Here is a 72,089-nt window from a genome sequence, read left to right as displayed (position 1 = left end):
GGTTCAAGCAATTCTTCTGCCTCAGCCTTCCGAGTAGCTGGGATTACAGGAACCCACCACCACGCCCAGCTAATTTTTAAATTTTTAATAGATACGAGTTTTCGCCATGTTGGCCAGGCTTGTCTTGAACTCCTGACCTCAGGTGATCCACCTGCCTAGGCCTCCTAAAATGCTGGGATTATAGGCAAGAACCACCGTGCCCAGCCAAACATTGGCCTTTTTAAGCATAGCATGGCTCTCAAAAGTTACTTACTTATGTTGCTGTGATTCAAAGGGTCATCCATATAATGTATTTAGCATAATATCTGACATATAATAACCACTCTATACTTCAGCTTTCTAAAAATCTTTAGTTTTTATATAAATAATTTATGGCATAAGATTGAATTGTTCATATGTTTTCCCATTATAATATCTATTTACCTCTTTTGCTCTTACAGTGTAAAGTACACAAAGTTATTTTCTCCTAAGCTGCCTTCTTGACGAAAAATTTCAATTTCTTTTCAGGTATCCAAGTAGTCCTTACATGTTCCGGGAAAAGAAAATGTCAGCCCTCACTTTAGAGGTGGCTAACAAGTCAAAAAACACTCTCCCTGTGTCAGATTCTGGGAGAGGGCACATTTAAAATTGTGGTATTTTTTCTTTCATCTCAACTTTGATGTAGCTTCACATTTTGATCTTTCTACCATAAAATATAGACTAAATGCTTTTGTCTACCTAGAAACAATACATACAAATTTCTTTTGTCTGCTAAAAACAAAGTTTCGCAAACATTAGCTATAATAACAAATAAAAAGAGAAAAGAAGGTAATCATTGTTTTTAAAAAAGCAATGTGTGTACCCAGGTGCATCTTGTGCTCTCATTACATTGTGAATACACAAATCTATATTAATATATAGACTCATGTTAATCATTCCAAATTTTATAATACATAGAAATCTAGTGCAAAGGTAGAAAAAATGTTGCCCCAGATACTTATGTTATATGTAATGCAGTGATTAAGCAGAAGTATTACTATTAATTATTTAGGTTAAATTCAGGAGATCAATATTTCATGACACCATAGAAGTATAAAATATCTTGAAAGCACTCTTTCTTTTCAATTTTCTAAAAAGAAAAAGAGAGAAAGGGCTACTGTGATGAATTATTTCTAGAGATTCCACAATCAACCAAACTATGCTTGTTAGTGTACATGGGAATAAAACAAAACTCAGTCACTGCAGACATCAGAAAAACAATTACATAGATTTACTCTCCCACTTCTCATGGGAGAAAAATCTATAAAATTTTAATATAAATTTGACAAATTACAAATTTAATTGCTTAAAAAGATCCCAGTGAGCAAATCTTTGCTTTTGTTCCTTTGTAAAAAAGTATACTGTTATGAATGAGAATAAATAACCTATATTAATAGTGTATTTTTGCATGAACATGCCTATTTGCATTGAATATTTACTGTTTCTTGCATATTAATAGTTTTGTTTTCATTTGTAATTATGTAGTTGTCTATACTACAAATTATAACTTTGTTAGTACCCACATAATGAAATACTTGAAACCAAATTTAGGATTAAAAGATTTTCATAAACATAAAAATAATTCCTATATAAAGCAGCAATATATTAATCATATATAATACATATTCATTATATGAATAAACTCAGATGCTCATATTCTTATTATAAGTTTAAAAATATTTTTTTCAAAAGTTGGTGAGCAATAATTCACAACTTTATGTGTCAAAATTTCTGTGTTCAATTCTGTTTCAATGTTATCTTTTTTTCCTCTGCCTTTTCCAGCAATGTTTCATAATAAAGCTTGATTATATCTATGAATCAGATTTAGAAGTATTAATAACATCAACTAATAAAACTTTTTTTATTAATTGATTCATTCAGGCATTGCATATTTTCTTTAGATTCATTACCTTTTTGTAAATTCCAAAATTTTATGAATCAGTTACTATTTTTTATCTCCTTAATGAACATGAGGAAAATGGGGCTTAGGAATATTAGTAACTTGCCTGAAATCACCTAATAATGAGTAGAATAAAAGAAATGAAGTCAATATTTTAGCCCAGGCTCCAAAAAACATCTAAATTATACCCATATACATTTTTTATATTTTTTCTAATATAAAAATAGAAAAGTAGATACAGAAAGCTTATTTGAGTTAAATATTTGAAAACATTTATTAGTATTTGTTGAAAATTCAGCTGAACTGTTCTAAATTACGCTATATCTGTTTCATTTTTAAAAAGAATGCTGTCCAGAAGCAGAGGCTCATGCCTATAGTCCCAGCATTTTGGGAGGCCAAAGCAGATGGATCACTTGAGGTCAGAAGTTCAAGACAAGCCTCACCAACATATTGAATCCCCATCTCTACAAAAAATACAAAATTAGCTGGGTGTGGTAGTGCGCACCGGTAATCCTAGCTACTCGGGAGGCAAAGGCAGGAGAATCAGTTGAACCCAGAAGGCAGAGGTTGCAGGGGCAGTGAGGTGAGATTATGCCACTGTAATGAGCAGAAGGAAACCATGACTTAGGATCATAAAACAAAATTAATTACTTCATCAGCTTTATTTCAATAGTTTACTGGTATGTTAAAGACCTGCCTTTCTATCATAAGCCATTATTGCCAAGAAAGTGTAACTTAATTATAAATATTCATCTCATGGTAAAATTTGACATATCACATCTCTAAATGTACCTAACTTGTTTTTTTGTTTATGAAATAAATTGACTTTTAAAAGATACTCGCCATGGAAATATAGATGTTTTACACTTAAGATGTCTTCTTTAATTCCCTTTTTAAAAAAGAGAGATTAGTTTTATTTATAAGAAGTAGAAGAGGAAATTACTAGAAGTTTGTCACTGATAAATTAATAAATATTCCCGTAGGTATCTAAGTGAAAGGGAAGGAAGAGGACAGAACCAAAAAGGTACCAAAATTTTGGAGGCAAAAGTAAAATTAAAATAACATACTAAAAATGCAATAATATACTTCTTCCTTTTATGCATTTGTTTATTTTACAAATATTTAGTGTATGCATACTAATTGTTTATTACTGACTTAGTTGTATTGAAAGACTAGCTTAACCCATTTTGGCTTTAGGAAACTCACAGTCAAATAGGAAAAACAAATAGTAATAATCACAATAACAACAAAAAAAACACAAAACAATACAATATTTAAATTTACCCTGTTAAGTACTAGGAACATGAACAAAAATAAATATGTAAGATAAAAGATGGAATTATTAATTGCAGCTGATAGTGTTTGTGGATATAGATTTCTATGTGAATTTTCAGGGAAGAAAGGTGAGTTATGGAACTATTTCCCAGAACAGAAATGCCCACCTTGTGCTTTGTAATGATAGGGTTTCTAGGATAACAAATGGCTAGTCAATGGCTTTCCAATGTTTTTGAAAATAAGCTAAGGAAAAACTGTAGGCTTGAAACAAGCATAGTAGGGCAACTACAAATAATTATAAGAAAGTTGATACAATACTTTAAAGAATAAGGAAATAAAGAACAAACATGATTTATATAGCTAGTCAGTGATAATATATAATATAGTTGACACTATCAACTTGAAACATATATTCCATATATTCACTTATATTACTTATTCACTCACTATTTACAAACTAAAAACTTAACAATTTAATCACCTGAAAATGATTATTTCTTCTAGAAATTCCTTAGATTCAGCGTGCAGCCTATTAGCATTATTTTTGTGATTACCCAGGGAGCGATCCTTAGGCACATTATATAATATACAAAAGAAAAACCTGCAAAAGACACCATAAAATATATATGTTAGTCTGATTTTTATTGAGTATGACATTTTGCTGGTTGCAAACTCAGTTATCACCTTGAAAAGGGTCTTCATAAAGTTTTCACTGAAAATATGACTTAAAATAACATTTAAATAGAAATTCAGATGACCTCCCTATTTGCTTGCTCAGAAATTTCATTTAAAATGTTTAAAATCACAGCTTAAAATGTAGTCTAAACTCAAACACATTTTTTTAAGGAAAAGAGAACAACATTTTTTTCTAAACTTGTCTCCCATGCATATTTTATTTTTCTTTTGACAGTTAAACTGCACATTTCATAACCTTCATCCAAATAAGCTCTCTTTCCCTTCTCTTTCACACCTCCCACTGATAAATAAATACAACCTTCTACAATGGTTTAATAAGATAATTAGGCTATGTTTCACTGGGTACTAAAGCCATTTGAACACTGTGTCACCAGCATACACTATTAAAGATTCTGTCAAAATGAATTAAATGTTGCATTGCTTTTCTAAAAGTATATCCCTGCTTGCTTGGAGGAGCACATGGAGACCTATTCATTAAATTAGAAAAGGAGTCTCTGCACACAGGCTGCTCTTTATGCTATTTCAGAGGATTTTGGTATTGCTTTCGTTGGTATTGATAATTCAAATAAAATGTGTTTATATCCTTCTCTTTTTAAATGAACCTTTTTGCTCTTATTATAGCATCTTTCCAGTTGCTTGGCATTGTTAGTACTAGATTATATCTGCTTCAATGCATTTTATTTACAACCATCTAATCATATTAGAAAATGAGCATGGTGAAGCTTACATAAATGATGAAAATAAAATGTGAAACCTTTACAAGAGACTGCCTTTGCAGCATGTTTTACAAAACCCACAAGAACAAAAAAAGAAACATAATAGTTTCTGATCGATGAAAAAGCTCTTAAACAGATAATTGTATCATGTGTATCATGCTTTCAAAATGTTAATGTTTTCAAAATGAAAATACACACCCAAAAATATTAAGCTTCTTCCCAGGAAGTAGTTTTCTTTCACAAATTATCATAAAAAATACTGAAGAAGTGTGCACTGGCCTTGAAAAGTTACATTCATCCTTTCTTCTGATTATTTAATGTACTGCTCATAAGCAAACTTTAGTAAGAAGCTTTCATTAGAAAATTATCTACCATCCTGTGAATTTCTCAAGCACTAGTGGTCTAAAACATCGTATTTTATGCACGTCATGTATTATCCATAATAAAGATTTAACTAAAAATCATCTGTTTCCTGCTAGTTAATGTGTATTAAGAGGGTATATTTTAAACTATTTCTATTGCTTTATACTGTGCCTACTTTTAGCCTTTGGTATATTATATTCCCATGCCCAATCTTATGACTTTAGAAATACCTATCACACCAAAGATATAAATTGCTGTATACAATTTCTTTTCAAAATGTAATGTGCTTGGTTTTCACCTTTTACTATAGTTCCTTACTCACATATTATTATTTTACTTTAGCATTATCTTTGAATTGCCCAGTCTCCTTTAAAAATAATGCTGCTATCTATTTTTGTGGTGCTGTTTGAAATAAACTGGTGCTGTTGGTCTGCTTTGTCAGCTATTTTTCATCCAGCTTGTTTTCTTTCAATGAGTTTACCTTTTACTAAAATAAAATGATGGCAAAAACTTGTAATCTCTTGACTACTTCAGACTTTTGAAAACTGGGTTTTTCATTTTTCTCTTGAATTTCCAAGCAACCTATCTTGGTTTTAATCTATTTTTTATAAGTTCTAGAGCCATGCAACTCAACACAGGAAGTGATACAAATAAAACTTACTCCAAGAACTACCACTAGAAATGTTTTGTTGTTTTGAAACTTTCTGTAAATGGTAAATGTAACAGAATTCCAAATAACTTATCAATGTCATTCTTGTAAGACATGATTTGCTTTTTGAATAGTGGTAGAATTCACTTTCTTTGAGAAAGAATTTGGTAAAAGTAAACAACAGGCCAAGAACCACTTGAACAGGTAAATTTTAAAGGTTTTTTTTTTTTCAAACTTGAAATTCTATTTTCTGAAGTAAATAATTGCATAGTAAATCTCAAAAATAAAGTAAATATTTGGTTAGCAAAGAAAAATATTTTAAAACATTAAATAAAACAATAAATCTTTCAAATAGTGTATTTTGTTGATGACTTGGTCTTAAGAAAATAATATAAAGTAAATCAATTGCCTCTCAATAAAGTAAAACATTAAACAACACTCAAGATTATGATGATAAATATACATATTTCAACAGTATAAAATTCATATATTTGTGTTCATAAGCTTTGAATCCTATCCTGTTTTTCTGATAATGGGATTTTTCTGTATCCAAATAATCTGTTCCCTATGGGGTTTTGAACTAGTGACTCTTAACTACAGAAGCAGCAGCTCTACCATTTGTGTATGTTTCTAATTCAATATCATAATGGACTCCTTTTCCATGCTCTTAGAAGTGCAGCTGATTAAAAGTGACTATCATGATTTATTCAGTAATTATGTAGTGAGTCTGGAGAACTTGCAGAAGTCCTATAAAAGAAACAAAGATGTGCTTTTGTACCGCATGTGTTTATAATCTAATGCTGGTAGATAAAATAATGTTTAAAAAGTTACAAACAAAGCATCAAATGCTAGGTTCTATGTGAGTATCAGCAATAATAAGTGACATAGATTTTAGAGGAAAGGGCAAAATGAACCATTATGATTGTGAAGAATGTTCAGCACATTGTCACATGGATCTGAAAAATAAATGATAAATGGAACTTTTCTGGGTAAGAGTTACAAAGGGAGATGACATTTAATTTAGAGATAGTAACATAATTCCTTTGTCTTAAATTATCAATAACTTCCCAGGTTGGTAACTAATTCTAAAAAGGGAATTCTATAGTGTAAAAATACTTGTGCCTTTAAAAAATGAAATTCTAGATGTCTTACATAACTTTGAATATAAAACAAGTTAGTAAACTAAAGCTAGTTAGGGAACTCTGGAAGACCCAACTTATTTAGGTTTATTTCCAATAAATGCATTGCCTCCAGGCTAAGAGATTCAATTGCTGTGTTGTTCTTAAGATTTGGCTTTAACACCTGTTAGTCAAATAAACATTTTATGTTTAATGATCTGTCTCCCTTTCCAGTAAAATCTTAAAATGGATTCATTTTCTTGAAATCTCAGTAGACAGCAAAAGTGGAAGAAATCAATTTAATTCATTTAATAATTAGGTCCCGTGTGTGTGGAATATCATTTTAGCGGGAGAGCTCCAGAATTAAACTGCCTGGATGCCGATCTTGAGGCACTTCTTAGAAACCATGTAACCCCAGGCAAGAATATAAATTGAAGATAAAAAAAAAACTATCAGAGTTTTGGAATAATTAAATAAGATTATACATATAAAAAATAAATGCTTAGCATCTATCCCATAGTAAGGATCCAGTAAATATTCATAGTATCACATCCTCTTTTTAAAATATATTAAATTTTTAGCAGATCATTTAATGTTTATCTTACATATTCACATATACAATACCTATATAATTTTACAAAAAGTAATATATTGATTTTACTAATTTTGCTCTTGTATGTATAACTACACAATAAATTCTAATTTTCTATTCCAAATAAAATATTTTTCTGAAAAAAAGAACTCAGAGAGTAGAAAGAACATGAAAATAATTCATTACTGAATAATCTAAATGTTAATATTTTGATGTCGTCATAAAATTTTAAATAAAAATGTACTTTTTTTCTTAATCAATAACCTGAAATTTTGCTGTATGTCCTAATCCATAACTTGCCTTTTGCTTAATAAAAAAGATTGCTAATATTTTTCACTTTCTGATATATTAAAACTTTATTTGTAAGACTTGCATAGTATCTTATAAAATTTAGCTTTAATAACTCTTAATTATTTTATGCTAAATATTTAAATGTTGTATTTCAAATGCCTTATGTTTTGTCTCCTTTTATAATTTAGTAGGTTAAATTATCTTCCTGTGACATAATAAATCCACATATTTAAAATGAGAATAAAATGTACCCAAGACTTTGCAATTCCTTATAAATGCTATATATTATCTTAGTTATTAATATTTCTTTTTTTGTCCATCTTATTATCACCATCACAAAAAGAGATTGCCAATAACACCATGTACTCATTTCCTCTACTGGATGCTTTTGGCGCTCCATCCAGATTTCATTTTTTGGACTAGGATACACATTGCCTGACTCCTGTGAGTGCTGGCTGCTGTTGAATTAGCTGTCCCCTTTCCATAGAATAGTTGTTGATCAATAGGAGTTCCCAGGCCCTAGAATTTATAGTATTTATTTTACACTTTGAAACAGTGGCTAGCCAATGCTTAGGAAGACTTATGCACAAAAGGGGGCTCCTGCCTCTTCCCTCTTGTTGCAACGTAGGACCAACACTGCAGTGTAGTTCACACTCCAGCACTCCCTGTTGGATCAGCTGAAACCACATCCTTGCATAGATTCTTCCCCTAACCTACTTTGTTACTCCTTTTACCTCTGAAAACATTCATTCAAGAAATCATTTGATTCTTAGTCTTAGGCTTTGATGACATTGGCACTGTCAAGATAATAAACCTTTCAAGGCTGTCCATTTTCTAATGTGTTTTAGCTATTCCAGTTCCCCATATATTCCAGAAATATACTTCACATTTTTTAATACAACTGTGACTTTGATTGGAATTGCATTAAATCTATAGGTTGTGGAGAATTGAGAATTTAACAATAATGAGTATCGCAATACATGAGCATAATCTATGTCTCCATTTATTTAATCTTTAATTTTAGAATTTACCAGTGTTTCATAGTTTTTAATGTATAAATTATTTAAACATCTGTAATTATTTCACAGTGTTGATACTGTTGTAAACAGTACATAATTTTTATGCAAATTGTTTATTACTAGCACATAGAAATACAAATGATTTTAAAATAGATTCTATACTCAACATGTCCAACCTTATTTATACATGTCTTTGTAGATTCCATGTGATATTATGCACAGACAATCATATTATCAGTGGATACAGACAGTTTGACCTTCTTCTTTCCAATGTGGATCTAGTTCATTTACTGTTTGCTTGATTACACTGACAAGAATCTTCAGTAACATTGTTTTAGTTATTATTTTGATAGATTTGTCTAAAACGTGAGTGGTTCAGACATTGCAGTTAGAGTGTTAGAATATTCTTTATTTATCTGGTACTTATCATTACCTATGAATTTTATACTTTCAGATAATTACTTGTTGCATTAATTTCTGTTTCTTTCATTTTAAAGAACTCTCTTTAGCATTTATAGTAAGATAACTCTGGTGGTGACAAAACTCCTCAGCTCTTGTCTCTCTGTGAAAGTCTTTATTTCTCCTTCATATTTGAAGAATAATTTTGCTGGATATGAAATTCTAGGTGAAAAGTATTTTTCTCTTCAGCACTCTGAATATGTCACTCCACTAGCTCCTAGCCTGTAATGTTGCTGCTGAGAAGTTAGGTATTTATGCCAGCCTTCACAGTCCTGGCTTGTTTGTCCCCATCTTTTTTGAGAGAGTATTCCAATAAATTAAAGCGGGATTGTCTGTTGCGACCTAAGCCTGTAGTCACTGCACTCATTTTAGCACTAGGGTGCACTCTAAGCCCAGGAATGCTGTGACGCTTGCAGACTCCTAGATACAGAGTCCTCGTGGAGTTGGGGGAGAGAATTCCCTTGGTTACCAGGCAAAGTCTCTCATTCTCTTCCTTCTTTTTCCCTCAATCAGAAGGAGGCTTTTTCCGCTCTAGGCTGCCTGGACTTGGGGAAGGGGTGAGGCAGGCATTCCCATGGCCACTACAGCTGTCACCAGGCGTGGTCTTACTTGAAGACCATAGCTTTCCAGAAAAGCACAGTGATGGGGCTCACCCAAGGCTCATGGTCACTACTGCCTGGTTGCTGCTGATGTTTATTCAAGGTCCAAAGCCACCATTATCAGATGGTGAATCTCGCTGGGACTGGGCCCATCCCATCAAAGCAGCAGATTCCCTTTAGGCCAAGGGTATGTCTAGAAATGCTAGCAGGAGCCATGGCCTAGAATTAGTGGCTTTAAGACTCTGTTTGGCACTTTATTTTTCTGTGGTTGAACTTGTACCCAAGTTGTAAGAAAAAGTCCTCTGTATTCTTCCCTGTCCTTCTACCAAGTGGAAAGAGTGTCTTCCCAAGCTGCACGGCCTGGAGCTGGAGGGTGGGTAACACAGGCATTCTCACAGCTTTTACAGCTGGTGTTGCACTGGTTCACCATCCAAATCCATTGGTTCAGAGACCAGCACAGCACCAGTGGTTGCCCAATGACTGCAGTCCTTGTGTCCTGACCACCACTTAAATTTATTTGGGGACACAGTTTACTTTAATCACCTGATTGTGAATCCAGCCTGGACTTGGAGCCCCATGCTGGGGCAGAAGATTCCCCTCTACCCCAGGGCTGATCTAAAACTCCCTTTGTAGACACTGGCAAAATTCTGCCTTGTGTTGTGTTCTGCCGCAACAGGGCAGCCCTGAATTCCAATGCAAAGTCTCACACTCACTTTGCTGTCCCCGCAAAGCACACATAGTCTCTTTCTGCCCTGCACTGCCTGGGATTAGGAGAGGGGTGGTGTAGGCAATGCTAAATTGTCCTTCCTACCCTATTCAATGTGTCTTTCCTTGTTGTTAGGCTAAAACAGGGTGTCAGAGGCATCCTAACCAGAGTGATTCCATCTTGATTAAAGGCAGAATAATGCCAAATCTATTGGGTTATATTCTCAGAAAGTTAGGCGCTGTTGGTCACAAGATATTTATGGCTGAGCAAATGAGTTAGTAATGTTAACTAAATAAAAACCCAGAATTTATGGAAATGTCCCAATATTTCAGGAACAGAGAGATTTTTAGTTGAATAAGTTTTGCTTTAAATAGTACATTCATAAATTATTGCTGAAATCAATAGTTACACAGGAAAGTAACTACTATTAACCTATCATAAGCTGATCACAAGCTTTTATAATAAAGTACACTATTTTTAGCCATGATAGCCTATATAAGCAAGCATTATGTTTAAGGTAAGGGCATTCCTCTTTTTGCTTTTTGAGGATGCTGTACTCTGTAACAGAGTAATTTTTAATCAACTGTTTAAACTACTGTATTCTGAGACTGCCTTGAGTTATTTCCCACATGAGATTTAAGCACCCACACTCAGAGTCTGAGAACTCCTTTTCCAGTAACAAAGATACTGTGATTGCTCCCCTGATATTTTGGTTCTTATGAAGGTGCTCTCTTTGATTTGGTGTTCCTACAGGGGGACAATTACCGCAGCGCTCTTTGGCCATGTTGGTCTACTCTCATTCTCTTCCTGCTTTTGCTATAATTTGCTCTTCCTCGTGTAGGTTTTAAGTTGGAAACTTATCTAATTGGTTTAAGAAATTTCTCTATTTCCAATATGCTAATTTAGTACCATAAATTTATTTGATTCTTTACCTGAATGCCACAAATTTTGGTGTATTCTTTGTTTCTATTTTCTACAAGATATGCTTAATTATCTATATGAGACTTCCTCTTTGAAATGTTATTTTAAAATATATTATTTCTTTAGATTGTGTAAATTTTCTAAATTATTTTCTGTCATCAATATCTTTAGTTTAACTTTATTGTAGTCTAGAAATATATTTTATATAATTTTCATTGTGTTGTAGCCCAGAATGTGGTCTATATTCTGTATATGCATTGTTCATGTGTCTTTGAAAACAATGTATTCTACTTTTGTCGGAGTTGGTGTTTTAAAAAAATCAGTTAGGTCCAGTTGGTTGATAGGGTCACGTGTGTGTTTTATATCATTTCTGATTTTCCAGTTGCTCTATTTTTATGGATTACTTGTCCTGTTAGTGCTTATTTGTTCCATTAATTATGTAGGAAAAATAATTGAAGTCCAAACTATGATTGTGATTTGTTTCTCACTGTATTCTTTTCAGTGTTTGCTTTATATTAGGCGCATAAATATTTAGAATTGATATAATTGTTTCAAAAATTGACCTCTTTATTATTATGAAGTGTCCATCTTCACTGTGACTGTATTTCTTATTGTGAAGTGTACTGTGATTAACATTAATAAAACTACTCTAGCTTGGTTTTGATTAAACCTTGCATGGTATATTTTATTCTTTCATTTTTGGTTAACCATCTTTTTGACATATTTATATTTATATAGATATAGATATAGATATGTCTAGATAGCAGTTTTGGTTTTTTCCTAGCTGCAGTATTTACTAGCTATGATACTTCTTAAATTTAATATTATTCTTAATTAGCAGATAACAATTGTATATATTTATGAGGTATAATGTGATGTTTTGATATAGGTATACATTGTGGAATGATCAAATTCAGCTAATTAACATATTCATCACCTCAAATACTTATCACTTTTTGTGGCAAGAACATTGAAATCATTTCTTTTAGCTGTTTTGAAATATATAATTCCTTATTATTAAATATAGTCACCATGCTGTACAAGTCATCAACAGAATTGATTATACCTGTGTAACTGAAAATTTTACTATTTCACCAAAATCTCCCCTTTCTCCATCCACTCCTTCCCTTCGCCTCTGGTAATTATCATTCTGCTCTCAAAGTCATGAGCTAAACTCTTTTTAGTTTCCACATATAAGTGAGATCATGTAGCATTTTTTTATTTTGTACCTAGCTTCCTTCACTTAGCATAATGTCCTCCAGATTTATCACTGCCACAAGTGATACTGCATTTTCAAGCCTGAAAAGGATTCCATTGTTTCCACATTTTGGCTATTGTGAAGAGTGCTGCAATAACCATGGGAACACAGACATCTTTTTGAAATACTTATTTTAATTCCTTTGGTTATATATCCAGAGGTAGAACTGCTAGATTGTACAGTAACTCTCTTTTTAATTTTTTGAGGACCCTCCATACTATTTTCCAAAATGAGTGTACTAGTTTACAATATCACCAACAGTCAACATGGTTTACATTTTTCCACATCCTTACCAACTTTTCTTATGTTTCATTGTTTTGATAATAGTCAATTTAACAGATGCGAGATATCTTATTGCAGTTTATTAATTTGCATTTTTTGATGATTACTGATGTTAAGTATTTTTTCATATATCTCTTGGCCATTTGCCTTTTTTTTTTTTGATACATGTCTATTCAGATCTTTTGCTCATTTTTAAAATAAGTTTATTCAGTTTCTTGTTACCAAGTAGCTTGAAATCCTTGTATATTTGGGATATTAGCTTTTTATCAGATGTATAGATTGTAAATATTTTCTACCACTCCATAGGTTGTCTCTTCACCCTTTTGTTTCCTTTGCTGTAGAGAAGCTATTTCATTTCATGAGACTTAATATAATCTCATTTGTCTATTTTTGCTTTATTGCCTTTGCTTTTAGAGTCATATTCAAGAGATCACTGTCTTGACCATCTCAATAGATGCAGAAAAAAAAATGGATTAAAAAACCCAAATCCTTTCATGATAACAGCTCCCAGTAAATTAAGTATAGAAGATCTAGTTCTCAACACAATAAAGTCCATATATAGCAAGCTTCCAGCTGACATTGTATTAAATAGTAAAAGGTTGAAGACTTTTTTTCTAAGTTCAAGAACAACACAAGGATGCCTACTTCCAACACTTTTTTTCTACATAGTTCAAGAAGTCCTAGACAAAACAATTAGACAAGAAAAAATAAAATGAAAATTACCTAAATAAGAAAGGAAGACATGAAATTACTTATTTGATGATGACATCATTTTATATATAAAAAAACAAAATTCATCACCAAAAAACTATTAGAACTGATAAACTAATTCAGTGAAGTTTCAGGATACAATATCAACTTACAAAAATCAGTATCATTTGTATATGTTAACAACAAACTATCTGAAAAAGAAATTAAGAAAATAATCCCTTTTACAATCATATCAAACATTAGGAATAAATTTAATGAAAAATGAAAGATCTATAAACAGAAAACTATAAAATATTAATAAAAGAAATTGAAGATTACACAAAGAAATGGAAATACATATTGTATCTATGGATTGATGGAATTAATATTATTAAAGTGCCCCATACTAGCAAAAGTAAATCACAGAATAATGCAATCTTTTTTAAAATTCCAGCATCATTCTTCAAAGAAATTTTTAAAAATCCTATAATTTATATGGAGCCACTAATGCCCCTGAATAGCCAAATAAATCATGAGCAAAGAGAACAAAACTGAAGATATCACACTGTTAGATTTCAAAATGTATTACAAAGCCATAATAATCAAAACAGTGTGGTGCTGACATCAAAATAAACAGGTTGACCATTGGGATAAGAAAAAGAGCTTAGTAATTCACCCACACTTATAATCAATTTATTTTTAACAAAGACGCCAAGAACTCATAATGAAAAAGAGATTCTCTTCAATAAATAATGTTGGGAAAACTGGAAATCCACATGCAGAATTAAAAAGGACATTTATGTCACACCTAATATAAAAATCTGCTCAAAATGGATTAAAGACTTAAACAGAAGTCCTTATATTATACTTAAAGTATGTTTCTTGTTTACATACACAGTTGGGTCTTGCATTTTTATTCAGTTTAATAAACTCTCTTTTGAAAGTCCAAACTTGCCCCCAGGGCCTCCACACAATTTCTCTCACTTAATCTATCTAAATCTTCCTATTGTTGTCCAGCTAAATCTGTCATAGGTAATTAAGTGCTTTCAATCCTGTTGCTTTTCAGGTGCTTCCCTTTCTTTAAGTTGTGGAATAGTTGATTGCCCTGTAAACTCAGCTCTCTGATGTACACAAAGAAAGGTAGGAACTTTCAGTTTGTCTGCCTTTTGTCTTTTAATAGTACTATTAAAATTCTTTTTATGTTTATTCTTTACAATCCAAAGTACTTAATTTATAATTTTTCATTTTCAGTCAATGCTCAAAAAATATTCAGAAAAAAATACATGCTATATTTCCAAATAATGTTGTGAAATTTACCTGAAATATTTTTGTTTATGTGTGTAATTTGATGTTTTTAATTGTTTGGAAAGGTATATGGAGGTAAGGCTTCATGTTTTTAATATCCAAATACATCTTGCTCTTCTGAAATGTTTAAGGTCTGTAAATGTAACTGAGAGTAAAAAAAGCCATGAAAAACAGCTGGAGAAGGGATATGGGTGATGGGAAAATGCAGCTGCTGTTGGCTATAATTTATAGAATTACGATTGTTACTCATTTTAATGTCTTTCCAATTTGTTACATTTACTCCTTATTGTGTATGAATGAAGCAGAGGGAGTTCATTAACTCATTGCCTATCTTTATATTCAATGTCTTTTCCCCATCTGAAATATGTTTATTTAGTTAATTGTGGTTATGCCATTGGATGTTTGCAATTATGTATCTCCAATATATATATAACTTATTTTTCGAAGCAGAATTCACACATCTGGGAGCTTTCTTTCATCAATCTCTATAGAAAAAAAAATAAGATAAGAACAAACACTTCTTTCAGGAACAATACCTGCAATCTTTGCCAGGAAAGATGCAATCATTTAAGCGACTTTATTATTTGTCTTCTAATAAGCTTGCCTGTTAATATATTAAACAAAAGTTTTCTTTATCTTATTCTTTCCATTTAAGAGCATAACTTGTGCATATTGAATTCTGACAGTTTTTAAAAAAATATGGTTCCGTGCCATGATTTAACTTCATTCAAATTTGGGTTGATATAGTACTAGTGATGAATTAATTTTATTTATAATGGGAACTTAATAAAATTAAAGTAGTACGTATTTATGTTGGTTTTCATTACTTTTTTTCTGTGAGGTTCCAATAAATACATTAATTGAGTTTGATGGTTTTCAGTTATATTATTAACATATCTCCATGAATAATTTCTTGAGAGGTAACTGCTTGCCATGGGCAAGAACACCAGACTTAGAGTATGTAGGCATGAATTATATAACCAACTCTACTCTTCAATAATTATGTGACTTAGGGGGACAATATAAAGTGTGAAGAAGTATAATAATGTATATAAGTATGAAGTAAAAAGGATTAAAGAAGTTGAGGATAGGCTTATTTAAGCAATTATCTTAGAGCAGCCTTGATTTCTAATCTCCCAAACTCTCATTAACATACTTGTAAAACCACTCATATTCAAATTATGGTCTCCACATACCCAAGAATACATGACTGTGATCTGTGAGAATAATCTATGAAAAAGTTCAAAGTAATGCAAAACCGATCAAACTATTAGGTGGCCTAATTGTGCTATTCTAAATAGAGCAAAACCACTCCATGTAGAATATTGAGAACAAACTACTTTACCATTCTAAACTGCATGTTCCCCAATTAAAATATAAATACTTATACACACACTGTTGATATAGGCTAACCATTGTAACTATGCAGCTGGCATAGCTAAGGTCTTATTGCCACACTGTAAAGCTGCTATTTCTATATTGGGCCAGAAATTGCTTATAAGCAAGAAGGAAAGAGCTTGATGAGGACAGAGGATGGGGTAATGATTTGAGGAGGACACTAAAAATGGGATATTGCATTTTAACTTAGTATTTTCGCAAAATGTAAATCATTGAGAGTATGAGAAAACTGTAAAAAAGTAAAACTTGGGGTGGCTATATTTCCTTACAAATATTAAGAGCTTTTAATTTGAGAAGAAATAATTTTTTGAAAGCCAATTAGACACTGAGAATTGATTCACCTGTTCAACAAATAATGAGCGGTGCCTTTGGGCAAGTGCAGAAACCATTATATATGAATTGGGAGAAAGAACAATAATGTAGGCAAAAATATCTGCCTTCATAGACCATTTCAGTGGGGTTATGGGTGATGTGGTTAGTAATAAACATATATACAAAAATAGAAACAGATATCATTAAATACTGTTAAGATATCAAAGAATAGTTATTGAATTTAGAAGGTGACTAAAAGAAAAGTTAAATGACTACTTGATATAAGATAATCCAGGAAAGTCTAAGTAGAGAACATGAAGCTCAGATATAAATAACAAGCAGGATATTCCAGGCAGTAATAGAGCAAATGCACATGGCCTGGTACAGGAATGAATATGGTACGTTTTCACATAGGTAACAGACTGTTTAAATGGGGCTATGCATACTTCCATTTTCATTGAGCTGCATTACAGTAAATGCAAAAGTCTGTCTAACACATATTTGCATTTTGAGAGGAAATTTCTGAGGACAAATTTCACTAATCTTGACTCTCAATATCCACTGTAAGAACTTTATGAATCATAGTGGCTAGACAAGAATAATTCTATGGGAAAAGTTGTTGAGTTTACAAGCCACAGAGATCACTGTAGAATTAAAGTGTAATTTTCAAAAAATGTGCTGAAGGAGATTTAAGCAGATGATTAGGTGAAGGTGGGAGAAATGAGTAGCGTTTGATTTCCTTGGGAAATTGGTTTGCTCAACATACTGGTTACTAAAAAAAAGAAAACCAATATATTAAGGGCATAATTAAATAGAGTATAGGGTATAAAACAAAGACACAGAAGTGGCAAGGGCCAGGTTATGCAGGGCCTTGTAAAAGTGTGAACTGCATCTGGAGTCCTAAGAAAAAAATACATGAGATGGAAAGTTCCTTCTGGCTTCCGTGTGGAAAATGCACATTAGTGGGCCAAAAGCAAAAGATTGAATTTCATTAAAAGACCGATGTGTAGTTATCCATGACTAATTATGGCATTTTGTGAACAGAGAAAGAGGCTTTCTACATCCATTTGTGACCCATCCTGCTGTTACTATAAAAAGCCAACATATAGGAGGTGAAAGATGCTTAAAGGACAAACTCGGCACACTCTGTAGAAAAAAAATGAATGGGGTAACTCCTCATCTAGGATGAGTAAAAATTAAAATTGTGGGATATTTAAAAACTGCAGAACAGGGGAAATAAATATCATTATGAAAACTAACCTCGGTATAAATATTTATTATACATGTTAGATAATTATCGAAAATGTCAATTACTGAATAATTATTACAAGCAAAACTTTTAAACATTTTGAAAAAAATTGAGAAGTGTAATAATTTTCACAGACGTGTGAAAGGCTCAATGAAAATGTTCAGAAAAGGATGACATGCCAGGATCTGAAAACTTCATTTAATTTTATTTTTCTTCAACTTTTATTTTAAGTTTAGGAGTACATGCACAGGATATGCAGGTTTGTTACATAGGTAACAAACCTATGTGCCATGGTAGTTTGCTACACAGATCATCCCATCACTTGGTATGAAGTCCAGCATCCATTAGTCATTCTTCCTGATGATTTACCTGTACCACCCTCAACCCTTACAGAGGCCAATATGTGTTGTTGCCCCCAATATGTTCTCATCATTCAGCTCCCACTTATAAGTGAGAACATGCAGTGTTTTGTTTTCTGTTCCTGCATTAGTTTGCTAAGGAAAATGGCTTCCAATTCCATCCATTTCCCTCCAAAGGACATGATCTCATTATATATATATAATATATTATAATATATATATATATATAGGATTTCTTTTTCCAGTCTATCATTGATGGGCATTTAGATTGATTCCATATTTTTCTACTGTGAATAGTGATGCAGTGAACATACTCATGCATGTGTCTTTATAATTGAATCATTTGTATTCCATTGGGTGTATGCCCAGTAATGGGATTACTGGATCAAATGTTATTTCTGCCTCTGTGCTTTTGAATAATTGACACATCATCTTCCGTGATGGGTGAACTAATTTACACTCCCACCAACAGTATGGAAGTGTTCCTTTTCCTCTGCAACCTCACCAGCATCTATTGTTTTTTGACTTTTTATAAAAGCCATTCTGATTGGCATGAGATGGTATCTTATTGTGGTTTTGATTTGCATTTCTCTAATGATCATGATATTGAGCTTTTTCATATGTTTGTTGACTGCATGAATGTCTTCTTTTTAGAAGTGTCTGTTCATGTCCTTTGTCTGCTTTTTAACAAGGTTGTTTGCTTTTTTCTTACAAATTTGTTTCTGCTTCTTGTAGAATATTAGGCTTTTGTCAGATTGATAGATTAGAAAATTTTTCTCCAATTCTGTAGGTTGTCTGTTTACACTGATAATAGATTCTTTAACTGTGCAGAAACTCTTGAGTTTAATTATATTCTATTTGTTGATCATTGCTTTTGTTGCAATTGCTTTTGGTGCTTTCATCATGAAATCTTTGCCCATGCATATGTCCTTAATAGTATTGCCTAGATTTTCTTCTAGAGTTTTTATAATGTTGGATTTTACATTTAAGGCCTTAATCCATCTTGACTTAATTTTTGCATATGGCATAAGTAAAGGGTATGGTTTCAATTTTCTGCATATGGCTAGTCAGAACCCCCATCACCATTTATTAAAAGGGAGTCCTTTCCCTATCACTTGTTTTTGTCAAATTCATCAAAGATCAGGTGATTGTGGGTGTGTGGTCTTATTTCTGAGTTCTCTATTCTGTGCCATTGCTCTACGTGTCTTCTTGTACCAGTGTCATGCTGTTTTGGCTACGGCGGCCTTGTAGTACAGTTTGAAGTTGGGCAGCATGATGCCTCCATCTTTATTCTTTTTGCTTAGGATTGTCTTGGCTATTCAAATTCGTTTTTGGTTTATATGAATTTTAAATTAGTTTTTTTCTAATTCTGTGAAGAATATCAATGGTAGGTTAATGGGAATAGCATTGAATCTATAGATTACTTTGGGTAGTATGGACATTTTCTTGATATTGATTCTTCCTATCCACGAGAATGGAATTTTTCTCTATTTGTTTGTGCCCTCTCTGATTTCTTTGAGCAGTGGTTTTTAGTTCTTAAGGAGTTACTTCACTTCATTTGTTAGCTATATTCCTAGGTATTTTATTCTATTTGCAGCAATTCTGAATGGAAGCTCATTTATGATTTGGCTATCTGCTTGCCTGTTTTTGGTGTATAGGAATGCTAGAGATTTTTGCACATTGATTTTATATGAGATGTCTGAAGTTGCTTATCAGCTTAAGATGATTTTGGGCTGAGACAATGGAGTTTGCTAGATACAGTAACACGTCATCTGAAAAAAAGAAAGTTTGGCTTCCCCTCTTCCTATTTGAAGACCATTATGTCTTTTTCATGCCTGATTGTTTTAGCCGGAACTTTCAATGCTATGTTGAACAGGAGTGGTGAGAGAGGGCATTCTGTGCCAGTTTTCAATGGGAATGCTTCCAGCTTTTGACAATTCAGTATATTAGCTGTGGGTTTGTCATATATGCCTGCTATTATTTTGAGGTGTGCTCCTTCAATATCTAGTGTCTTGGGAGTTTTTAACATAAAGGGATGTTAAATTTTTCAAAGGCCTTTTCTGCGTCTATTGGGATAAACGTGGTTTTTGTCTTTAGTTCTGTTTATGTAATGAATCGTATTTATTAATTTGTTTATGTTGAACCAACCTTGCATTCCAGGGATAAAGCCAACTTGATGATGGTAGTTAAGCTTTTTGATGTGCTTCTGGGTTCAGTTTGTGAATATTTTATTGAGGATATTTGCATCAATGTTTATCAAGAATATTGGCCTAAAGTTTTCTTATTTATTTATTGTATTTCTGACAGGTTTTAGTATCAGGATAATGCTGATCTCATAGAATGAGTTAGGAAGGAGTCCCTCCTTTTCAATTTTTTGATTAGTTTCGGTAGAAATGGTGCTAGCTCTTCTTTGTACCTCTGATAGAATTCAGCTGTGAATTTGTCTGGCATTGGACTTTTTTTGGTTGGCAGGCTATTTGTTACTGCCTAACTTTCAAAATTTCTTATCAGTCTATTCAAGGATTCACTTTCTTCCTGTTAGGTCTTAGGAGGATATTTGTGTCTAGAAATTTTTCCTTTTTTTTTTCAATTTTGTAGTTCATATGCATAGAGGTGTTTATAGTATCCCTGATGTTGTTTTCATTTCTGTGAAGACAGTGGTGATATCCTCTTTATCAATTCTGATTATGTTTATTTGATTATTCTTTATTTTCTTCTTTATTAGTCTAACATCTATTTAAAAAGCCCCTGAATTCATTGATTTTTTTGTGTGTGTCTCTGTCTCCTTCAGTTCAGTTCTGATTTTGGTTATATCTTGCCTTCTGCTAGCTTTGGGGTTTGTGTGTTCTTGGTTCTCCATTTCTTTTTAGCTGAGATGTTAGGTTGTTAACTTGAGATCTTTTTGTCTTTTTGATGTGGGTGTTTAGTGCTATACATTTCTCTCTTAAAATTGCTTTAGCTGAGATTTTGGCACATTTTCTTTTTGTTCTCATTAGTTTCAAAGAATGTCTTGATTTCTGCCTAAATTTTGTTATTTCTCTAAAAGTCATCCAAGAGTAGGTTGTTCAATTTCTTGTAGTTGTGTAGCTTTGAGTGAATTTCTTAATCTTGAGTTCTAATTTGATTGGAATATGGTCTTTTACATTTGCTGAGGAGTGTTTTACTCTGATTATGTCATCAATTTTAGAGTACATGCTAAGTGATAATGAGAAGAATGTGTATTCTGTTGCATTTGGGTGGAGAGTTTTGTAGCTAACTATCAGGTCCACTTAATCCAGAGCTGAGTTCAGGTCCTGAATATCTTTGTTAATTTTCTGTCTCTGTAAGCTGTCTAATATTGTTGATGGGGTGTTAAAGTCTCCCAGTATTATCGTGTGGGAGTCTAAGTATCTTTGAAGGTCTCTAAGAGCTTCCTTTATGAACCTAGGTGCTCTTGTATTGGGTGCATATATATTTAGAATAGTTAGCTCTTCTTGTTGAATTGAACCCTTTAACATTAATTAATAGCCTTCTTTTTCTTTTTTTACCTTTGTTGGTTTAAAGTCTGATTTTGTCAGAAACTAGAATTGCAACCCCTGCTTTTTTTTATTTATTTTTTATTATTTTTATTTATTTATTTATTTATTTTGAGATGGAATCTTGCTCTGTCATCCAGGCTGGACTACAGTGGCATGATCTCAACTCACTGCAGCCTCTGCCTCCTGGGTTCAAGCTATGCTCCTGCTTCAGCCTCCTGAGTAGCTAGAGTTAAAGGCATGTACCACCATACCTGGCTAATTTTTGTATTTCTAGTAGAGACAGGGTTTTGCCATATTGGCCTGGCTGGTCTTGAACTCCTGACCTCAGGTGGTCCATCCAACTCAGTCTCCCAAATTGTTGGGATTACAGGTATGAGCCACTATGCCTGGGCAACCCTCCCTTTCCCTGTTTTCCATTTGCTTGGTAAATTTTCCTCTATCCCCTTATTTTGAGCCTATGTGTCTTTGCCCATGAGAAGGGTCTCTTAAAACAGCATACTGATGGGCCATGGCTCTATATCCTGTCTGCTATTCTGTGTCTTTTAATTAGGGCATTTAGCCTACTTACATTTAAGGTTAGTATTGTTATGTGCAAATTTGATCCTGTCATCATGAAGGTAGCTGGTTATTTTCAGACTTGTTTATGTGGTTGCTTCATAGCGTCACTGGCCTTTCAGTGTGTTTTTGTAGTGGCTGGTAATGGTTTTTCCTTTTCATATTTAGCATCTTTTAGGAGCTCTTGCAACAAATGCCTGGTGGTGACAAATTCCTTAAGCATTTGCTTGTCCAAAAAGCATCTTATTTCTCCTTCGCTTATGAAGTTTACTTGGGCCAGATATGAAATTCTGTGTTGGAAATTCCTTAAGAATGTTTAACATTGGCCTGCAATATCTTCTAGCTTGTAGGGTTTCCACCGAGAAGTCCCCTGTTAGTGTGACGGTTTTCCATGGTAGGTGACCTGACCTTTCTCTCTGGCTTCCCTTAACATTTTTTTTTTTTTCATTTCAAGAATCTGATGAATATGTGTCTTGGGGTTGATCTTCTTCAAGGAGTATCTTCCTGGAGTGCTTGGCATATCCTGAATTTGAATGCTGGCCTGTCTTGCTAGATTGGGGAAGTTTCTTTGGATGATATCCTGAAGTATGTTTTTTAACTTGGTTCTATTCTCCCTGTCTCTTTCAGCTACCCCAGTCATTCATAGGTTTAGTCTCTTTGCATAATCCTATATTCCTTGGAGGTTTTGTTCATTCTTTTTTATTCTTCTTTCTCTATTCTTGTCTTCCTGTCTTATTTCAGAAAGATAGCCTTCAAGCTCTAAGATTCTTTCTTCTACTCTACTTGGTCTGTTCTGCTATTGATATTTGTGATTGCATTGTGAAGTTCTCCTGTTGTATTTTTCAGCTCCATCACCTTGGCTATGTTCCTCTCTAAACTGGCTATTCTGGCTATCATCTCCTGTATTGTTTTATCACGATTCTTAGCTTATTTGAATTGGGTTACAGCATGGCCCTTTTCCTCAGTGAAGGTCATTATTTTCCACCTTCTGAAGCCTACTTCTGTTAATTCAGCCATCTCAGCCTCAGCCCAGTTTAGTGCCCTTGCTGGAGGGGTGTTACCATCATTTGGAGGAGAAGAAGCATTCTGGCTTTTTGAGTTTTCAGCATTTGTGTGTTGATTCTTTTTCATCTTGACAGGCTTGTCTCCCTTCAATCTTCGAGGTTGATGATCTTTGCATGAGGTTTTTGTGGAGTCTTTTTTCTTGGTTATTGTTTTCTGTTTGTTTGTTTGTTCATTTTTTCACAGTCACGCCACTTTACCGTAGGGCTACTGCAGTTTTCTGGAGATTCACTCCAAACTCTAGTTGCCTTGGCTTCTCCCATATCTGGAGGTATCACAAGTGAAGATTGCAGAACAGCAAAGATGGCAACCAGCTCCTTCCTCTGGAAGCTTTGTTCCAGAGGGGGACTGACCTGTTACTGGCCCACATGCACAAGTAGGAGATGGATGGAGACCCCTGTTGGGAGGTCTCACTCAGAAGGAACGGGATCAGAAACTTTCCTAAAGAAGCAGTCTGGCTGCTTTTTGGTAGAACAGTTGTGCTGCATTGGTGGGGACCCTTCTGCAGGGTCCAGCCCTGCTGGGTCTAGTGGGTGTTCTTTTGTATGCAGAGATGATAGATCTCAGGAAAAAAAAGACAAAAGACACAGAGATAAGAGAAGAGTTCAGTTGGGCCTTGGGGACCACTACTACCAAGGTGTGGAGTCCCGTATTATTATTTAATAATTAAGAATAATGATTTAATAAGATTGATTATATGATTGTTTCTAAATATATTTGGTATCATTGCTATAACTAAGTAATTAGTTATTTAGTATACTGGGACAGATTGTGCCTTTGATCTCTTGCCTTGGCACCTGGGCAACTTTCTTCCCACACCCTTCTTCATCTGAACCACCTGTATTCTCCAAAGCCAGCAGGCTGAAATGACTGAGTCAACCAAACCGCAGAGATGGTGACTGCCCCTGGGAACTTGGATTCATCAAAGGTGGACTTCGACCTGCTGCCATTGGTTAGCTGGGATTACTAGCCAGTGGGTCTTAAATTGTGAGGCACTGTGGAAGGGGGCCCACAGATGATGCCGCTTGGCTCCCTGGGTTTGGTACCATTCCTAGGAATATGTATGGACAGATTCCCCATCTTGCCAGGCATCCTAGGGTCAGAGTGTGTAAAGCTCCTATGTCTCTGTGTGCCTGAGTGGCTATTCTGCTGATACTCCACATTGCTTCATGTATCAGAGTCAAGGCCCAGATTGTGTGGGCTCACAAGGAGATCTCCTGATCCATGAGTTTCAGAGATTCATGGGAAAGCATGGTTTTCCAGACAGGGTCAGACAATCACTCACCAATTCTCTTGGCTGTGGGTGGGGCTTTCTTTGGCTCCATGACACTCCTGGGTTGGCTGTTACCCCCAACTCCTGGCTTTTCTTTATTCTCTGCGGGTTGTGTTGTTTGCCTAGTTAGTCTCAATGTGAGAACTTGGATATTTCAGTTGAATGTGCTGAGTTCACTCACCCTTTTCATTCATGTCTCTGAGTGCCACGGACTGCAGCTGCTTCTAAGTGACCATCTTGGACCAATCTCCAATTCATTTTAAAATACGCAAAAATTACTAAGTCAGGAACAATGGCCTAAATTTAAAATAAAGAAAATTAAGATTTAATATCAGTAAAAAGTTATTTGTATCTATTAGGTGTGTCAAAAATATAAGTTTTAAAATAGCACTATCGTATCAGGGCATTATTTTTCTGTACTGTAGGTAAAATTTGATAGAGTGTTAAGGTCTGGCAGTGTGACATTTAGCAAGAATTAGAAAAAGTTTATACTATCATCTCACTGATGTTACCTTTGCTAATATAGCCTAAGAAAAGTATCGATAGAAAAATACAGTGGTACAAAGCTAATACTAAGCTCTTACAGTAATTTGGCACAAGCAGGTAGGGTTAAGAATCAAATTTTTATTGTAATTTAGTTATTATCAGCATGTAGAGGAATTGTAATAAGAAAATAGTGTTATTGAAATATTTAAACAAGAATAAAAACTTCAGAGATGGCAGTATCTTGAATAGGTTGCATAGTCTGTGTCTCAGTTACCTTATCTCTAAAATGATAATGATTACATGTATAATTTTTTTTTAGTTAGTAGTACTCTTATAATAACAAATATTATAATGTGCTAGCCATAAATATGGTGTGGTTAAATAATTACATTTGATTTAATACATATAGATATAGTATACATATAATAATGTAAATTACAGCTGTCTAAAAGAATTTAACATCAAGATAATATGTTGATATTTAGGAATACAAGCAATCCTTATAATTTTAACTATATGTTATCTTTTTAAAAAATATGTACATGATAGGCACTGAAATATTAAAAGTGAACACTTATGGGTGTTTGGGCAATAGATATTTTTATTTATTTTAATTTTATTCAATTTGATTTACACAACAAATACTGTTGGCTCACTGGCTTACAGTAGACTAAAGCAGGACAATAAAATAAGGCAAGCATTTGATTTGGACATTTTAGAGATTCCTACAGTTGTACAAGAAGATACTATATGTCAATTTTTGCCTAAAGGCTCAAGTAATAAGAGAATTCAGATCAAATATCCATGTGCATGATAAAATTCTCTTTCTTCTGGAAACTCTATTTATTTAGATGGTAAACTCAATGACCAAGAAATTGTGATAATAAAAATAAAAATATATCTAAATGCTTAAAAATACTAATCTTTTTTTAAAAAAAGCTGGTCTGAGAGCTGTACTTATGAAAAATTACTCAAAATTCTACCTAATTTTTAAAAAATTGTCTATCATTTTTTAATCGTAATGCTTGTGAAATTTTAAAAAGTATTGATTTCTATAAAAATTGCATGAATGGGATAACCCAATTTGTTTTAAACAACTAACTTCTTATTAATATTTTATAGTTATTCGGTAGAGTTTAAATTATTGCACTAATAAATAGGAGCCATGTGTAAGTATTTAAATAAAAATGCATGTTTAAAAAAAATATATACTGATAAAGAATAAAGTAAGGGTATAGTAACACTTTATTAATTAATGCTATTTCAGGGTATACATGCTTTAAAATAATGTAACCAGAAATTGAAATAATATTAGGTGCATTTCAATTTCATTTCAATTAGGCTAGTTAAAAGTAAAACAACAACAAAAAATTTCTTCTGTTTTCCTGCTGAGCATTATCCAGTCTATAAAATAAAATTTGGCCAGTTCAGTTAAAGATGAGGATAATATTCTAAAACTTATTCAATGACTTAGCTTAGCACATTATTTTGTAGCAAAAGTAAAGCAATTATTTTGGCTAGTTGGTCAAGTCTCTGCGTATTTTAAAATAATAATCCTAATATTGACATACTGAGGCATATTCACAATGTATCTTGTATACAAAGTTTGATTAAATTTGACTGGAATAACGACTTACATAAAGTAAACATTTTACAAATAAAGTCAATGTAAGGCCATGCTTTTGGCCTAAATCATTGAGCTGTTTTATCCTTTTGTTTTCCTTTTACTGGATACATAATTTATAAATCTAACAAATCAGAAGGCATATTTTCTTTATTACATATCAATGTTACTTACAAAGGTATACATTTAAAAGTTAGAGCTAGCAATGAAGGTGATGCTCCCTTTAGTTTCCCTAAAACTTTAAATTTTTTGAACAAAATATGCTTGTTCAAACTCAAAATCAATATTTTTAGAAACTTTGACTAATTGGTCAGAATCATAAGATATTTAAGCAATACTAACAAGAAATTTTACTTTCCCTGCAGTGCACTTAGGTTGACATTTTATATGCAAAGGTATTTTTATATCATATGTGTACTTTAACTGTATAAGCTCTTGCATTATTGTCTAAGGAAGAAGAAATATATTAGTGCTTTTCTGTTAATAATATCTGGGTATCAGAGTACAATGAATTCCTAATAAGGTAGTGGAGATTATTAAGTGGAGTTTGTAAGGCACACACATGCACACACATACCCCCCCACACACACACCATTAAATAAATTTGGCTAATTTATCCAGTTTTCATATTTCTCTTATTTGTCAATCTAATCAAATACCACATCACTTTCTGAGAGGTATCAATCTATATATTAGATATTATTACAACTTAATTTATTTTGTACTTGAGATTTATAATAGATATAAATAAAAGCTCTGATAATTCTTTAATCCAATGAATCACCGTTCTACATCCTTTAAGACATGTCAGTTTCACTTGGGAATTATCATTGTAAACATAGAAATGATAAACTTGTTTATTTCTATCCAAACAGATAAAAGTTATCTGAATTATTATTTATAGATAATTTAAGTAGCTTCATAAATAATACCCTGAAAGGGAAGGCCTTGAAAATAGATTAAAGAAATTATACAGAGTTTAGTAGGGCTCATGTGAGTGTTACAAGATCCTTGGTGTGTTGCTTCAACAGCTGGAAACCTCTATCGCCAGTGGTGCCTTTGCCCAAGTTTTGCTTGGGTCTGCTGGGCCCACTCGGCCGGGCAGGCTGAGCTTGGCTTACACTGCTCTCCGGGATCCTATGCCTGACAAGGGCAAGTGAATCAGTTAGGGCTATGTGAGTGAGCAAGCATGGAGACTGGCAGGAAGCTCCAGGTGCTGGCATGAGTGCCAGCTCCCTGTGAGGCTGCAGTTGGACAAGGTGTCCTACAAGCAGATTCCATGGCTAGCACTGTGGAATGCAGTAACACCCAAAAGTTTGGAGACACAAGCAACCACAGAGCCTCAAAAAGGGCATCACAGCCCTGCTCAGGGATCTCCTAGGTCTGAGCTCTCCAAAGGACTGCAACTTTTCTCTCCTTCTCTTTTCTCTTCTTGTCACCTGCAGCCTCCCATGCAAGGAGCATGTCTTAGCCCTGCTTGTGTTACAGCTCTTGCAGCCCCACCATTCAACGGGTCCCATGTTCTTGTCCCACATCCAGGAAGAATGTATGTGGACAAATTGAGAGTAATAAAGGTGAAGAGGAGCTTTATTTAGGGACAAAATAGCTCAGAGTAGACCCACAGTGGGTAGTTTCTCTCCACAGGTAGGTCATTCTGATGAGTGTTCAGCTCTCAGTAGAGAAGAAACCCTGGAGTGGGTAGCTCTATTCTGTAAGCAAGTTGTCCCTCATTTTTCCAAATCTGGAGGAATCCAGGGTTTTTTATGGGCTTCAGAAGGGGGGACCTGTGTGTCGATTAGCTCATGGGTGGCCATGGGCGGGCCTGTAAAAAAGCATCATAAGTTCCCATTGTGGTCCATTAGCTTGGTCCCAGTCTTCAGGCCCTCCCTAGCTTAAGATGGGGTTTCACTAGGGACCCTCCCCTTTCCTCCCAGGAGCTACCTGCCTCCTGCCATCATCGCCCTGGCTGTTTGCAGGCCTGTGCCAAGCTGCCCTCAACCCTACTTGGCTTCCCTTCCATACTGTCAGCACCTAAAGTCCAGAGGAGACTGAAGCAGCAGGGTGCTCACATGTCAGCACTGTTCAGAGCATGCACATATCTGACCAGATTGTAACAGCACCCAGGTTTGGCCTTAACTCTACTCTGAGTTTAGAGTGGGCATTGGAAGCAGGGAGAGGTCATGCAGGGGGAACAAGTACTTCTGAGCTTTCTGGGGCAGGAGGAGCTTCTCCAGACCCTAAGAGTGCAGAAATGCCTGGGTCTGCAGCCATAGCTTGGGCAACTACAGTGGCACCTGGAAGGTGCAGTTACTTTGCTTTTGTGCTAAGAAGACTGTTAGATATTAAGCTGATAGTATGACATGATTACATTTTATTTTTGAGACTGAGTCTTGCTCTGTCACCCAGGCTAGAGTGTAGTGGTGCTACCTTGGCTTATTGCAAGCTCTGCCTCCTGGGTTCAAGCAATTCAGGAAATTACATATATATAGTAGATATACATATGCTATATATTATGCACAATATGTGATAGTATATATGATATTTGTATTAATAGTATATATAGTGGATACATATACAGTGAATAATATATATATATATGTATACATACACACACATATATACACACAGTGATAACTCTGTGTGTGCAAGGTTGCCTCATCCATTAGGGAGAACCACTCATAAAGCAGGCATAGATGGAATTGGTAGATAGCTATGAGGAAATCTAGGAGAGAATTGTGCCACAGACCACAACAGAAGACGATGGTTTAATAAAAAAAGTTTGGTAATACAAATCCGATGAAGACTGAAACATACTCATTGGATTTACTAACATGCTATTCAGGGTTGCATATAGGGGAAAATGTTTCAGTGTAGTGTTATCAGCATATGTAATATCATCTGGCTTTACTCAACAATGAATGCTAGAAAGCAACAAAGCAAGCAATCACCATTTTAAGAGAAAATAATTGTGAAATGTGAGTACTAAATACCAAATACAATGTAAAAATAATGAGGTACATAAAAAAAATCTCAGGAGATTTGTTTTCAAAGTAGTATTTCAGAGAATGTAATATATCAAATAAGAATGTACTGTATCAACAAGAACAAAATGTATAGTAGACAAAATGCTATGATTGATCATGGAGTCTCACAGAGAGGGAGAGGGAGAAAAAGTGATGGAATACAGAGAAAAGGAAACATTTGTACACTGTTAGTGGAAATGTAAATTGGCACAAGCATTATGAAAAACAATATGATGTTTCCTCAAAAATAAAAAAATAGAACCACCATATGATTAGACTTCTGGTTATATATATCTAAAGGAAATGAAATCAATATCTTAAAGAGATACCTGCACTCCTGTGTCTCATGTTCATTATATCATTATTCACAATCATCAAGTGTGCAAGTGTGCTTATGTTTGTGTATCTGTGTATACACACACATAATTCAATAATATTCAGCCTTAAAAAAAGAGAAAATCCTGCCATGCAATAACATGGATGAACTTGGGGACATTATGCTAAATGAAAAACAAGTTAGAGGAAGGCAAATACTGAATGATCTCACCTATATGTGGAGTCTAAAAAAAATGAATTCATAGAAATAGAGAGGAAAACAGTGGTTGCCAGAGCATGGGGAGTGAGTGGGGAAAATGAGGAGATGGGGGTCAAAGGGCACTAACATTCAGTTATACGATGAATAAGCTCTGTAGATCTAATATAGAGCCTCATAACTATATCTAATAATACTGTTTTGTATACTTTAACATTTGCTAAGACAGTAGTATTAAACATTTTTACCACACACAGACACACACACACACACACACACACACACACACACACAAATGGTAACTATGAGGGATAAGGAATATGTTTAAAAATTTCACTGTGGTAATTATTTTACAATGTATATACATAACAAATCACCATGCTGTACAACTTATATATAATTTTGTCAATTACACGTCAATAAAGATGAGAAAATAAAAAGTAGTAAAAATGATTTCAAGGAAAATCTAATTCAAACTACCCCCAGAAAAAAAAGGAAACAAATATTTGGAAATTAGAAAGAAATGTATATACAAACAGAAATAAACACAAAAGGAAAAGATCAAAACAAAAAACTGAAAAGCCTCGTTCAAAATATGACACAAGCTATAAACAGTCCTGACTTGAAGAATGTATTGAATGTACAAAAGACAATACATTTGAACTTTATACCAGAAATATTCCCATTTTAGTGCCAACTGGTCATAACTTTGGAACCACAAAGAAAATAATGTAATTAGAGCCTAAATGATTCCTTTAGGCTTGCAGCAGAGTGTGTTTGTATAATAATAAACATAGATTAATGTTTACAAAGCATGGAATCTGCATATAGACAAAAAATAGAGAAGTAAATAAAATTTACCTATACCGAAGGTAAATCAGAGACAACATATGGGGGATAATGGTAGGTAATTTTGAGGAAAATGGAAGGGAGCGGAATAGCAAATAAAGAGAGAGAAGATGAGGGAATGCTGGTGACATTTGTTAGAACAAAAATGAGAAAGTTAAGTATAATATTAAATTTTCAAATTCGTTAAGCACAATGAAAGTTAAGCAAAACACAACTAAACATGTGGAACTTTCTCCCATAACACAATATCTGTGTTCTTGAAAATAAGCTTTCATTCTGCAAATGCACTCTTTAAAAATGATAAGCTATGAGGGGTAAAAAATAGGACCCTGAGAAGTCAAAATCATACAACTACCCTGGAACTTGAAAAAAAAAAAAAAAACCACAAGGATCAGTACCTTGGGAAATAACAGGGCACGGCCTGGAGGCTTCCTCAGGGGCCATTTAAAAATGTACAAAACCAATAGATTGAAAATGCTTGTTTCATGGTCAAAAGGCATGAAGACAGAAAGGGAGTTTGGGATACAAGAACAGTAAGCTGCCGTGATTTGAGGAAACAAGAAAATAGCTACATACAGATATTCCAACATAATTTTCTTAAAATAGAGCTTAAAGGGCTACTTGATTGTATAGAAGACAGCAGAGTGCTTTTTTCCTTGAAATTTTAGTTCTGCTTCTCTTCTGTCTCCCCTTTCCTGGAAAAAAGTATGAACAAGTTCCACATTATTACTAACATAATTTCCCTATTTACCAATATCATGAGAACCGATTGATATTACAGAAAAACCTTTTTCAGCAGAGCAGATTATAATGATAATAACCATCAACATTTTGGGAGGAGGTAGAAAAGAGATTTGGGGTATTCTGTGTTACATAATTTACCATATATTTCAGTAGTAAGAATATAAATATTATCTAAAATAGTAAATCAATACATAAGTTCATAAACATTATTTAATAGATCAAGGGAACTAAATCATGAGGATGAGTTAAGAGTGGTTTCTTCTGGGGACTGGAACTGGGTTGTAGACCACTTCATTTAGGCATAAGCTCTTCCGTTTTACTTTCTATTTTAGTTATATCATTTTGATTAAAAATCATTAAAAATGATAAAAGCATGAACATTATTTTATCTAACAACAAAGCTCCGAATCCTGAGTGTGAAGGATAATTATTTGTCTTTGCCCTTGGCCTACCACTTAAACAAATTGATTACTCTAAATATTCAAATAAAATTTTACTATAAAGAGGAAGAATGCTTGGAAATTATCTGCCCCAAACTCTTCTGTAGCTTGCATGTATCTCTACCCTCCACGAACTTGTGATGCATCAGAGAAGGCGATTTTTATCAGCCTGGAGGAGAAAGCCTTGGCTTACCTATCCCTGACTGTTTTGAAGGAAGCTTGAGCAAAGTACTTAATACTTTATTTTTTAAGCTCTGACTGTATGATGGATTCATAATAATGACTTTGCTATATTATTGGAGATATAAAGTTATATATAAATGTAAAACACCTGCTTATGGCAAGAGTTCAATTAATGTTAGTTATCTTCATTTAAATAATTTAAAAATATGCTTTAAGTTCAGAAAGTCTAAGCAAGGTTTAGGCCTCTTAAAGTGGCAAAATCATACTTAGAAAATATTTTAATGTACAATTTCCCTGTGCAAATAGAGGCTTTAAGATAATTTAACACTCTGGTTTTCTCAAAACAATTGCTCTTTCTGACTTCACATCATGCAGTCTAAGTACCTTATGTATTTCATGCTCAGGCTGCTGAGAAATGATGGTTCATTTCCCTTTCCAGTATTATCCACTTTGAAGTAAACAAGTCAGTGTGAGCTGATGTGCTACTTCAATAACATTTTGTCAGCTATTCGCTGTTAAGTCAATAAAGGGAGACTGAGTTTGGCTGTACAAAAAATTTTTAATAGCATATAATCTTCTAATTTCTGAAGTGTTTCCTTTTCATAATATTGGCCTTAGCTGGAGAAAGGGACATGTATTTTGGGAGCATCATACTTCTTCCTGTCCTGCAGTTAATGAGGCACATGAAGCATTGACTGGGGCTTGATCATGCATACAGAACAGTCAGCCAAAAGGAGGCACATTCTTCTATCGCAATGAAACCATCTGCAGCCAATCCCAGCAGGTATTCCCTTCAGGGCTCTAAGCAAAAGGCAAGAATACAGATTGTTTCTCATTCTACACCATTTTAGTGCAGCAAAGGCAAAAGGCAAGAGGGAAAACTTAAATGAACATATACAGATGTCTTTTTCCAGGTTATTTTCCATTTTCCAAATTTGACTTTGAGTTCTATAATTAAGAAGAAAAAATTCTCAAATGAAACTAAGTACATTTTCTTACATTAGAGAAACAGGGCCATGGATGGAAGGATGCACATCTGCTGGGTCTTGATTTTAATCATTTATTTGATAGATATTTCTGGACAAACAGACTCAGTCATGACCAGATGTAGCATGTCTTTGTTAATAATTTGGGTTAATTGAGTCTCCCTTTTGCCATTTGCCAATTATCTATGGATCCAGATTGAGAGGTTTTCTTTTTCCTTTTTTTCCCTCTACTAGACCGTTAGAGACATATACACCAAGAGATTAGCAGGGATAAGAATGTCATTATGATGTTACTGTAACTGGAAGTAGGTGCCAGTGTTTACTTTCTGAGAGCAATTGAACAAAAAACAATTCAACAAATTTTCCTTGGAAAGTTTCACAGAAACTGTTGATGACTTTTAAAAGTGTTTTTCCTTTTGATTAAGGAAAATAGAGGGGAGGAAGGGAGAAGGAAATATTAAATGGAATGTATTCGCTGCTGGAATAGATTTTCATTGCTCTGACTGAGTGCTTGGTAGAGATTTTCACCACATCTAATAATCATTTTCTCAGTAGGCTGTAAAAAATTAGATTGTGTTTCTCATAGTCAAGACCCTATTCATCAAGCACACTACTTAAGAATTTCATTGTTGTGGATAACTAGCACACGTTATTTATTTATACTTCTTGCTAAAAATGTTGCATTTTTGTTTAAGAGATGAACCATTGTAGAGCGAGTGACACAGAGTTTAAATTATCACCTGATAATAATCATTGAGCAGTAAAAAGAGCTACTGGTGATAGTAGAGTCTTGAAAAAATATAGTTGAAAATTTAATATGAACTACAGATAGGAAAAAAACAGCATCTTAAAAAACAGTTAAGTTCGTCAAACCTAAACAAAACAAATCTCGAAGGTCAAGACTATTAGCAGGGAGGTTAGTGTTTTAAACACGAGAAATACCAATGTACTTGAGAATGTTATGCCAGTGTTATTGTTAAGAGAATGTTACAAATTTTGAAAAGATAACATTGTGTCTGAATGATAAACCTAATGAATTTATAAATGCGTGAACCACAATCTTCCAACTGTATAAAAATAGTTTTCTCTTTAGTGTAAAACATTTCCCTTTTGGTGATCCTTTTGAAATATGACTTGGTAGTTCTATATGTAGAGGTAAACTACTCATTTTAACTTCACAAAATGATAAAATAGAGAAGCATTTTCAACAGAAAATGAAAGTAACATCAAAAAAGCATAAAATACTCTAAAATAAGAAACAATGAAATGTACACTGTATTTTTAGTTATTTTTTTATCTCCAGAACTGAAGTATGAGTTTCCTGGGAACAGACGTAACTATAACTTACTCGTCTTGAATTTCTAGCTCCAAGTACATTGACTGACACAAAGTAATTGCTTAAAAAAATGGTGTATTGGCTAAATTGAATAAATCAGTAGTAAATATAGGCAATGAAAGCCTCAATTCTTCTTTTTGTATACTTGGAAAATGAGTAATAGATTGGTACTAAGATCCTAGAGTTAATTACCCACCTATTCTGAATTCTCACTTGAATTGATATCTTCTTGAAGAAAATATTAAGCTTTAATTTGTGCCACAAAAATAAAATGAAAACAGAAGCTATTGCTTGTACATTCTTTAAATACAGAGAAAATTCTACTTGGAGAAAGACAGAATTCTCACAGAGTGTATCATTGGTATTTATACATTCAATGTTCTTTTCTATCTTTGGTTTAGACACTTATGAACTCCCTGTTTTAGAGAATTGAGAATCATTTCCCTGTCATTTTCTCCCAGTTTCTTCCCTCCCTCCTGGCTTCTTTTTCTCCTTCCTAACTTTCCTTTCTTTATTCTTTCCTCCCCTCCTTTGTGTGTTTAAACATTTAAATAAAGTTGGCATGACTTTTTAAAAGGAGAAATGGTTTCCAATTCATTATGCAAATATGAATTTAGGTTATAGAAAGAATATACTGTTCATGAGAAAGTAGAAAATTATTTTATTCAAGCTATTGCAATAAGAAGAGCACCCCAGATGCTCAGCCACCCAAAATATCAGAGTGTATCAGTATGGTGGTTTTGCATTACTTTTAGAGAGAGGAGTAGCAATTATAGATGGGGTGATTTTACAGTTGAGATGTTTTTTGTAAATTGGGGGAATTTGAGTCAAGAAATCTTTATCTCTTTGTTATAGAAATAAACAAAGACCAATTAAGTAAGAATAAAGGAAGGCTATTTATTCAAAGACTGCTGTAGCAAGTGAGTGAGCCACCAACCATCATTTGCATTTGGCAGAAACTCAGATGTAGATAGGGTAGTGGGAAAACATTATGATGGAAAACAGGGAGGGTTTCAGGTAGGACATGACTGGAGGCTGTTGGCATTGGGAAGGTGCAAGCAGGCTAATTAAAAGTGGAACATCCTGTATGATTGGTTAGGGGTATGTATTTGACTATCTCTTGTCTGGTCCTAGGTTGGAAGTGGGGGCAATAGTTAGGGAAACTGTCAGTTACTAATCAAGTCCTGGCTGTGTGGGACTGATTATTACAGAGGTTTCCGTTTAGATTCTTGACTGGGTGCTAGAGATAGTCTGACTTCCTACAAACCTGATTTGTAGATTAAAATTGTCTTCCTGGACTAGTTACTCTAAATAGTATATTGGCTTCCTAGGCTAGTTGTATACAGATTGTTGATCAGATATTCTATTTTGTATGGAGTCTGACCATTGTCTATTTGTTATTCATTTTTTCCGTGTCTAAAAACAGCTCAGCTAAACATATATGAGATCAAAAATGGGAATATTGAGGGTCTATGTCAAGGAAGTCACCCATGAGTCTTTTGTAAGATGTAAGAGGAAGCTTGGTTCCTTGCAGCAAATCATTTCCCACAGCATAAAAAGTTGAGGAGAAACTTCAGAAAATAAAAGTTTGCGGTGGGATTAACCAACATTGTTTCCTGGGGACACTGAATTTAGGTAAAGTTAAACAATGGTCGAGTTTAATCTTGGTGTGTTAAGCCAAATAAGATCTGAGAATATTGTGTACTGCCATAGAACAAGATGAGTTTAGTCACTCTTGACCATATTTTACAAAAACAAATCTCTGAAAATGGCAAATAAGAAAAACAACCATGAAATGTATATGTGGTTATGAGAATGGAGGATAGCATTTTTAGTTCTCTGCCTAAGTGCTCTTCCTTGCATGTCATGTGCATAAGGAAGATAAGACTGTCGATACTTAGATGAATAGTACAAACCTCAGCTACATGATTTCCAGTGGGAGCCTTCCCCATGCCCTGGGGCTACAGACAAGTCAGTGAGACAACCCAGGTAGTGAAACCAAAGAAAGACGTTCTAAGCAAAATTTTCCAAATAAAGAAATCACTAAAACTAGTTTACTCCAAAATTTATATCTGTGGATCACATCTCACTCTAAAGAAAGATATAGTTCTGAATTTCTTACCATTAACGTTTACTTTTTAGATATTAGGTTCAATTTGCTTAGAAATATTACTAAAATGTTAGCTCCTCTCTCCCCCCACCCTCTACCCAAAAACAGTTACTCTGAGGATCAGTGTGTTAATACATAATAATCATCTTAAGTAGTTGCACAGAGTAATGTTAAATAAATATTATTATTTTTACTTTTTAGGAGTTTCTCAGCAGTGTAGAAAACTAATTCTGCTTCTAGGGAAATGTATGCAATTTTTCTTTCTTTCTTTTTTTTTTTTTGAGACAGAGTCTTGCTGTCTCCCAGGCTGGAGTGCAGTGGCACAATCTCAGTTCACTGCAACCTCCGCCTCCCAGGTTTAAGCAATTCTCCTGCCTCAGCCTCCTGAGGAGCTGGAACTACAGGTGCCCGCCACCACGCCCGGATAATTGTTGTATTTTTAGTAGAGATGGGGTTTCACCATATTGGCCAGGCTGGTCTGGAACTCCTGACCTTGTGATCTGCCTGCCTTAGCCTCCCAAAGTGCTGAGATTCTAGGCGTGAGCCACTGCACCCAGCTATGTATGCATTTTTAAGAACAAACCCCTCTAGGGGTTATCCAATTCTGATCCTTTGGAGATTTCGCTTTTTCATTAACTTTGAAATATTTGACAGCTCCTTAAATTGTAAATAACTGATATAATTGAAAAATAAGTATTTTCTATAAATGTGCAGATAAATTCTGTTAACTAAAGATTCAATTGACTTCCTTCACTCACTGTAGAAGCAGCAGGATTTTTTTTTAATTAAATGCGTCAAAAAATTCCTGATCTATAAATGTCAGTTTTAAGATTTTCATTTGAAATGGTTGTAATATCTTACTGATTCTCTCATTAATAATGAGTTACATAAAAATTTTAACACATGTTCACTTTATATTTGTATGAGAGAAATGATTTTAATTTCTTTGAAATTTTTCTTTAACAGAAGTTTACTTTAAAAAACTATAGTCTTATATATCAAATAAAGCAAATAAAGGGTTAATTTTTAATTAAAAGTGTTCTTATGTTAATTGATGTAATTGATCTTTTTCTAATCTCTTTTTATTCCTTATCTTTAAATGTTTTTGCATGATTTTTGAAAGATAAGTTGTTTTTGATTTGTGGGTGGGTTGCATGCAACTATGGTTTTATTTTTCCCCCAATTTACTAGATATATTGAGCTTTTAATCCACTCAGGTAGTTTAAAGTTTTTAATTGCAGAATATTTCTTTAATTATCAACTTTAGAAATAAGCAAATATATTTTAGCTCCTCCAACATAAAATAAAATATTTAGCATATATTTACTTTCTCTTCTTGTCCCATTTCCTGGTTTCTGTATATAAAATATAAAACTTTAGACATAATTATTCCTAATATTTTATAATTCATAGTCTCTTTTAGAATTAATTTAACTTTATTTTTCCATCCAAATCTGGACACTATACAATTCCATATTTGACAAGTTTTAATCTATACTACGATTTCTATTATATCATAGTTTGTTTTCTTAAATTCATTAATTGAACACCTTTTTAATAGTCAGAGGGTATATTTAAGTACATTTTCAAGGAAAGATACCTGAGTACCATACTTGTCTAAGTTAAACTAGATTTGAGAGTCTGGATACACAAAGGGACAATGGCCAAACCATATATGACTATAACCCTTTAACCTACAACCTCTATAGCAACCAGTCCAGAAAGCCAACACAAAATTTCTGCACTGCCCATAATAGATGAAACTTGGTCAAAAACTTCCAATTTTCCCATTTTCTTCCCATCTGTAATTCCAACTATAGAATGCCAATAATGCCATAATTTTACTTATCTTACCTATAGCCTTCCCTCTAACTTAAGCATCCTAGAAACCTTGCCCCTCACTGCCACCAGTGAGACTGGCTTGGGTTTTTATTGATTCAAAGGTGGGATCAAGGTGAAAGTTCCCACATGAAGGTAGAGATTTTGTGCTTTAAGTGTCTTGCTAGTCCCCAAAAAGGTAGCGTTCAGCCTTCCTATTAAATTAAGTTAAATTACCCAAATGTGAGCAGGAAGGGAAAGAAAACTGAGGCTTAAAAAATGAGGCTTTCAAAGTTGTCAGCAGTAAAACATCGTAACATGCAGTCAGACTCTTTATTAAACAGAGAAAGTAACAATAAAAAGTAATAATAAAAACGGCAATAGGAAGTAACAATAGAATTGTAGAAAGTAATGATAGAAAGTCACAAGAGAAACGACTGTAGAAAGTAACAATAGAAATAACAACAGAAAGTCTCAGAAAATAGAGGAAATAAAGTAGAGCTAAAGTGGAAATTTTAGAACCAAAATAATAACTAAAATTTAAAACTGAAACAATGGGCTCAAGAACAGAATGAAGAGAATGGGAAAATCAGTTAACTGGAAGACAAAATATTACAAGTTACTGAATCTGAACAAAAGGGAGAAAAATAGAGTGTCTAGGACCAAAACAAACAAAAATGATCATTCATGTCATTGGAGGTCAAGGAGACCAGAAAGAGGATAACATTGAAAAAATTCTCAAGGAAATAATGGATAAAGCTTTTCTAAAATGTCTAACCCTACAGATTTAAAAATCTTGTTCAAGTCCCAAATAGAGTAACTCAAAGAAATCTACACCAAGACACATTATAGTCAAACTTTTGTTTGGAAAGATAGGGTATAAAGACAAATTTATAAAATATGGCACGTTCAAAAACTTTAAGTAAATACTTTTTATATGCATGCTACAGTTTTCAAAATGAATTTTTATTCAGATGGCTGTGTAGATAATAAATATTAAGTAAAAAGCAACAATAAATGACTATTGCCTCACTGTTGACACTTTTAAAGAATATATAATGCTTTTCAATGGATCTTATTAAATGTGTGAAGCAGTTATTGTCACAATCCTTTCAAACCTACAGTAATTCAGTGAGGCAACTTTATGCTTTAGCCGGAAATCTCACTATTAGCTGCTTGCTAATCTCTCCTTTATATCTGATTATATTAAGATTTAAATATCTATTTCCAAAGCAACAGAATTTTCCATTGATATATTAGAACTTTGTGTTTCCTACTTCTTCCTTATGATTACTAGACTGTTTTAAGCCAAGGTATACTTATTTTTTTTAGTAAAAACAAAATGTTCTCTTGAGTACATATGGACCCAAAGAAGGGAACAACATCCTAGGATGTATGGTTTTCTATCCAGATCTATAAAGCTGAATACCAGAGTCTTTTGAAAAATTCACACAATATAAATAATTTTCTAAACAAAGAAATACTTATATGTATAAATAATTTCTAGGAATAAAACTTTTGCTTTGATATGGTCTGGCTTCGGGTCCCCATTCAGATCTCATCTTGAATTGTAATCCACACGTGTTGAGGGAGGGACCTTATGGGAGGTGATTAGATCATGGGGGCAGTCCCTCTATGCAGTTCTCATGATAGTGAGTTCTCATGAGGTCTGATGGTTTTATAAGGGGCTTTCCCCCCTTTGCTTGGCACTTCTCTCTCCTGCCACGTTGTGAAGAATGATGTGTTTGCATCCCCTTCTGCCATGATTGTTAAGTTTCCTGAAGTCTCCCTAGCCATGTGGAATTGTGAGTCAGTTAAACCTCTTTCCTTTATAAATTACTCAGTCTTGAGTGTTTCTTCATAGCAGGATGAGAACAAACTAATATATGCTTGTTTACTCTAAGATCATAAAACATCCCAAACTGATGGCTTGCAATGATTTAAGTTTTTAAATATAATTAACTATTCTATTCAATAGATGAAATATAGATAAAAATAGTTATTTTATAGTAAAACATAATGTCACACTAATAAAAAATAAAGATTTCTTTGATATATATATATATATATATATATATATATATATTTATATAAAGCCAAAGAAAAGATCCAATTTTGTCACAAACGCTGCAATGTAAACGTACTTTCTATAAGATAATGATACAAAACAAACATCTGAATTGTATAATTTCTTTTTGAATTGTTTTTGTAATTTGAAACATAAGCTGGAATTATTATTTATTAATATCTGTATATTTATTTTTAAATAGATTTTTAGATACTGAGAGACACAGATATCTTTTAGCTTACAAAAAATTTGATGCTATAGACTAAGAACGTGACCTTAATCAAGAAGTTTCACCACATGGTTCTCTGAAGAAGTCTGGATACTGAGGGATGACACTATTCGTGGGTTCAGCCTGTTCACCATCTCAAAGGAATCGGAGTTGGCATTTAGCTGAATGTGGAGCAAGAATAGACAGACTGCTATGCTGCTCTTCTGTTCAACAGCCTCATCACAAAGGACAGGTTCAACCTGGTGCAGGGTTTTGTGCTTGTCAGAATAGAATCCTACAAAAACATAGACAAATGTCATCACGAAAAGAGATATAGAACCTGTAACCTTCATAGACAGGGCTTTGGAAAAAATAAGTCACAGGTTACTGCCTTTTGACATCTCCCCACAAATTGGCCATGAATGCTGTTTCCATGGTGATTTTACATCGAGCCATGACCTCTAATTCGCTTAGCTTTCCACATTCATCTTTCCATTTACTATAACCTTCAAAATACATGTTATTACGCATAATGTGGTATTTGGTTGACAGGTTTTTATTAAACTCATTTTGATTATCCAAGTTTAAAAAATGGGGGCTAGAAATAGAGTGGTTCATTTCAGTGTTAAAAAAAAAAGGACTAAAGAAATTGACCAATGGTTGAGGCTTAGTTCATTCAAAATTGTTCTGAGACCTTGAAAATGTTATGTCACCTATCTGCAATCAGGTTCCTGTTTCACTAACCATATATTTTTTGTTTTTCTATAACATCTGTAGCAAGTCTTCTAAGCCAAACATCATAAAACATTATAATATGAATAATTTATTTTTACTATTACATGTTATGTACATATCTGTTGACTTATTACTTTGAATAACAGCCACTCACATTCTGAAATATTTGATAATGATAGTCATCAAATAAACAGCAATTTTGACACTTGAATTAGAACAATGAAATAGGCCATAACATAGAAGAATACATTCATTGACTTAAAACCCATCATCATGTATTAATATGTCTGAGAAAGTTAAAAGCTAATCAAATGCAATTTTAATATCAAAGAATGTGTCTGATGTCAAAGCTAAAATAATAACACAGTGAATAAAATAATCAAAAAGGAAATAAAACAACAATTAGATACTGCAAAATAGCACAGTTTCTGACAATGCAGAAATGATGACCCAGTCTAATCACTGTATTAAACCTAAGATAATACAGTTCAGAAAGTCATTTTATAGGGTTTTGAAGAATAGGTATTTGCATGTTATATTTGAAATTGAAGCATAGAATTGAACTCTATTAGTTCATTTACCCTCACTTGTTCTAATGAAACGTTTCTTTACAAACCACTTCACTCCATTAATTATACATTTTCTGCAGCGACATTTGAGATCATCACAGAATTTTCACTGAAGCTGAAAATTCCAATGAGAGAATTCTTTGGATTTTGTTGGATAAAAGGAGGACACTGGAGCCTGACAATGATGCATGATTGTAAATCTTCTACTTTGCATTAGAAGGTGTTTTAAACCATATCTATAAGTTTCCTTCTATAACTACTGTCTTGCAAGTTAGAAAATGTTGATATCTGAGAGTAAGTCTTGTTATTCACTGAAATTTATTAAATTGTGCAAGTCAGTTTATTTCCCCAGAAACTGATGATTTTGAAAATGTGGATGGTGTCAGCTTGTGTCACCTCAAAAGAGAGTATATGATTCCATACTAATGACTGGCTAAAGAGAAATTTATTTTCTACTACCTTTCCTTTAGGTTGACATTTAGTGCACTTTAGAAAATCCAAACAGATGAAGGTTTTGTTTTATTTCTTCTTGTTTTCATTTTCCAAGCTGGCATAGAGTGGTAGGACTACTCAAACTTTAATATATATATTATCACCAGTGGATCTTTTTGAAGTGCAGATGTTTCTGATTCATTAGATTGGTGGTGGGACTTTGAATTTCTCTCCATTTCCATCAAGCTCCCAGGTGATGCCAAAGCTGCTGGACTGTGGACCATACTTTGAATAGCAAGGATTGAGAAACAGAAAACTAAAAGACTGAGAAACAGGAAGCATCATCTCTTACTTCTCCACTCCCATTTACCTGGCTGGGACAGAGAAAAATAGCGATAGTTGTTAAAAGAGTAAACCAGCTTGGCAAAATTCATAGTTATTTTACATCCTAGGCAGGAAAAAGTCACTAAAGATTTTCACTGGAAAAGAGGAATATTAACTTTTCTGGCTTTCAGAAAAGTGAACATAAAATGAATTTTGAGCCAAACATCATAAAAAACAGTAACAGCAACAGTAATAATAACATGTGTATTGTGTGAATAGAGGGCAAAGATGATTACTACACCAGGATTGCTGAATTCTGAGCCCCTGTCTGCTGAGAGTGGATATATGTAGTTTTTTGTAGCAAGCACTTTGAATTTCAGGAGAGCACACAAAATAAGCAAACAAACAAGCAAAAGAGGTTATAAAAAGATCCAACATCACTGTGAAATCCTTTCTGCTTTACTGTATACTAATAATTGTTAGGTCAGTTTGCAATACAAAGGAAAAGTTTTCCTTAAAGTCTATGCAGAGGTAATACAACTGAGATATCACAGGCAAAAATAAAATAGGAAATGTGAAAAGTTTACCAGATGTAATTGAATGAAGGACAAGTTTCCTAATCTCTTGTTTACTCTGTTGGAGATATACTTAGGAGAATTTCTAGTCTGCTTTATAACTTCCTCTTTGGCCACTATCTTGACCCAGAATAATTGCAAAAAGAATGTATTAGAGCACAGTAATATTGTCCACAGCAAATCTGTCTAGCTGTGCCCATGTCCTCAGGCATCCACCTAGCTTTGTAACTCATTTCGTTGGGAAATGAAAAAAAAAATACAGAATATTGCTACTTCCTGAGTTACATTTAGGGCATGATGCTGTTACTAAATTTACCTTCTTTCACAATAACATAACTTATGCAATGAGAAGATTTTTTGAGAAGTAATTTTATTTTAAATAAGCTTTAGTAAAGAGGCATTTAATCTTGGCAGATATAATTTGCTGTCTTTCAGACATATAGCAGTTGGTGGAAGAGATTACTTTTGTCATGCTGATAAGAAACATGCCATGTGAGGTGCTATATCATATCAAATGATGTTATTGTATGACATAGACATCAAATAATACCTTCCCTCAAACCACCTCATTGTGTATGGACTGTCAGGTTGAATGAATGAACAGCAGCAACACACAACTTTCATACAGACCTTTCAAAAATTATGAGCATTCATATTACATATTTGCTCAAGAAAACTTTCTTATGTATTTTATGTTAAATTTGAAAAATACATATGCTCCATGTAGATTCATTTTTATAATGTACTTTTTTCTTAAATTGCTTAATATTTACTATTCAAGTTTTAGAATTTCAGTAAAATCCTATTGTAATTGCCAAAGATAGTGTTTGTCTGGTTGTGATTTTTTTTTAAATGTAAACCAAATCATTAGCACAATAAGTATGATTTCAAATTATATAGCTCTAAAGCTCATTCAACAATTAATTTTATTTTGTTTTAAAAATAAATACAAGCTATTTTCTTGTATTTCATTATTACAAAGACAACAAAAACACCTATACTGATAGGTATTCGTGTTACCATAGCAAGTAAGTATGCCACACTAAATTCAGACTGTATATAATACAAGCCTGCCATCTACTGACCATACAGGAAATAGAAACCTGCTTAGTGACAAGAAATGGATGAAACACTTCATAATTTCTATTTAAATTTAAAGTAGAGTAAGGTAATATTCCATATTTGAGCAGTTTTCAGTTCATGAAACACTTTAGCACAATAGTCTCAGAAGGAGATTAGTATCCTAGTAAATAATTATTTAAAGACCATATAAGTAACACATTCAAATACTAATATAATCATTTTTTCTAATAATCAACAGTACACTGAATCATATTTGAGAAAACGTGATTGAATGAGAATAAATAATTTGAAGTTTCTTAACGATATCATAACCTGCCATGTTAAAAAAGCAGTAATAGAGATTATGAATTTTTAAGTTTATATAAATCCAGTGCTTACTTGGTGATTAAAAAAAAGCTTGACAAAATGTTGCATACTGGACAAAGTATATGTAATTACTAGAATTTTCAATAATAAAGCTTTCCTTTTAAAAAAGAATAAAGGTAAAATTTGTTGGAAAGTCACAGGACCTGTGCATGTTACGAGTCTGTTTGTGTAAAATATTTTTGATATCGTTTTAAAAATTTAAACATGTATGGAAAATAATATTTTGATAGATAAAAAATTGGTGGCTATCATTAGGAAAGAAGAAGGATCGGGACATTCTTATATTAAGGCCTTTTTCAGGAATAAAAACATTTTTAAATAAAATGAAAGTCATAGGGTCAACCATGTTCTACTTTATTCCCCTTGTGTCATCAAATTCAGTAGATAGTTATATTTTACTAAATATTTAAATATTCATTTTTCTCATCAAGCATTATAATTTGGAATGGGATTATGAGAACCAGTTATAGGCACATGGCCTTCTTTTCAGGATTTTAGTTTTAGTTTTGTTTTTTAAATGACAATCTCAGTTGATAGCATTTCTTTAGTACATATGAGTGCAAACAGCAAGTGGTACAGAAAAAAATTTTCACTAAAAATGTAAAATAAATTCTAAATTGATCAATCAAGCCAAAAATAGAAAATTAACAAAATGTCAAGCTCTAATAATATCTTAGTCATTCTCTGTTAAAGTACTTCAAGATAGACCTAGATAATGAAAATTGAAGAGTGTTAAGAGTTTTAATTTTTATCGTCTTTTCACGTTGATAATAAATGAGTGGGAATTCGGCCATTATTTAAAATAGAAAATTTAAAGAATTGTAGCATTTATTAACTAGCTCTCAAGAACCCTAATTATATAAGAAGTGTAAATGCTGTCTTTGTGTATAATAGAAAAGTCATCATTTTTTAGTCTATATATGATGATTTTGTATTTTCATAGTTTCATGTTATGACAACATATTTTTAATTAGCATTGCAAATAAGTAATGTCAATAAATATAAATATTTAATAATATTCAACTATCCAATATAACAAAAAATAGATTACCAATATTTGAACAGAAAAACTCAGAAACATATTTTTTCTCTTAAAAATATTGTTAATTTCTTATTTAAGAAGCTTTTATGATTCACTTACCTTACATAGGATGAATTAGTAGGCCTTTAGGGAACAAAAAGGAAATAGATTACCATAGAGAAAAAGATTGCTGTAAATACCATGACAGTTTGTAACTGGTAAAACTTTCATAATAAACATAATGCTAAAGATAAATCCATCTGTATCTTGTGGAGTTAATTAGCAATTGATTTAGAGTGGCAATAAATGGATACTTGCTATTATGATTCTTAAGAGCATTCTTTAGGGACTGAGTATGAAATATAAGTTAAAAGATTCCACTGAAAACAGCTAACTTGATTGTTTTCAGCTTAAGAGTTGGAAACTCTTAATGATAATATATTAACAATATAAAAATCACCTAAGACAAAATAGGACCAAATATTCTCTAAGTTCACTAAATCCCCTGTGATATATATATGTAATGTGATGTATTATAAGATATAGCTCAGAAACAGAAGTAGGTAAACTGACAAGTATAACTGATTACACCAACTGAAAAGACAAAGAATGTATTCATTGCTGAAACATGCTGGACTAAAGAGCTACATTTTTATTTTAAATCGAGTTACAATAACATAATACTAGACAAATGTCAATGTCATAACAACTAAATGCGTCCTAGTTTTCTATCATGTAAATTCAAATCAGGAGTGAGGAATACTCTATTTCCACAACCTATTTTTCCTACAAGTCTAAAAAGGTAATGCTTTTTAAAAGTCAGTTGTACTGAACAAACATAACGGAAAATAATCACAATTACAAAGCTACTTTGGAGAATGGAAAATTGATAACTTAGTGGACAAGAAAACCTTCATAGATATTTTAAATATACATGTTTAGCACAAATAAGAATGAATCTAGTGTGAATTTGGTGGCAATTACAATGTCAAAACTGACTGTGGTGTACATTCCTTATACTTTATACCTTATTTGGTGATAATGATGATTAACAGATATTGTATATAATGACCATAGCATGGTGTTCAGTAAATGTATTCCAGCTCAATAATATTAACAGCTTTTCCTTAAGCTTCAAGGGTTGTAATTCTAGGAGTCAATTACCTCTTTTTAATCCAATATAAAAGTACACAGCAACTTTGGTATCTCAGAGAAAAGTGACTAATATGAAAAACACTATTAGTAGTAGTGTTATAGATTTAAGGTGAAAGCTTATAAGTTTTAAACTGCAGGACTATTACTGGTTGGAAATTTAATAATATATTCACAGGAGTCATATGAGTTTGTAAAATGTACATATAAAAATAATTTTTGTGTTTTTGTTTAAAGTGTCTCCACTCTCAAAATTATATAAGCTTCAAGTCTCAAAAACCAAAATCTGCTTCTGGGTAAAATGTATACAAAAAATATTGTTGAACCACTGAAATTTTTCCTTTTCAGATAAAATTATAGATTCCTGGATTTTCAAATAGGTTTAAAGAATCGTGTGTAAATTATATAACTAAATATTTTTTAAAATATCTCAGTATAGTTGCACTGCTCATAAAACTGGACAGGACAAAAGTTGATAATGTGGTTAAATTGTAAACAATCTTTCTTTTTTTCTTTTTTTTTTCTTCCTTTCTTTATCTTTTTCTTCTTCTTTTTTTTTTTTTTTTTTTTTTTTTTTGAGATGGAGGTTTGCTCTTGTTGCCTAGGCTGGAGTGCAACGGCACGACCTCAGCTCAGTACAACCTCAGCCTACTGGGTTCAAACAATTCTCCTGCCTCAGCCTCCCAAGTAGCTGGGATAACAGGCGCCATCCAACACACCTGTCTAATTTTTGTATTTTTAGTAGAGATGGGGCTTCACCACATTGGCCAGGCTGGTCTGGAATCCATGACCTCAAGTGAACCACCTGCTTAGAGCTCCCAAAGTGCTGGGATTACAGGAGTGAACCACCGCACCCTACCACAAAATCTTTTATCCTTTTTTCAAGGAGCTGCTGGGATGACCTGCCACCACTGATTATTGAATAATATATAAAATTCTATGAAAATATCATCACACTTATTTCTGTCATTTTAATAACCTAATCTGACATACTGCAGTTGAATTTTTATAAGCAAATGTTAAAGAAGACCATTGGTTCTATATGGTAGTATTATAATTATAGCACATGCATGAGAGTCTGTTGTGGAGGGATAACATGGGGAGAAATGCCAGATATAGGTGACGGGGGGATGGAGGCAGCAAACCACCTTGCCATGTATGTACCCAAGCAACAATCCTGCATGATCTGCACATGTACCCCAGAACCTAAAGTGTAATTATATATATATATATATTAATTTTTAAAATATATATATATTTTAAAGTTGTATAAAATATGTAAATCTATACATATTTTTGCAAATATATATATATATATATATATTTAAAGTTGTATAAAAAAGTGCAGTATAGAAACTCATGGCTCAAAATATATTTATTACAAGTATGCATTTTGAACATTTTATTATTTGTTTTTATATAGTTAATATATGGATCAACTAAGTATGTTCACTCAATGTATTCATTCATTAATAATTTATTGAATGTGTACTTTGTTTGCAATTACACGCCAGAAAAAGTGGGAAAAATTATTAACTTTTAAGTGGCTCACAATTTAGTTGCAGAGGTAAAGCATGAGCGATTCTACAGTGAAACATAATCATTTTCTGTATTCTCAAGAAGAAGCAGAAGTAGAACATCCATGATGAAAAGCTGTGTGCTAAATGTTCAAAAAGCATTAAAACCTCAAACTTTATTCTAATGATCTTCTTTCAACTCTTAGAATATGCAATAAATATTTAAACTGATGAAAATTAAAAACAGCCTTATTATTCTATTTTAATTTTGTTTTTGAGTAGAACTGAGGGCTTTGACTGGAATGATTATTTCCTTTTATCTAGTGTTTTAGTAAATATGAATAGATGGACAAGATATAGGAGATATTTAGAACTAGTTTTGAAAGCCAAAGATACAATGCAGACACTCACGGACAGTAGCTGATATAGTTTGGATATTTGCTCCTTCCCAAATCTCATGTTGAATGGTAATCTCCAATGCTGGAGATGGGTCCTGGTGGGAGGTGTTGGGTCATTGAGGCAGATTCCTCATGGTTTGGTGTTTTCTTCACAATAGTGAGTTGTCATGAGATCATGTCATTTAAAAGTCTGTGGCATCTCAGGGGCCTGGCATGGTGTCTCCTGCCTGTAATCCCAATATTTTGGGAGGCCAGGGCTGGTATATCACTTGAGATCAGGAGTTTGAGACCAGCCTGGCCAATGTGGTGAAACCCCATTTCTACTAAAAACACAAAAATTAGCTGAGTGTCTTGGTGTGTGCCTGTAATCCCAGCTATTCAGGAGACTGAAGCAGGAGAATTGCTTGAACCTGGGAGGTGAAGGTTGGAGTGAGCTGATATTGCGCCACTGCACTGCAGCCTGGGTGGCAGTGTAAGACTCCATCTTAAAAGAATAAATAATTAAAATAAGAAGTCTGTGACACCTCAGCCTCTCACTCTCTCTGGCCATGTGATGTGCCTGTTCCCCTTCACCTTCCACCATGATTGTAGGCTTCCTGAGGCCTCCCCAGAAGCTGAGCAGATGCCAGCGCTGTGCTTCCTGTAAAGCCTGCAGAACTGTGAGCCAATCACACCTTATTTTTTTGTAAATTACCCAGTCTCAGATATGTCTTTATAGCAGTACATAAACAGCCCAATACAGTAGCTTAAATAAAGAAGGCATTTATCTTTGTCATTCAACAGTAAGTCTGTAGATAGGCAGTCCAGGTCTGGTGCACCCATTCAATGATATCATAATGGAATAAACTTCTGTTTTCCTAGCCTTCATCCTAATGTTTATACACTCATGGCTGCAGGATGGCCATCTCACCTCCAGCCTCATGTCTCCATTCCAGACTTCAAGAAGAAAGGAAGGGCTACTAGCCTTTTTTATTGCAAGCCTTTGACTTTTTATTTAAAAGCATAAATGTGTACTTACAATTCAATGGCCAGAATTATTTTTGCAAATTACATCTAGATGGAAAATAGAAAGGAGAAAGGTGTTTAGCTTTTCACACTCAGTAGAAGAAAGGAAGGTAGGTCATTGAGTTCAGTGATAAATGACCCAAATTAGAGCATATTTCACAATGAATATGCTCAAAGTGAATTGAAGACCAATATGGCTTTCAATTTTTTTCAAAACATTTATAAACCTTTTCAGTATCTTTTCTAAAAAGCTACTATGTAAAAAGGTAGTTGTGCTGGCATATGTAGCCTCTTCTCACATGTTTATTTTCTAATCATCATTACTTTTATTTATTGTCTGATTGCTTTTTCATGCTTCTTTTCAGATGGAAATCTCAATACAAGTCATATTAACTTTAAAACCATTTGAGTTTTTTTGGTTACTTTTTTTTTAATAATGCTTTGATGCTTGTACGTAATATTTACTGAAAACAGATGGGCAAAATCATTGTAATATGGAGAGGACTCCAGAAACAAATCAAAATTACAGATAACATTTAACATGTACAAACTTTATGGCAGACATTGTTTTATATGCATTACTTATGTAAACTCATTTAATCCTTTTAACAAGTCTCTGAAGGAGTAGCCTTTTTTTTTCATTTTGTAGGTCAGGAAAATAAGGCACAAGGAAGTCTAAGTAAATTTCCCAAAACCATATAGTAATGGGTAGACTGACTTAAACTGAGGAGGTATGCCCCCAGAATTAATGCTGTTAGCCACTCTACATGTCTGCCTATTAGTAACATTAAATCCAATATTTTTCATAAAACAAAATATTATTGTTACTGCTTTATTAATTGCTTTTATCTGAGAGGCACAAATAACACTTTTGTATTTAGATGTTGTCTTCGTCTATTTGGATGGCAACAACAAAATGTCATATGCTGGGTAGCTTATCAACAACTTTATTTATTTATTTATTTATTTATTGAGACAGTCTTGCTCTGTCACCCAGGCTGGAGTGCAATGGCATGACCTTGGCTCACTGCAACCACTGCCTCCCGAGTTCAAGCGATTCTGCCTTAGCCTCTCAAATACAGCTGGGATTATAGGTGCCTACCATCACGCCCAGCTAATTTTTGTATCTTTAGTAGATATAGGATTTCATCATGTTCGTTGGGCTGGTCTTGAACTCCTGACCTCAGGTGATGAACCCGCCTTGCTTTCCTAAAGTGCTGAGATTACAGATGTGAGCACCTCACCCAACCAACAACAGAAATTTATATCTCAGTTTTGGCAGCTGTGAGGTGCTAGATTAAGGAATCACAAATTTGTCTTTTCATATATGGCTGTCTTCTCACTTTAACCTCATGTGGTAGAAGTAGTGAATGACCTTCCTCTGGCCTCTTTAATAAGGGCATTAATCTCATTGATGAGAATCCCACCCTTATGACCTAAGCACCTCCTACAGATCTCACCTCTTAATACCATCACCTTGGGAATTAGGATTTCAACATATGAGTTTTGGGAGGACACAAATGTTCAGAGCATAGCAGATGCATATTATATTTACACAAGATAGATTTTGAAACAATTCATCTAAATGCCTGCAATTTAGGAAAACTTTTTACTCTGTCTCCTTAAATATTTACTGCCTACATATATATCCCACATTTATGATATTCTCAATTTATGAATAAATAAATGTTTTTTGGCAATGGGGAAGAAGAGTAAGAAAGTTGTATATATCTTCTTATTCTGCTAATCTCTTTGTGAAACTTTAATAAACTGCAGTGGAACCAATGTATGCTACATGTAATACAATGGAGAAGAATAAAACATCTGCCACAAAAATATCCATCACTAGTTGCATATTCTCAGTGGCTTCTGCAAGGCCGGTAATAAGCAGATATAAATGATTTGACTCTGCCAATTTCTAGTTGTGCAACCATTGTAAAATACAGAGATTATAAAATGTTCCTCTGTCACGTATTTTGGTGGTGATTGGAGTATCTAGTGAAATATGGGATTTTATTCTTAGCACTTTAAGTTAATAACAATAACTGTAAAACTAATATTGTTCTTTCCAGTAATTGCCATCATCCATCATACCGCCGAGGAATGCAGGAACAAATATGTGCCACTTTGTTTCAGTGCAGGCTGCCGGGTAAAACTACAATGTTATTACTGAGTATTTTCTACTTAAAACATTATTCAAAGAAATTATATAGTAATGAAATCATATATTTAAAGAGAAGCATAAAACTAAAAGTGTAATAATAGTTTTATGTTTTATAGGAATCTTGCCACCTACACTAGAACCTGGTATTCTGAGGGCATCAAGTTGTTGTAAATATAGCCAAATTCCTAGCAAAATAGTAGGTAATGATAAGGTTTTATCCAAATTATAGATTTTTAAAGTAATAATTTTCAAAACAAAAATGTAGAATGTGAAATGGACTATTTTTCCCAGCACTTTTGTCCCTTAAACAAAGAGATTTTTTAAATCTTCATGAAATTATCTTACTAGAGCTTAAAACTACTGTATTACTGCTTCATTTTTCTACTTTTTATAAATGGCCAGTTAGAATAATAAGTAAAATTAAAATTAAAAAACAAAGTATGCTGCTTTTTCCTGGATTAATATTTATTTTTGTAGTAAATATCTAAGTGAAACTTTTTTCTTTTTTTCATTATCTTTTCTTACTTTTCTTTCTTCTTTCTTTTTTCTGTGGAGGGGGGCAAGAGCTGTTTTTTTTCTTTACTAGGCCATCACATTAGTAACAGGTGAGTTACTACTAATGCACACTTTAAATATAGCTCACCAGTGCCAACTGCCAGTTGGCACCAAATGCCAACTCCAATATTTGTTTGAATTTTTCAAAGTGTCTTGGATGTTAAGTCTCATTTCACAATTACTTAAAGGTAAAAGGGCAGGTTGCTATGGAAAAGCCATTAAAGTTTGTTAGAAAACACCACTTGAATATGTTAAAGCACAGGGGAAATTCATATAAGGAGTGGGGATAATGAAACTCATGGTCAGTGAATTTGCATCAGGATTGACCTCAGAAATAGTGGGACAAGGAATAGGAAATTGTGGGGAACTCCTGGATTCTTTTTTTTTTTTTTCCTGAGACAGAGTCTTGCTGTGTTGCCCAGGCTAGAATGCAGTGGCACAATCTTGGCTCTTTACAACCTCCGCCTCCCGAGTTCAAGCGATTCTCCTGCCTCAGCCCCCATACTAGCTAGGATTACAGGTGCATGCTCCCATGCCCAGCTAATTTTTGCATTTTTAGTAGAGACGGGGTTTTGCCATCTTGTCCAGACTGGTTTCAGACTCCTGACACCTGGTAATCCACTTGTCTCCGCCTCCCCAAAAAGGGCTAAGCAAATCCTAACTTCCTGAAGAAGAAGCTGGTAGGGCCAGCATGGGATATAGTCCCACCTCTGGAAAGACCAGTCTTAGCCAGACTATTCATAGTGAGTGTTCTAGTCGATCTGGAAGTTCCCTCTTATGAACTAAAATACTCAGTGGCTTTCTGCCACTACAACTTTAGGCTTTGTGGATTTAAATCTCTTAGGTCCCAGAAGCAAAGCGCCCTCATTAAACTGCAAGCTGTAGCTGCCACACAGTTACTTTGTGCTCTCTATATTAAGAGACCAACAGACAAGAAATGATTCACCATGTGGAAGGAGCAATCAAAATGGAGTTGTTGTTATGTAATGTCAGCAAGGAAAAATGCATCTGGCACTCTGGAAATCACTGGAACATATCTTAGCAGTTTCTTGCCCAAATTTGGAAACAAATGCAGCAATCACAATAAAAGCGGGCCATGATGACCAGAGGTCCAGATGTCACAAGGATGGGCATCTTTGTCACCTACCAGATCAGCCACATAGACCAGCAGAGGTGATAACTAAAGGTAAGGGGAATAGAACATGGATTGTAGAGGACTGAGATGATGAGGATCAATGCTGCTGAGACCAGCTGCAGCATCTGGAGTTAGACTTTTTCACGTTAGCTTTTCTGTTGTAAAAGTTTGCACAAAGATTACAACAAAAATCCTAAAACTATTTTCACATGAAATAAAATTATGTTAAAAATAAATGGTGCGGCTGGGCACAGTGGCTCTCACCTGTAATCCCAGCAATTTGGGAGGCTGAGGCGGGTGGATCACGAGGTCAGGAGATTGAGACCATCCTGGGCAACATAGTGAAACCCCGTCTCTACTAAAATACAAAAAATTAGCCAGGCTTCGTGGTGCATACCTGTAGTCCCAGCTACTCAGTAAGCTGAGGCAGGGGAATCGCTTTAACTCTAGAGGTGGAGGTTGCAGTGAGCTGAGATCACACCACTGCACTCTAGCCTGGTGACAGTGCAAGACTAGGTCTCCAAAAAAAAAAAAAAAGTCAGTGCAAAGGCTGAACTGTAGTGGATGTTCTGGGTACACCATCTAGATCTTCTTATTCTTCATATTTCAGAACTAAGGCACTAATTCCTCAGCTGTCAAGAACATAACTTGCTGTTGGATCACAATTGAGTCCTTCACAAAAATTGTTCTTGGCGTAAGAAGCTGCCTTGTTCAGTGTCATGGGCCCATTGGTGGGCAGCTTCCTACCAGGGTTTACTTAAAGAAGTACAACAGGTGTCCCTCTTGCCTTCAACGCATTTGAAGAGCTCCCTGGTATATCAACTAATGCTGAGAACACCTGTTTGAAACAGCTTTGCAGCTTCACTTCCCCTCCATCCCATGTTACTTTTTCCATTTCCTCCCACAAAGCATTGCTTCTGAGAACATTCTCCATTAAACTTTTGTACACAATTTTTTATCTCAGTAACTATTTGCAGAAACCCTGATATACTAGAATAATGCTGTGAAAATGAAGCACTAACACATAATAGCCAAAGTTTGTAAAGCTCAAACTACATATTTTCAAATCCCAATTCTTTTCATGTTATATATAATTGGTCTAGTTATTTCATCTTTCTTTTCTCATTTTCTCTAGTATAAAATAAAGGTAAAAGTAATTTCTCATTAAAGAAAATTGATAATTATATAAAATGTAGAGTAACTGCAAAAAAGCAAGAAATGAAATAGTTTTTATTATTAAAATATTGTTTCATGGAAGTCACATCTAAAACCACATTGAATGGGGGAAAGAGCCGTTTTCAGAAAAGAATGAAAAATTTCAAAAATGTCTGCAGTAATCTTGCCAATGTTTTTCTATATTATATGCAAAAAGGTCTGCAGTGATCTTGCCAATGTTTTTCTACAATGTATGCATGCATTTTTATAATATTCATATTATATAAATGTAGGAATATATGTATATGTATAATCAAATTCTAGTTTTTTCTTATAATAGCTTAATCACATTTCTAATGTGTGAAACTAATGTGAAAAATACAGTGAGAAAAGTGTATATTATATATCATAATGTATACATTCATTAAAAGGTGTTACTGTATGTATTACATTGTTTGATGATACATCCACCCCTTCATCTCCTTAAAGCAGGATCCATGTGGCTTTAAGAAAGAATAATAGCATGATACAGAAATTTGCTAAGAATATGTGCATCTAAAATTTAATAGGAGCCATGTTAATGTTAAATAAGCTTTAAAAGAAAAAGAGTGAGAGAGCTTTCCAAAGTGAGCTATGGAACATTAAATAATTTATAAATAAAAAATAAAAATAGAGACACAAGCTCCTAAAACCAAATAACATGAATCAGCTTATTTATTTGCTAATTTGATATGTATGAACATACATTTCTGAGACATTATAATAAGTAAAGTGCCCAGCAAACTTCCCCAACTCATGAGAGCGGATTGTGTGTATCTCTTTCCAGCTCTGCATTTGACATTTTCATGTAATCTGAACTCAGCCATGTTAGTCAATAACATAGACATTGGTAAAAATCCCTCGGCTGATTGGAGGGCTTGGAGTTGAAGAATCTAGAAAGAAGTACTTATAAAGACAAACTAAAAAGGTAAACAGTGTTTATTCCATAAAGATATAATGACACACCAACAGTTAATCTAATAGGAATAGCTGGAATTTTTTTTTTTTTTTTTTAACTCTAGGGAGTTCTTTTCACTTTGTGTTAGGGCCAACTTCACAAAAGAGCAAAATTCTTAAGAGGTCAGGACTACCAAAAATGGCACCTTGTCAATAAAATTTCTCAGGGCAAAGTACATCACATACAGAGTCAGCATGTCCAACTACCCTATCAGAATATATTTTAGGAGTATTTTTTGTTTACTTATCAAATATTGAATTCACTGTAATCATATACTTTGCTATGCACCAGATATATAAACATAGGGTCTCTTCCTTAAGAAGCTTATAGTCTAGTCATAAAATAAAGATTAAATATATAAATCAATATGAAACTAGAAATTTAGAAAATTTATTTTAAGATCATGAAAATGTGCCATGCTAAAAAATGACTATGGCAAATCTAATTAGAAAAGATGGTTGGAGAAAACCTCTCTGAGATGATGGTATTTAAACTGAGATTTGCGGGATAAAATGAAGCAGGCCTTGTGAAGATCCACAGAAAATGCACCCCTGGCAGATGGACAAGCATGAAAGGGCACTAAGTAGGACTGTCCTTGGCTTGTTTTAGGAACTCTGAGTAGGGTATTTGGGCTGCAGCAACGTCCGCAACTCGAATGCTCATTAAGGCCAGTCAGGTTAGGTACATGAGTTAAATAGAATGATGTCAATGTCTTTAGTTGTATTTTTTCCACCCAGATACACTTCGTTTGCATATTAATGGAATCTTAATTGTATTATTCCCATAGGGACACTCTGTGATTGCATATAAAACACATAGGAATATTTTTCACTGTCAGAGAGAAATATGCTCTGTCCTAATTTTTGTGATACACACTGGTCCTTTGGGTCTATCTTTTGTTTTCTCCCTCAACATGGCAATACCAAAAACTGCAGGGCAAGCTCAGTGATAAATGACAAATGGCAGTGGATCTTAGTATTAAGGTAGTAAGATCGTGAGAGGTCTCTGGTGAATTGAGAATGCACATCTCACATAAAGATCGGAGTCTCTGCCCAACCCAAGTGATGGAAAGAGGGTCCAGATTAGGTTGAAATTGTGATTTTTGAAGAAGAGCTTGGATCTAGATACTTGCATTTAATCTCCACATTTTTCAATATTGGCAAATAGTTTGGCAGAAAACAAACACCACAGGGAATACTACCAAGACTACATGATACTCCTTTCCATTGTCCAAAACTGTGAAAAGCCCAAGATTTTACTCTACCTGCCATCTAACAAGTTATTCTTCAACAGTTTCATCAATGCTGGGAAAGGATGTGAGACTCCTGTGACAGAGAAAGTGAACAGTTTATTACTCACGTAATAGCGGTGGCCAGGTTATCAGTATTTGTGTTGGTTTTCCAGTCTCATTCCCCACTGACAAATGCAGAGCCAGCTGATGCCTGCATATATAGTGGACTGCATTACAAAAAAGGAAAAACCTAATTTTTTAAGAATAATTTTGTATTTATGTGTATGATGGCAAAACACATCTGCCATTTTGATCTGAGTATAGATGTCATCTTTGTCTTTCAAGGCCTTAAGCAAACCCTAAGCTCTGGAGGTATACTAACTCTGTCTTCCAAAGTTACTCACTATATAAACTTAGACTTGAGAAAAGTAACTAGAACAATGGACAGTTGTCTCTGTTTGCAAGATGTGTGGAAACATAAGAGACATTGAAAATTGTCTCTCAACATCCACAGGCCTCAAAATATACACTTCCGCACTAAGGCATAATGAGTGAGGAAGGAGACTCAATTAAAATGATGTTTCTTAAGATAGGCAAGAGCCAGATTGTACAAGGGCTTATACACAAAAGCCCCTTTATATTACCTTTAATGGAAATCTATCATTGAACATTGAGAAGAATAAAATGAGGGATTTTACGTTTTCTCAAAAGCTCATGAAGGTAGTCAGATGGAAAATGGACTTTACTAGACCAGACTCATAGAGGTGGAGTACTTAGGAAAGACAACTAAAGATGTCTAGACATGATATAGTGACCTGGCTAGAGTGGTGTCAGTGCAGATAAAGGAAAGTAGATTGATTTATAATATCATCTTATGATAACACTAGAGATTGGATCTATAGTCTTGACTGACAAATAGGGAGCATAATGGAAAGAAATCAATTAAAGGAGTCTCACAGTTTGAGAGGGAAAGCAAGTGATGGAATATAGGGAAAACCAACAGTTAAATTTTTATTATATTTCAGATATTTACTAAACATTTATAGGCAGAATCAAATTACCTAGTTAAATATATAATTTTGAGACTCAGATAAGTGTTTTATATCATATAGGCTATGTTGGAAGCAGTTGGCAAATAGATGGCATTTAAATGATGGGTATGAATGGAATCACATATGGATGGAATAATAAAAAATATAAACTAACAAAGGATGGATTTTTGAAGAAAACTAAAAATTTTAGAAGCTTTTTGGGGATTTAGAAGTGAAAGAAATCGTTTTTCTTTTCTTTTTTCTGAGACAGGTTCTTGCTCTGTCACCCAGGCTGGAGTGCAGTGGCACAACCATGGCTCACTGTAACCTCAAACTTCTGGGATCAAGCGAATGGTTCATTTAAGAAGGAAATATAAATAATTCTTGAGAAATAAATAGAATACAAGTCATTTAAATGTGATCCATAGCATCTGTGGGGAAATTGTTTTTGACTGAGGGTGAAACACTTCTTCCACACTTCCACATTAACAGAAGAGAAAATGAAAATAGGTTCAGAGTCAAATATATTAAGCATTTCAGCTAAAAAATGATGAAGGGAGTTGTGTCTGACAGCTTTTACTTTCTCAATTACATAAGAGTTAAAGTCATCAGCAGGAAAGCAAAGTATGGCAGGTTTGAGGAAAGAGGGAAAGGTAGAATACAATAAGTGTAGAGAGTGAACAGATGATCTTTGTTAGGTGCCGACATGATGTTAGTATTCAGAAATTTGCATTCAAACTCTCATTTGCAGGATGTGGAACTTTCTCCAGCAATAAGCAATTCCATTAGTAAAACATACAGAAAATGAATATTTGGATTTACCAGTGGTTAGAGTATGAGACAAATATATCTGAAGGCCAAATAGACAAGGGAATTAAGGACATTTTCAAGAGAGGGATTGTAATAATGAACCGTAGAATCTACACTGGATAAAGAAGAAAGCAAACATGGGACTGTCCAAATAAAAATGTAAGGTTGGGGTGAATGTGTTGTTTTTTTCCCACAAGAGTGAAAAGTTGTCTCCATGAGGCCACTGTACCTAGCCTTTATTCAGCCTCACTTTTAATACTGTAGTACTCAAACTTTATTACCCATAAGAATAACATAGAGGACTTGTTAACAAATCAGATTACTAAACTCCATTTCAAACTTTCAGTAAATGAAGGAACACGGTGAGTATTAAATATAAACAAATATAAAACTAATGAGCTATTTAGATTCTTTTATTCCAGCAACTAACTTCTCTATGTAAGTATGCTTGGGGTGGATTAATTCAAATTTGAAGTTATGCTACCTTTTGTGCTTTCAAGGTATGAGCAGTGAAAACAATCTATGCAAGTGAAGATAGGCCCCAAAGTGCCAGGACCTAATTAATGAGTAATTAATGACCATTAATCAAAATTTAAACAATAAAATTAGAAAAGAAAATGAAGCACCTAAACCTTACTGTATCTAGTTATAATATTTCCATAGAAAAATTTAACTTTAAGACTCAGTAAAATGTTGTATATTTTTATTTGATTTGATTTGATTTTCTACTTTGATTTGAAATATTCATGCAAGTTCATATCAATTTTTGGCCTTCTGTACAGAAAGCATCTAAAAACTCTTTGGGCTTGTCAGGAGAGCAATGTTACTAAATAATTCTAGTAGGCTTGATTCTGTTAAATTTCTGAGTAGCTATATGTTCACTCATGGCAAAATATTTTGTGAGAAATGAAAATGTCTTATAAAAGACTATTGTACTTATGGTACCCTAATATAGAATATTAGTATTAATAAGACATGCACCATATTTTTAGCATCTTTAATTTGCATAACTTTATTTTTCTCAAGTTGACAGTAATGCAATTTTTTACAGATATGTCTAATTTTTGTTTTTAAATTTACTGTTGTATTATTCAGACTTACTATATTTTATGGAATATATGTGAAAAGCCCAATTTAGAGAACTGCATTATTTCAGATAGAGAGTTTTATAGCAAGTCAATTTGGTTTAATTCAAATGATCAAAACACGTGAATTCACATCTACATAGATATGACAAGCTTTTCTTAGGGCATTTTAATATTTTAGCATGTGTTCAAACTCTAAATATAATTAGTCTGTATTGGGTGTCCTATTTCCTTTTGGTTTACATTGAAAGGTAATTAATTAATATAGTATGAACAAATAATTTTCAAATTTGTCAGTCTGTCATACTGCTATCAACATTTCTAGACTTTTTAATATCAGATACATATCTATAATCTTTGTGCTATAGATGCAAAATGCACTTACCAGCTACAGCATAGAAAATTCAGACGTAGAACACAATATTACCGTCAAGGAACTGATATTCTCATATGATGTAACGTTCAAAAAGTACAATGCAATAAACCAGGTAAAATATCTCCAGACCATTCACTAACCTGATTCCAGACTTCCAGAAGTTTGGTAACAACAGAAATATCTCTATACCAGTCTTTACTGCTATTTCTCATTCAGATAAATTTTGTTGTTATATGAAAGAATATAGCAGTCATTGACTCTTCTGTCTACATGGGTCTAGATTGTGGAAATTCATCATTTGAAATCCTGTGTTACAACTTGATATAAAGTATGGCTGGTGGGACTCAACTATTTTATTCAATAAATTTTATAATTTATAGTCAGATTAAATACACATCTATATTAATTGCTACCTTATGTTTACTCAAGTCTTAGTGAATGGTGCCCTGTAAACCTTAGACACACGATAGTATTGTCCATGGTACTTGTTTTTCCTTATAACATAAATAATATTCCCTAACATTTTATAATGATAATTTTGAATGTTTTAAATTTATGGAAACCAGCTAGATTATAAGAAGACAAACAGAGAAAAAAGGACAATCTCTGAAATATTTTGTGAAAATGAAGTGATTGTAGAAAAATACAAAATGTAGTTGTCTATTTATGGATAAGTGGAAAGAAATAGATCATTTTGAAGAAATGGCAAGGGAGTACTTTAGGTATAATTATGGCTTGTGTTGAGTATGCAGGTTTAAGCCACAGAACACTTATTGGAAGTGATGAAGCCTGGCCTTTTAAAGCATTCAATGTCTGAATGAGAACATTGCTGTTAGCTTTTCTAAAGGAGGATGAAATTGTAGAATGAAGTTGTTAAAAGTACATTTCCTCTCAAAAATATATGAAACAGAACGTTTGACACAGAATGCATATATAACAGCTACCTAGACTGTCTATATTTATTAAAATGTCTCACCAATATTTTTTGCCTCTTATATTTTTACTTTGTATTTATCCTTTTAAATCAGGTGACTTATCTACTTAATTCTTGACAATACCTGAATTGACAAGATGTCCAATGTCTGAACAAAAAGCCGTTTCATTATTTGTGTTACAGCTTTTTTTCTAGTTAAGTATAAAGGACAATATAGAATCCTCTAGCTCTAGTTACTGACAGATTTGTTAAGATATATGTGTCCATGTATGGAAGAGGGATTATCATTTGTTTCTACAAAGGTAACCATGTCATTTAACTAGGTCAGTAAACAAACATCTTTTTTGTGAGTTACCTCAATCATCCAACTTTAGTAGCAAAAAAAATAATAATAATAAATCAGCTTGGAAAGGACAGAGCTTGTGGATCCATCATGAAGACAGCTGAAAAGAATGAATTGGTCATGTCATAGTTCAGTTCCACAGCTGCATGGAGAAATACACATAGTTACATTTATTTCAGAGAGAAAAATGTTCCTTTAATTCTTGTAGAGAATAACAACATTTTGTTGTATTTTTTTTCACTTTTCAAATTTCACTTGGAACACTAAGTCCTTCAGATACAAAAATGAAAGGACATTGAATGAAAAAAATTAATGAGCATAAACAATTAAACCTATCAGTGAGATGTTATGAGCTGTTCTATGTGGGAACAGAGGGAGTCATATGTACTTTCAAATTCCTTCATAGTCAAATATTGCTACACAGGTCTCCATTCTGAGTTACTGGGGCAATAATGCATGTCTTTTTTATTTAGTGAATGTAGGGCTGAATATTATTATGTGGAACCAATTATATACTAAAGAAATTAAATAGAGGAAACATAAATAGCTTATTTTTATTAAGCTGGAAACTGACTTAAGATTTCTTTTTTTTTAATCTTATGCAAATATTTGTGAAGGTCAAATTATCAAACAAGTGTGATATTCATTTTACACCTTATTTTAAAATACTAGTCTTCATATGAGACACGTAATTAGCCAGGGACACTGTAAATCAGCACTGTTTGTTCTTAATATTTCATATAAATATAATATGATGAAAATATAAACATATTCCATGAAAAAATATTGTCTTTTATCTGCCTTTCATATATATAAATTCATGAGTTAAAGGAAAATTAAGTTTGTTCTGTATTGATGCCCTTTACTCTTCTTTTTGAAACTATTATATTCTGGTCAGCTATAAGTACATTATTCTGTGGGGGGATTAATTTTATATCTCGGGGTCAATAGAAAGCATTCTGGTTCAAATGATTGTTTTATTGTTGCTTTATTCAAGACAGACAATGCATTTTGTTATGCCCATAGCAGTGGAAATTGGAGAGTGTACTTGAGAAAAAAAATGTAGAGGTGAGAGTGGCCTGTCTCTAAACTAGTTATTACATAATTAATCATATTAAGGCTTAAGGCATTGTCACTACTCTAGGGGTTAATAGCACTGTGTTAACTTAGAGGAGAGTTTTGTGTGAGCATAATTTCTTATAACTCTTGGCATTAAAATCAATAACTAGTGAGAAAACAGTTACTTATACTTAAAAACAATACTTTTAATTTCTTCTAATGTATATACTGAGACCCAACGTACTGGACTTGCATGTCTCTGAAGGAGTTGTTTTATTCACCACAGTTTCTACATTTATATATCACATAAAAGGGCACATATTATATTCTTAATGTTTATTTGTTTAATTCTTTAATTCAGATATTATACAATAGAATTTCATACTCACAAATTTAATAAGTATGCTATTTTTTAAATGATGGCATACTATGCAATATCAATGCCTGATAAGAAGGTAATATATAATAAGGGATGGAAGAAAATTGAATTTGTAGTGGTTCCTTTAAGAAGGAAACAACATGGGAACATTAAAATAAATAAAATATAAAAAGATGCTTAATTATTGTTTGCATATGGAATCATCTATCATTTGGATAAGATTTCTTCTAATCATTTACAACTCTGTTCAATTCCAAAATGAGAGTAACACAAAATATGTACTTTTGGCAAAAACAAGTCATTAAATCTTCTAATTACTATTCCAAGAATGATTTATTTAGAAAAGTAAGAATACATCACCCTTAGCATTTTCCTAGACTACAACTAATCATATTAATCTGTGCTTTTTTATACTCCACCTTCTTATTATTGCTTTAATCATGTTTTAATAAAAATATGCTCTTTAAACTTTTAGATACATAATTATGGCAGGATTTTCCATTATTGGTTTTGATTCTTATTTATAATCATTAATGTTTTATATATCTAACTCAGTCATGCAAGTAGCATCCTTCTAAGTTAAATATACCCATATCTTTTCAAGAAAATATAAATTTATTTGCTGCTTCTTAATTTCTCTGAAATTTTGTATTTATAGAACTAGATTGTTCTGTTCATCAAGTTAATTCATGAGTTGTCTTTTCATCATTTTCTCTAAGATTTACATAGGTATAGATATTGCATTACATAGTATATGCCAAATCTATTAAAGATACCCGATTGAATTGGTTCTATATGATCAATGTTAAAGTCTAGAAATATTTTGTATAATTTGAAAATGATTAAAGTGTAGTGAATATATTTGACACTTTGTATGCAAGGAAAAAGTATTTTTCTTTCATGTAAAATGAGAAGTTGAAACTCCAATGGTTTCCAAATGGTAAAATCAGCTATGTCAGAATAATATTGAAAAGCTTTAAAAGTACAGTTCCTGCATTTCACATCTTATTTAATATACTAAAGTGAATCGGGGATTCTACAACTTTTAATGATCCCTCAACATTCTGATTTCCAACAAGCGTTACTAATCCTTGTACTATTTATTCTTATAATTTCTTTTTTTTTTTTTTTTTTTTTGAGATGGAGTCTCGCTCTTGTTACCCAGACTGGAGTGCAATGGCGCGATCTCGGCTCACCGCAATCTCCGTCTCCTGGATTCAGGCAATTCTCCTGCCTCAGCCTCCTGAGTAGCTGGGATTACAGGCACGTGCCACCATGCCCAGCTAATTTTTTGTATTTTTAGTAGAGACGGGGTTTCACCATGTTGACCAGGATGGTCTCGATCTCTTGACCTCGTGATCCACCCGCCTCGGCCTCCCAAAGTGCTGGGATTACAGGCTTCAGCCACCGCGCCCGGCCTATAATTTCCTTCAAATTAAAAGTCTACCTAACTTCAAAAGTCCTTATTAATGTTAAATTTCTCCAAATTTGTTCTTGTGTACATTTATTTTGTTTTTATTGTTGCTATTCTTATTTTGATAAAAGATAAACATTATTATAATATATTTTATTAAAAATTGGCATCAATGTGATAAAACATTCCTACAAAGCATGAAGTCTGTGCTCTCACGTAGGTGAGGATAGTAATGCCTCTATCTTGGAATTGTATAGACTGAATGACTCATGTGGGATTCTACACAACACCTGTGAAGTTATTTTCATGCCAATATTCACTTTGTTCATTACATTGTGTAAGAAAGAAAATACTGCTGCATACACATTATCTGTGCCTAGTTGGGGTTTCCTCAAAAGTATTTTCTATTTAAAAAAGAGAGCTGCTAAGGAGTAGTGTGTTGCTTGATTCCATTTGAATAGGTTAATATATCTGTCATGATATCATTATCTTTGAAGACTTTTCCAAAAAATTAATTTGTAGACCTTTTTGTTTAATAAAACAATTTGAGCTAAGCACAGGTATAGGTATTGAAATCAGTCACAGTGTGATTTCAGCTACACAGGATAATTGGGAAAGCTGTGTTCTTGAAATCAATGCTGTGGTTTAGAAAACTAAGCAATCTGCATTTGTGAACTTGAGCAAACTATTTAATCTTTCATAGCCTAGTTTTCTGTAATTCTATAATGTAGATACTTATAATTTTCTTAAGAAAAACTAAGTGACGTTTACATGAGAAGACATACAATAATTATCCAAAATGGGAATAGCATTTCACCACCATTGCCACCACCACCACCACCACCACCATCATCATCACATCATATGGGCAAGCACCTGTGTCATCTCTGTCCAAGAAAAAATCTGCAAATCTAACCCAAGATGAGTTGCATTTAACAGCTCAGTAGAAATGTTTCCTAATTACATATTTGTTTACCATACATTGTCAATGTCACTCTTTTGGTTAGAGTATGCTTTAATATTTTGTGACAATTGTTATGTCACTCATAGGAGCATTTATAATTGGATTCCCATATATTTACCAAGTATTACCAAACATTAATGTTTGCTTAATGAAATTTTTAATCATCTCATACTGGTGGCAACAATGTGATACCTCACTGCTTATCATATCAAAAGATGACTTTAAGTAAAAATATCTTGAATTATAATGTATTCAAAATAGATATATTTAGAGTTATCTTGAATTATAATATATTCAAAATAGAAATATTTAGAGTTTGTGATTTTTTTCTTTACCAAAAAAAGTCAGTTTTGTTGTATATTTTGGCATTTTTTTATTGTTACCTATATGTTAGGTTATGAATTAATGTAATCCAGTTATTCATTAAGGTAATCCACTTGAAAGAAAATGTTTCATATTATTGGCAGTGAATGATACTTTTAAAACTCAATGGCAGCATTGATTTGATTACTGTATTACAGAATTGTAAATAAATAATTTTATATTAAATTATAGTTCAGCTTTGAATTGAATCTGAGCTTTGGCTCATTCTCTATCCTAACAATACTTATTCCTTCTTTTCTGTATCTCAGTGGGTAAAAAAGTGAGGTATTCAATGCTGTTTGTTATCAGAGAAAGTCTAAATCAATTCTTTAGGCCATTGCCATTGAGAAAATATTAAAATGTGAAATAAAGATTGTTACTGTGACAAAGAGGAGCACTGAACATTGATAGCCATTTGGGCTTAATATTGTTAAATGAGGCCACATTACTGCTGTAACAGTTGGCTGTCTAATAAGCTGGAATATTTCATCAGGAATATTACAGTAAGATGTGCTTTGAAGACTCTGTTGGAAAACAATAGCTTGATATAGCTCATTTAAGGTTCAGTATGATCACTCTCATTTGCCTCCTCTATATTGTGTATTTCTCCAAGGGTAGCAATGAATACTAAGCACCAGGCCCTTATCAGTCTCTAGCACCCTGACTTAGTGTTTGAATTAGTCCCCAAATAAAGTATGTTTTACAGAAAGATACTATGATTATCAACAAAAAGAAGCAGGATGGCAAGTAAAATTGAGAGAAATTGCCAAAATACAGAATGAAAATATAATACCTATTAATGCAGTGACATTTTAGAGTCTGTTAAGCATTTGCCATCAAAGTACTGGGTACTTTGTATTTATTGTTTTAGTTTCCATTGTCAAGGCTTACATTAATCTAAATTCTATCATTTGAATGTGTCATCATTTTTGGAATTACAGAGAGTCTTTTAACATAAAATGTATCATTTGGTTTTATGGATGTGATTATATGTTTTTATTTTACATTTTCAATTATAATACACAATAGTAAATCATTTTAGATATTTTCCATTTAAATTTTGGATCAGAATTTGCAGAATAAAAATATATTCAGTTTATAGAGTATGCTGTTTTATGAAAAATTCTGTAGGTAGGAGTATAACTCTCTGAGTCATTTTTAGAATGTTTCAGATTATTACAGAATGCTGTGCAATATTAATTAGAAAAATATAAAAATCTCTATAACAATTATGAGAATATCACAGATTGCATAAAAACCTTTTCATTGAAAAGTTATATATAATTTTAGTGACTCATAGTACACCTATTTAAGATTTATATTCCATTAGCTCTTGCAGGTTATTTTACATAAAATCCTGCATATTACAGTAGTGTGCAAATTAAAGTTTCCAGAAATCTAATACAAAGTGTATTTCTACTTTCAAGGATGAACAAAACCTATGCATTAAAAATGCATGCTATTCCACTGAAATTTTAAGAGGTTTTTCTTTTTTGGTGTGTTTTATCATTCCCCAAAGTGCAGTGAAGATGTTTGGTTTGAGATTAATAATACTCCTTGCATTTTCAAGACTGTTTTAAAAGTCACAAGTGTGAAATCTTCATGTTTGTTGATTCATCACCAGAAAATTGCTATATCTACATAAATGAACCAAATTAATCATTTCTTACTCGTTGAATCTGACTTGAAGTTATATAGTAAGTAATGTCTGTTGAGTGCCTACTATGTGCCAAAGATGCCTAATACTGGAGATTCTAGATGAGTAGGAAATATACACACTCCCTTGTTCTTACAGATATTACTGTTGTTAGGTTAGAAGACAGTAATCAAAATAGCACACTGATGAATCAGTGATTATAGACAGAAAAGTGATATAAGAAAAGCAATACAATTTGATGAGTAACTATTGTGAAATTAAAAGTAAAAAGATTCTGAGGAAGTGACGCTTGAGCTGATAGCTAAAGGATGAACAAACTGGGCATGGTGGCACACATCTGTAGTCCCAGCTACTTGGAAGGCTGAGATGTGATGATCATCTGAAACCAGGAATTTGAGTCTAGTCTGGGCAACTAGCAAGACCCCATCTCTGATAAAATAATGCTAATAAAAATAAGATGAACAGCACTTACTAGATGAAGCATCAATAGTAAATGTGCAATGGAAAGTATTACAGAGGAAATAATTAGTGAAGACAATAACTCCTGTTATGCAAGGAAGCATGGCACACTGCAGCCACTGACTGGAAAGCCTATGTGTCCTGGGAGAAGAGGAAAATTAACTTGTAGACAACTCTTTCCAAAAGTGTAGTCATGAAGCTAAAATGAGAAATAGGGTGACTTGAAAGCAGAACTTAAAATCTTGTGTTTGAAGATGTGATTTTACTTTTATTTTTATCACCAAATTGAAGAAACATGAGCATACGTGGAGGTTAATGTGACAGATAACATTATAGCGAGACTGATGGAATACATAGGAAAGGCAAATATGATTGACAAGTTCTCTAGGCAGCAGGTAAACACCAGAATCCAAAGAGCAGATGGAGGGCATGACTTTAGGTAGGAAAAGGGTCGATTTCTTCTTCACAACAGCTGGTAAGGGAGCATGGTGGGTTCACTTCCTCAGTTCTTTCATGACAGTGGGCATCAAGCCTAATGGCCTGAGGACAAAGCTGACTCATCCTGGTATGACATCAGGGTAACCTGTGAAATCTCTGCTCACCTTTACGTGGGGTTGGTAAACAAGGAGATTGCTGTTTTATGATTTGTTTAGATATTTTCTATAGAGGTAACTGTTTTCATTTCCATAAACAATGCTTTCATCCTTTCATTCCTAATTATACCCAGTTGTTCAGAGAAAGAAATTTCCAAGGACATAAGAGCTAATAAGACACCAATAAGGTTTTCAGTGTTTCAAAAAAAAAAGTATCTATTTGTGAAAAAAATAAAAGCAATTTTCTCTTGAACTAAAAATTGTAATCACATAGCTTCTTTCCTCCTGCAGTTATTAAATACGTGAGGTAATGACCAGTGCCTCTTTAGTGGCAGTTTGGATTTATGCTATGATACTAAAAATTATGTTCCTTCAGGGAATGTCACTGATATATACTGCTGCTTGAAAATTGTATGTAAAAAGAGACTTAATTATAAATTTTGTTAAAAGTTAAAGGTATAATTGGAGATTAAAATTAAGAATGACAAAACATTATTAGTACCTCATTAAATTATAGAACAACAATTATTTTAATAATATAACAAATCTTAATAGTGATATAAAAATTATAACATAATTCAAAATATACTTTTCAGTAGAGACAAATTAATTCTAAACTAATGTCGTATAAGAAAGTGTTGGTTTTCTTTTCTCATTTAAACTTTCTCAGTATAGCATAAGAGCTATTTCATCTCTCCATCATACAAGCCTCCAACTTTCACAGCAGCCAGCAATACAATTTTTATGCATTTTTGCAACACATTTTAAAAATCTTTGTCAGAGAATAAGAAATTTTGAGCAACTCTAACACATAAACTCATTCTTACCAGGATTCAGAATTAGCATATATAATTAAAACCTGTTAAAAGTATTGTTAAAAAAAAAAAAACTGATGTTGTAAAATATTACTTTTAAATTATTATTTTTTTATTATTTTCTCCCATATTAACTTATCCCCTGAAGCCTGGCCTTTCAGAAGAAGATTGGCCTTCTGGAACATTCTAACGAAACAAATTCTTGCCCAGCCCTTAAAACAGTCAATTCTGGTCAACTGCAATATTTGAATCTCAGGTCTTGCTACATCATGAAGGGACATTGCTTTCCCAGCAACAATTGTTGATGTGGTGAATTTTCCTCTGACTTACTGTATCCTACATTTCAGTATCTCCATCACGCTAAAGAAGGGCTATATGGCCTACTCCTAAACACAAAAAACCACACTAGCAGTGAGCGACAGTATGGCCTAACAATTTATAATCATACCAAGGTAGGGGCAAGGGCTTCCCTAATTATGTAGCTTATAAACTACTCAGCTCCTGGAGCCTCATATCTAGACATACCAGATTACTGTGAGTTAATCCAGAATGTAATAGCCAGTGGGGAATGGGGTTTCACTCACCTGCTACCTCATCCTGTTTCCCCAATTATGGCATTGCCTCTCCATATGCCTGGTCTGTTCAAGCCTCCCTCAGTCGTCTTTAATTCACAAAAATATTTTATTTTAATATTGTTTTTACAATTTCAACCTTTATTTCAGACGAGAGTGTACATGTGCAAGTTTGTTAAATAGGTATATTGAGTGCTGCTGATGTTTGGAGTATGAATGTACCCATCACCCAGGTAGTGAGCACAGTACATACAGGTAGCTTTTCAGCCCTTGCCCCTCTCAATAGTCCCCAGTGTCTGTTGTTGTCATTTTTATCACCATGTGTACACAATGCTCAGCTTCCACTTATAAAGGAGAACATGCAATATTTGGTTTTCTATTCCTACATTAATTGGCTTAGGTAAAATAATGGCCTCCAACATGAATATATTCGTGTTGCTTCAAAAGGCATAATTTCATTCTTTTTTTTATGATTGTATGGTATTCTATGGTTTATATGTGCCACTTTATCTGGTCCACTGTTGATAGGCACTTGGGTTGATTCCATTTCAATACTACTGTGAATATTACTGCTATGAACATATGAATACATGTGTCTTTTGGTAGAACAATTTATTTTCCTTTAGGTTTATACCCAGTAATGGGATTGCTGGGCCAAATGGTAATTCTGTTTTAATTTATTTTTTTGAGAAATCTCCACACTGCTTTCCATAGTAGCTGAATTAATTTACATTCTGACCAACAGTATATAACCATTCCATTTTCTCTGCAACCTTGTTAACATATGTTATTATGTGACTTTTTAAATAATAGCCATTCTGATAGGTGTGATGATATGGTGTTGTGATTTTGAACTGGATTTCTCTGATTATGAATGATGTTGAGCACTTTGTCATGTTCTTGGTTCTTTGTATATGTATTAATCCGTTTTCACACTGATGATAGAGAATACCTGAGACTGGGCAATTTACAAAAGAAAGATGTTTATTTGATTTATAGTTCCATGTGGCTGGGGAGGCCTCACAATCATGGTGGAAAGCAAGGAGGAGCAAGTCATATTTTACATGGATGAGCAGGCAAAGAAAGAGAACTTGTGGAGGGGAACTCCTTTTTTTAAAACCATCAGATCTTGTGAGATTTATCATGAGAACAACACGGGAAAAACTTGCCCCCATGATTCAATTACCTTCCATTAGGTCCCTCTCATAACATGGAAATTCAAGATGAAATCTGGGTGAAGACACAGGCACACCATATTAGTATGTCTTCCTTTGAGATGTATCTGTTCATGCCTTTTGCTCATTGCATTGTTAAAATTCCGTATAGATGCTGGATGTTTGACCTCTGACAGATGCATAATTTGCAAATATTTTCTCTCATTCTGTAGTTTGTGTGTTTACTCTGTTGATAGTTTCTTTTGCTGTGCAGCTCTTTAGTCTAATTAGGTTCTACTTTTCTAGTTTTTTTTTTTTTTTTGGCAATTACTTTTGAGGACTTGGTCATAAATTCCTTTTCAATGCCAATGTTCAGAATGGATTTTTTTAGATTTTCTTCTAGGGTTTAAGGTCTTACATTTATATTGTTAATCTATCTTGAGTTAATTCTTTTGTATATAGTGAAAGGTAGGGGTCCACTTTTATTCATCTGTGTATGGCTAGCCAGCTATTCCGGCACCATTTATTGAAAACGGAATCCTTTCTCTACTGCTTATTTTGTCTACTTCATTGAAGGTCAGATGGCTGTAGGTGGGTGGCTTTACTTCTGGATTCTCTATACTGTTCCATTGGTCTATTTGCCTGTTTTTCTACACGTACTGTGCTGTCTTGGTTAA

The sequence above is a fragment of the Sapajus apella genome, unplaced genomic scaffold (genome assembly GCF_009761245.1).
Source record: "Sapajus apella isolate SASKATOON/1434 unplaced genomic scaffold, GSC_monkey_1.0 scaffold9, whole genome shotgun sequence".
Taxonomy (NCBI): Eukaryota; Metazoa; Chordata; class Mammalia; order Primates; family Cebidae; genus Sapajus; species Sapajus apella.
The sequence above is the reverse complement of the archived record's forward strand: the minus strand, read 5'-3'. Positions refer to the sequence as shown.